This window comes from Chrysochloris asiatica, unplaced genomic scaffold (genome assembly GCF_000296735.1).
Source record: "Chrysochloris asiatica unplaced genomic scaffold, ChrAsi1.0 scaffold00004, whole genome shotgun sequence".
NCBI classification, from domain to species: Eukaryota; Metazoa; Chordata; class Mammalia; order Afrosoricida; family Chrysochloridae; genus Chrysochloris; species Chrysochloris asiatica.
The window spans coordinates 22,893,158-22,950,094 of NW_006408522.1; the positions used below are offsets into that span (position 1 = coordinate 22,893,158).

The 56,937-nt window shown below is 37.0% G+C and overlaps 1 protein-coding gene across 1 annotated transcript; it reads left to right on the forward strand.

Moving 5' to 3' along the window:
- Positions 1–5,419: 5,419 nt before the first annotated feature.
- SPPL2A (signal peptide peptidase like 2A) lies at positions 5,420–44,345 on the forward strand. The gene is made up of 14 exons (XM_006831652.1): positions 5,420–5,533; positions 5,836–6,018; positions 7,001–7,090; positions 8,093–8,226; positions 12,380–12,531; positions 16,236–16,332; positions 16,787–16,888; positions 22,591–22,672; positions 23,400–23,474; positions 28,678–28,734; positions 29,373–29,475; positions 31,217–31,291; positions 32,667–32,827; positions 44,007–44,345. Exons 1-14 carry the CDS (start codon positions 5,483–5,485, stop codon positions 44,079–44,081), a joined length of 1,437 nt encoding a protein of 478 aa, XP_006831715.1. The 5' UTR covers positions 5,420–5,482; the 3' UTR covers positions 44,082–44,345.
- Positions 44,346–56,937: the final 12,592 nt, after the last annotated feature.

Consider the following 56,937-nt stretch of genomic DNA (forward strand, 5'->3'; position numbering starts at 1 on the left):
TAACCTCATATTCATGTGAAAGCTGGACTGTGAATAAGGAAGACCGTAGAAGAATTGATGCCTTTGAGTTCTGGTGCTGATTGAGAATATTGAACGTGTCATGGATTGCCAAAAGAACCATTAGATCTGTTTTGGAAGAAGTGCAGCTAGAGTACTGCTTAGAGACCAAGATGGCCAAACTTCGTCTCTCATACTTGGGACATATTGTCAGGAGGGACCAGTCACTGGAGAAGGATATCATGCTTGGTAAGATTGGAGGAAGACCCCCAATGAGATGGATAAGCCAGCATTGATGGACTCAAGTGTGGCAACAGTAGTGAGGTTGGCCCAGGATCAGACATTGTTTTGTTCTGCTGTGCATAAGGTCGCTATGGGTTGGGGCCAACTCTATGGCACCAAACAACAACAACAACAATGGATGCAATAGCTCAAAAGAAGGAAGAGATCTTACAGCGAGGATCATTCCCACCCCTTCCATACACAGAGTAGACAGGGATGGGCAACTTGAACATTAGCCACCCAAAATGGGGAGTGGGGAACTAAAAAGGCAACAAGTGACTGGCTTACAAGCTTTCAAGAGGGAGCCTAGATCCAGAGGGTGAGGAGGAAGGTAGAATCTCCACTGAGTAGTATCCAGTCTGTCTGGGCGGGGCTGGTGAGAGGAGATGCAGATAGGTCTCTTGTAATACAGTAGAGAATAATTGCAATCAGGACTTATTGTGAGGGTTGGAAATGTAAAGGTGGACGTTTTGTAGCAAAAGGAGGGGAGTGATTGACTTTGCAGTCTAGGAGTGGAGGTTCCTGGGATCATCAAAGGAAAAGAGCAGAGAGCGGGACCCCACCCAGAGAAGCTGTGACGCCAGAGATGGAGGCAGAGATGATGATATGGAGAGATGGAGCGGCTGGGGACTCTAGACCCGGAGAGGGAAAGGGGCTGTGTGCTGATGACCAGGGGACAGGCTTGCAGGGTATATCCTTTGGTTGGTTGATGATGTATGGAAGGTATTGTAACCATGACAATGAAACGATATATGATAGGATGAATGTAAAGCCATGTTCTCCTATGTAAACTATCACATAATTCACAATAAAACATTTTTTTAAAAAATCACTGAAAACTGTATTTTCACAAAAATCTAGAACAAAAGTCTCTCCAGGTATAGGCCCTCAAGCTTATTAAAGCTTTTTTTTTCTTTTCTTTAACTTTGGTTGCTTTTAGGCCAGTATTTGCCAAGCTTGATCTTAAACTGTTTTGATTTGCATGTTTATATTACCTGCCTAGCCTTTGTAAGCATTTGAGTTTATGAAGTCTAATCTAAAAAATAAATTGTATGAAAGTTTAGCTATATCACTATATAGTAAGATTACTTAGGAGAAGCCAGGGAAGAAGATGGGTCTAGGTAACAAGTAGAAGATAAGCCCCAAGAAGAAGGAACCGTGCCTGCTGTATTCTCTGCAGTCCCCCCTAACACCTCACTGGCTGCAGTGTATTGAATGAGTGCTATGTCTTCTTCCGCACACTCCAGTACCTCTTAGCTTGTGTATTTCATGTCCCAGATTCTGTAAGTACAAGAATCATCTATTTTCCCAAGGCCCACAGCCTACTTGTTTTTGTTGTTACGTGCTGTGGAGTTGGTTCCAACTCATAGTGACCCTGTACAGGGTTTCTGAGGAGCATCTGGTGAGTTTGAACTGCTGACCTTGTGATTCACAGTCTAGTGCTGATCCTACAGCGCCATACTAGGAGCCCTCAGAATATTATACAGGTGTATAAATGGAAGTACTATGTATGTGTGTGTGTGTGTATATGTACATACATATGTATATACAGTGTATACACAATATGAAAAAATCTAGTATATACATTTGTAATTTTAAAAAAGCTACTAATCAGTATTATCTAATATGTGTATTACAAATTATATACCGATATATTGTTGTTGTTTTTGTTGTTGAGTGCTATAGAATTTACACCTGCTATAAACATTGATCCAGCTATTCCTCGGAAACCCTACACAGGGTCAATATGGGTCGCGATTGACTCGATGGCACTTAACAACAACAACATAAACACTGATAATACAGCAAGAATATTGGGAAATAGATGCAAAAGAACAAGATTATTGGCTGTTTAGGACTGGGGAAAGTACAGTGATGGTTAAAAAGATACACAGTTTCTTTTTGCAGTGATGAAAATAATTCATAGCAACTCTGTATGAGGTTTCCAATTAAAAAAATCTTTTGTCTCACTAAAAAGAAATTTAACTCTTCCTTTTTAATAGCTGTATATATGTTGTATCATAATTTAATATGCTCTCTATTGGTGGAAATTTTTTTTTTGTCTGTTACAGAAAATAGCATTGTAGTGAATATCCTTACACATTTATCTTTTTGCATTTGTATAACATAGCTGTAAGATATAAAAAAAGATTTTATCAATAAAAAATGTTACAGGTACTACCAAATTGTCTATGTCCATTTTTACAGCTATGTACACACTTAGCCCCAGATCCTGATTTCTAAATATCATTCCTGTTAAAGAGGAACTTAGTGGAATGGTTGATTCCAGATCTATCACAGGTAAAATACAAGGGGAGCTAGGATATCTTGTGCCAAAAAAGAAGGAAGTCTTCACAGCATGTAATGGGTTTTGTAAAAAGAACACAAAGAACTAGCTAGAAGAGACTGCTGGTCAAAATTGGGAGAGTTTGAGCATCGAAAAATATTATTATAACACACTGAATTAAAAAAGAAGATAATAACTCAATGCTAAGCAAAAGGTACTAGGGTGAAGGTCTTTTTAAAGAAGAATGCTAGCTAATAACTGTAGAAGGATTAATAATATTAAAACACATTCATCAATTTGCAACCCCCGCTATCATATATAAAAATAAATTTAAGTTATAGGCAAACACCATCATGGAGATTAAAATCGTGGGTCAGAGTTTGGTGGGGTAGTCCCATGATGCCACAAATTACTTAGGTATCACAGAGGGAAACCTTGCAGCTACTACCTTAACCAGACGATCAAATTCAGCATTACTGAGGAAGAGACTGAGTCCTGGTGTGATGCTACGGGTTAATGAGCTGAACTGCAAAGTCGGTTTGAACTGGCAAGGTTGGCAGTTCAAGTTCACCAGCCGCTCCTTGGAAACCCTATACAGGGTTGCTTTCAGTCAGAACCAACTCGATGGCACTTACCAACAACAACAAAATGGTGAAATACTAAGGATGAGTGTGGCATTTCAGAATAATGCACTGGACCACAAGGTCGGTGGTTCAAACTTCCCAGCCGCTCTTTGGAAACCCTATACGGGGTTGCAATGAGTCAGTATTGACTGGATGGCACTTAACAACAACAGCAAGAGTGAAACATCCTGATGTTATATGCTAATTTGGTGGATGCAGTAAGAAGTACCTAAATTATTTGCAAAGGCTTCTGTATGAAAATGTTTAACTTAATCTAATCAAGGACTCCTGGTGTGGCACTATAGGATCAGCACTGGACTGCGAACCACAAGGTCAGCAGTTCAAACCTACCAGCTACTCCTCGTAAACCTGATACAGGGTTGCTGTGAGTTGGAGCCAACTTGACAGCACTTAACAATAATATAATCAAACCTCATGCTTATCTGCAGGATTTTCTTTTATAGTTAGAATGATAGATAATCCAACTGTGTGATTTTAAGGAACCCTGGTGCCAAAATGTTTAAGCACTTGGCTACAAAGGCAAAGGTTGCACTCACTGCTCCATGGTAGCAAGATGAGACTGTGTACTTTCCTAAAGATTGTTGTTGTGTTTGTTAAGTGCCATCAAGTCGGTTTTGACTCATAGCGACCTGTATAAGGTTTCCAAGCAGTAACTGGTGAGGTTGAACTGCCAACTTTGCGGTCAAACCAACTTTGCAGTGGAGCGCATTAATTCACAGCCCCACAACAGGACTCCTCATAAAACCCTTTGAGGAAGTTCTCCTCTGTCCTGTATAGTCACTATGAGTCAGAATCAGGGGACAGCAACAGGGTTTTTTATGTGTGCAGCCTTAGGCAGATTACATTAGTAACGTCTCTAAGTCTCAGAGGCTTGACTTGTAAAACGGGTTGTAGTATCTACTCAATAGGATTATGGTGTTAATGAACCCAGATAAAAGTATGAAAAAAAAACCCACCTAGCATGTAGTTTGATGTACTGTAAGAATTTAATGTATTAGTTCAGCTCTACTGTTAGAATTAATTCATGGACACTGAATATATAATTGAATAAAAACATTTCCTTTTTTCCCAAGTATATTTTATCTAATTTTTTTGTCTAATTTGATGACATGTTTTATGAATTCTTTTTACTCACTTAGATCCATAAGCTAATGAAGTTTTGTTAAATCTCAAATGTTCAGAGGAGATTTTAACTAGGAGAACATGAATACAACATACTTTTACTCTAGAATTCTATATTATGAAATTACTGAGTTTATAACTCCAAATTGTCAAATATCGGCAATTGGATGTGTTTCAACTTAATATGTACTCTAATGGCAGTAGCTGTAGCTCAGTCCGTCATCTCTATTTACCAAGCAGCAGTCTTCCCTCTCCCCCCCTTATAGTGTCTAACCTCAAGGTCAGCAGTTAGAAACTACAGCTGTTCTGCAGGAGAAAGTTGAGGCTTACTTTAAAGATTTGCATAAAGATTTGCAGCTCCCATAAAGATTTGCAGCCTCAGAAACCCTTTGCAGGGTCACTGTGAGTCAGAACTGACTCCATGGTTCTGACAACAACAAACCCTTATGGTTTTAGAGAAAATTTTGCTCATAAGAGGAAAGAAGAACTTCAACTGATCTAATCTGAAAGGAATTGTGCTGTGGAATGATACTATAATTATTGTAGGATGTTTCTTTTCATATATACCATATACAATAGTTAATATTTTCAATCACTTTTTAACCTCTTATGTTTTCCTTCTGAGTAATAAAATGGTGGAGAAGGGAAGGTAACCTTACTTTGGCCCTCTGTTTTCACTCTAAACTCTGGATTGGTCTTTTTGAATAGCCAGTTTCAGAATCTTGAGAATTTGAGAGAATATTCTAAAAATAACAATGAAGCAGTAACTCAAGGAATTTGGAAGAAAACTTTCAGACTTTAAGGGAGTCTTTAAGTTATTGCTTCATAGCAAGAATCCTCCCTGAGATATGGTCCTTGTAATAAGGTCCGTAATTGTTTTCCCATTAAAAAATGACTAATCTTCCTTAATGTATTTTGGGTAAAATGTATATCATTTCAATATTCCCAAGCTGCCTTTTTATCTCCTCAAACAGGAAGGGATAAATTCTTTGGAAGACCTTTCCTCTTAAGGAAATGTGGTCAAACCTATGTTATTAATATCCTTATTTATTGACAAACCAAATTACTCTCAATGTCCCAGACAGCTGCTCAGGAGGCAATCTTGCATGCATCTGGAAATGGCAGCACTTTACCATCGAAGGACTACTGCATGCTGTATAACCCTTACTGGACAGTTCTTCCAAGTACTCTAGAAAATGCAGTAAGTAAATCATGGCTTTTATTTATTCTAGAGATACAAATTTGAAAATGTGTGGATAAGTGACAATTATGTTATAGTGTGTGAAGTAGTGGTAATAACATAGGATGATTATTTATTTTGCATAAGTGTGTTACTTTCCTCTGGAAAGAACAAGTTGGGAAATTTCTAAATATGTTTAAGCCTGGTTGTTAGCCATAAGACATTTCTAATTTAAAAGAATGTTATATTATTAAATCAATACAGGTATGTTTCTCGATCGTTGCACAATACTTATCATATTAATAGCATTTTTTAATTTTTAGACTTCTGTTACTTTGATGAATCTGACTACCACACCACTGTGCAATCTATCTGATATCCCTCCTGATGGGATAAAGGACAAAGCAGTTGTGGTGCAGTGGGGAACCTGCCATTTTCTTGAAAAAGCCAGAATTGCACAGACAGGAGGTGCTGAAGCATTGTTGATTGCCAATAATAGTGTCCGAGTAAGTTGTAAAACTATAATTGCTTTTTTGTGTGTGGGTTTATGACATTCAATTTCACAGGAATTGAATTAATTTCTGCTTATGTATGTGCTTATGGGCTGAGTTTTGAAGAGTCTAATGGTTCTTTTTGATGAAAAGTTCTGGGTTTGGTGGGCATTTAATTAGAAATTTTTATAGTTTTTGTACTGTCCTAGAATAGACAAGACTTGGTTAGAAACAAATTAAATCTTAAGTCCCAGGAATGTACCAGGGGTGTGCTGTTACAAGGTAACTGGACTGCTTAGGCAGGAAAGTTGATAGTGACTGATAGTGCCGATTTTGTACATATTCATACATTTATTCATTTTAGGTATGTGCATGCAGATCAGTTTTAAGTTTATGATAAAAGGTTTCTGGTTTTCCTTTTTTGATTGATCAATCTAGTTATCCAGTTTTTTTCATTTTGGCTGATTTTTCTTTTTTCAAAGAAAATCATGTTTTTGATACCTCTTACTATAATGGACAATATTGGTGTTTTTAAGTGCTGTCGAGTTAAGTACTGTCCAAATCATAGCGACCCTGTATAGGAGTCCTGGTGTGGCGCTTTGGGTTAATGCACTAGACTGCAAGGTCGGTTTGAACCTCAAAGTCGGTGCTTCAAGCTCACCAGCCTCTCCTCAGAAACCCTACACAGGGTAGCTATGGTTCAGAACAAACTCAACAGCACTTAACAACAACAACAACATAGGGTTTCCAAGGAGTGACTGGTGAGTTTGAACCACCAACCTTTCAAGTCAAACCATCCTTGAGGTTGAATGTTTATCCTACAGTGCCACACCAGGAAGCCATTGTATAATATTAGGAAGGAAAATGTGAAACTTTGCTTAATACTTTTTATAAAAAGATGTAATATTTGTATTTAATGAATTGTTTAATATGATGACGTTATTCTGTAAGTATACTAGACATTCATAAGTTTTAATATGATGTTTTTTTCTTTCAGTATCCTCCCTCAGGGAACAAATCTGAATTTCATGATGTCAAAATATTGATTGCATTTATAATCCATAAAGACTTTAAAGATATGAAGCAGGTAAATTAGTAACTATATTAAATGAAGGTTATTAATAGTACAGCTCTTTACATTTAATCACTGATATTTAATTTGAATTATTATATGTGTTCTATTTACTAACAAGAAACTATAAAGATCTGTCACATTTTTATTTGGAAAGTACTTACCTCCTATTTGGTACAAGTTATCTCAGAGCCATTGTATTACAAAAGAGGATTATTTGTTTTGACTTGTTTTATAATATCTTGGCACATGTCATTTATCTTTACTTTAAATCCTTGATAACAAAATGTGATTGTATGGAACACTGCACTTTTAAGATTCAATTTAAAAAAAAAAAAAGATACAATAAACCAAAGCATTAATTTTTAAAAAATCACTGCCATTGAGTCAGTTCCCACGCATAGCGGCCCATATGGGAGTTTCTGAGGCTCTAAATCATTATAGAAGCAGCCTCATTTTTCTCACACAGAGTGGCTGGTGGGTTCGAATTGCTGACATTGTTGTTAGCAGTCCAAAGCCCAATTCCAGGGAATGTATCGCGGTGTCAAACATAATTCTAATATTCTTGTAGAGCATCCATCCTAGAATGAAATGTAGAATATTGCTGCCATTGAATTACATTGTTGGTGAAGAATACTGGTAATATCATCACTGCCAGAAGAACAAATAAATCTGTCTTGGTAGAAGTGCAGCCAGATGCTCTATAGAAGCAAGAATGACAGGACTTCATCTCTCATACTTTGGACATGTTGTTAGGATGGCCTAACCCTTGGAGAAGGACATTTGGTAAAGTAAAGAGTCAGCAGAAAGGAAGAAGACTTCTGAAGAAGATGATTGGCACAGTTCCAGCAACAAACAGCTCAAACATAACAAGTGTGAGGATGATGAAGGATTGGGCAGTGTTTCATTCTGTTGCTAGGAGTTGAAACTGACTCGATGTCACCTAACAACAACCATAACAACTCTACAGTAGAAAGAAAATGAATTCCTGTGTTTACTTTGAACTTTGTCTTTCAGACTCTTGGCGATAACATTACTGTGAAAATGTATTCTCCATCATCGCCTAACTTTGACTATACTATGGTAGTTATTTTTGCCATTGCTGTGTTCACTGTGGCATTAGGAGGATACTGGAGTGGACAAATTGAATTGTAAGTTTAATTAAACTTCAGTGATTTTTCTGATAAATGGTTAAAAAAATTATTATTTGATAATTTTAATCATTTAACATCTAAAAATTTTACCTGACCTCAGCCTGTAGTGTCAGTAAGACGAGATTTCATGCATGGCCTTGTATAGATCATTTATGTTTTCTTGAAGAAGAGAGTCAAAAGTCATCTTATCTTTTCTGTTGACAGGGCAACGTTGAAATCATAGCAAAGTCCCTTTAACTTAAAATGTTTAATTCTCTCTCCCTTGGAAGCCAGAGCTACTTAATACCCTAACATGCTTATTTGCTTAGATTGGAGGAAAAGATGGGGAATTTTTTGGCTCCTCTTGAATTTGGCCATGACAGTGTGGCCTCATCTTTATGTTTAATGCTTTAGGCATTCTAAGACTATGTGACATTAGTGTTTTAATTTATATATAAACCCATTACCTTTGGTCAAATGGATCCCAGACTAAGGGCAACAGTATAGGACACAGTATTACTGCTCCGTAGGGTTTCCAAGGCTGAGAATCTTTACAGAAGCCAGCTTACATCTTTCTCCCAGGGAGCAGCTGATGGGTCTGAACTGCTGACCTTTCACTTTGCAGACAAGTGCTTAACCACTGCTTCACCAGGGTTCCTACTTTACATACAACGATTCCAAATGCACATACATTTGGATTTCCCTATTTAATAACTGCCTGAACCCAATATTCTTATAGTTAGATATCTTTGACTCTATATTAATGCAAACGGTATAGTCTAGAAGGATCATTTTTCATAACCAGATGAAAACATTTGTTCAGAGCACATTGTTTCATACATAAAGGACAGTATATTTACCTTGTGACTTCATTTATATGTTCATAGAAAAAGAGCTTGTTTGTAACTAAATGAAGCCAAGCTTATTTGTAATTCTCAAAATACTATAATTTACCTACATCAAAAAGGAAATCTTAGAAGTTAACAAGTATATGTTTCTGGAGTACTGAGCTTTGAATATTTTACATATATAGAAAGCATGTTTCAACATAGATTGGTCACCTTTGTTTGATGTGTGTAAGTATTGTTTTTGCCCCTTTTTTAATTTTAAAAAACATAGTGTATAAGAAGATATCTAAGATTATTTTCCAGATTACTTAGTGAAACATTGGAAATAATTTTTTAAAAACTATCTATTCATTCAAAATGTTTTCTTCTTCAATACAGATTCTGATTGTACGTATATTTCTAGGTAAATTGTGTTTATTCTCTAGAGTTGTCCTTCTCAAACTATAACATACATACAAAATTTTGGAGATGTTGTTAAATGCAAATTCTGATTTAGTAGGTTTGGATTGGGAGCCAAGATTCTACATTTTCCCAAGCATCCAAGTGATTTTTGCTGGCCCATGTACCATACTTTGAGTTAGCAAGGCAAGCGTCTTCATATACATGTCAGGACAAACTCCTCAAGAAAATTAGAGATGAGACCGAAGTACCTATCAGCTTTTTTACTCATGGGTCAGAATCATGGGTCAGGAAGAAAGAATTTGGCTCCGTACAATAAGTACTGTATACAGGAGAGCAGAATTCAGGAGACCAGAATTGAAGGGACTTGAGCTGGAGCAATATGGAATGGGTTTCAAGAAACAAGAGAGGAGACAGCCAGGTTGTTGGGAGAATTAGAAACAATATTTTTCTGTCTTAAATAAAAGTGGGTGAGCACAGAGTAGGCATGTAGTATGTTTGGAGTTGACTGATTGGAGATTTTAATGTTTACATTGAAGAGAAGCTAATTTTAAAAGTGGTGGTGTGGTTATGTGCCGTGGAGTCAGTTCCGACTCATAGCCACCCTGTGCAGGGTTTCTGAGGCTGTAAATCTTTACAGGAGCAGAAAGCCTCATCTTTCCCCCACAGAACAGCTGGTAGTTTCAAACTGCTGACCTTAAGATTCGCAGCCCTATTCGTAACCACTACGCTACCAGAGCTCCTTAATTTTAAAAGTTTTATCTGTAAATTGACAATAAAAAAATATATAGAAAGAATTGGTTGTGACTTAAAAGTTGTCACATCATATAGTTGCCAAATTAGATCATGTGAACTTCCACAGACATTGTCACATGTTTCAACAATTTAGCTTTCAGAAAAATTGCTTCTTCAAAAGTTAGTGATCAATAATGGATCATCTCTAGAGGGTAGACTTGCAGGAAGTTTTCACTTTCAAAATTAAGTATTTCTTTCCTGTGTGCAGTTTTTTGTTTTGTTTTTCTGTTTTATTATGAATTATATGATAGTTTACATGGGAGAACATTAGCTTTACATTCATCCTATCATATATCGTTTCATTGCCATGGTTACAATCCCCTCCGTGCATCATCAACCAACCAAAGGGTGTACCCTGCAAGCCTGACCCCCGGTCGTCAGCACACAGCCCCTCTCCCTCTCTGGGTCTAGAGTCCCAGGCTGCTCCATCTCTCCACGTCATCTTCTCTGCCTCCATTTCTGACGTTACTGTTTCTCTGGGTAGGGTCTTGCACTCCGCTCTTCTCCCTTGATGGTTCCAGGGACCTCCGCTCCTGAATTGCAAAGTCAATCACTCCCCTCGTTTTGCTACAAAATGCCTACCTTTACATTTCCAACCCTGTCAGTCCTGATAACAATTATTCACCATTATACCACAAGGGACCTATCCCCATCTCCTTTCATTAGCCCCACCCAGATTGGATACTACTCAGTGGAGATTCTACCTTCCTCCGTACCCTCTGGATCTAGGCTCCTTCTTGAAAACTTGTAAGCCAGTCACTTCTTACCTTTGTAGTCCCCCTATTTTGGGTAGCCAATGTCCAAGTTGCCCATTCCTGTCTACTCTGTGTATGGAGGGGGTGGGAATGATCCTCGCTGTAAAGATTTGTTCCCTCTTTTGAGCTGTACGTCAAGTTCATCAAATTGTATCAGATTACTCTTTTTCCTCTTCTTTCTTCTTCTAGTTGAGCTCTGATCATCCAGTCATTGAAGCCCGGTCAGTTGGGTATTAGATAATACAAATGTGGGTGTTCTTGTGCATATGCCTTCTCTTTTTATCAGCTGGATGCTTCACTCTCCACTCTAGTCCTCTGTGGCTATATCACTGACTCTGGGCCCAAGAGTCCCCAGGTCTTGCCACACTGCTGACCAACCAGGTCTCCACCCGGGTTCACAGGAGTCCATTGAACGTTGTAGGACTTAGCTCACAGCTTCATTGTTGTTTTTTCTTCACTTCCCCTTATCGGGGATGAACGTGGTCACCAATCAGAGTACGTATTCCCATTGAGTCTTAGTCTTGGAAGGGGGTTTGCCCTGAGGGGACCCGACCACTTGCCTTGATGTTTCCTGGGCGAGCATCTTGTTTGTTCTTGTAGTAATCAGTTGGTCTGCCTATATTGTTTTGTATTTTACCTGTTGGTCTTTTTTTCAAGAAGTATCTTCTGTTCTTCTAGCCACTCCAGGCTGGTCTGCTTGTCCTTTAAAGTTAAAATTTCCCACCTCAGGAGATTCTAGAGGTGGTTCAGTATACCACCTATGGTCTTATGTAATGCAGAAGCTCCGCAGAAAGCCTCCCTTCACTGGGCATGTTGAAGCCCCATTTTAGGTATTCCAGTCAGTTATAGGCAGAAGACGGACTTACTAGCTTTCTAAGGTGATATTTCTGGCTATTCCTTTCTCTCCCCCCACAAGTGTCTATTTTATAATGGTATGCAAGGAAAACCAAGATTCAAAAGACAGCTAAGCATCTTCACATTATTTCCCCCCTTTTTCCCATTCCAACCATGACTCAATCCCTGTATCCCAAAGCCCTGTTTTTCCAAGGTTGTTCATACATCATTATTTACCTCTGTTCCACTTAGCCCATGCAAATCTGCCTAATTGTTTTCCCATCTGCTTTGTTTCTTCCATTCCCTTCCCCCTTCTTGTGTATTGCCCCCCTCCCTAGCACCCAAACTATCCTGTGTCTATTCTCTGCCCTGTGCTCCACCTTCTCCTCCCCCCTTACCCCACCCGGTGTGCAGTATTTTTAAAAAATACATTATTGTTGTAATAAAAAAACCTGTAAATTGTTGTTAGAAATGAATTTTTTAAAATAACCATAGTTGACAGAGATTTGATGAAGTTTCTGTGTCTGTTCACCTGTGCAGGGAAAGCTTGAAAGCAATGACAAACACTGAAGATAGAGACGTGAGGAAAAAGAAGGAGGAATATTTAACTTTTAGTCCTCTTACAGTTGTAATATTTGTGGTCATCTGCTGTGTTATGATGATCTTACTTTATTTCTTCTACAAATGGTTGGGTAAGAAGTCCTATGTTTGTTGCTTGTAGCATACATTCTTTTTACTTACTTTGCCACATTTATCTTTTCCTTTAAGGCATTCTAACTGGAAAACTTAACTGAATAGCTTATATTCCTTTTTCAAAAATAGTCAGAAATGTTAGATCTCTGTTGATGGTAGTGGTGGTAGTTGTGTTTTGAGTCAGTTCTCATAGCGACCTTGTATAGGGGTTCCAAGGCTGTAAATCTTTACAGGAACAAAAAGCCTCATCTTTCTCCCACTGAGTAGCTGGTGGATTAAAACTGCTGACCTTTTGGTTAGCAGCCCAGTGCATAACCCACTATGCCAGCAGCGCTCCTTTAGATCTGTGTTACCCTGAGATAAAAAATACTCAGATAAAGGCCTACTCTGTCGACAGATAAGAGCACTTCTTTTAGATGACTTGAAAGAATTGCTGTGGTAATGTAAGTTTCCATTCCTGAAAACAATGCATTGACAGTCCAGTATTTAAGTAGTAGACTAAAGATTTCTTGGTGGCGATATTTAGTTAGATGAAATAGAAGATTATGCAAATTATTGGTATGTTGCCTCTGCTTATCCCCAAATTATAGTTTCTCCTTTTGTCAGTTTGTAAATCAAAATGTTGTATTGCTTGATTTTTGCTTTACTTGTTCAGTTACTCAGGATCATGGTACATGTGAAACACACAAGTACTTGCCTGTGTTCTAGAGAGCAACTTACTGTTTTTCCTTTAAGAATTCATTGGTAAGAACTCTAATTAGTTGCCTACACCCTGGATGCTGTTGTTAAGTACAGTCAAGTCAGTTTCAACTCATAGTGACTCTTTATAGGGTTTCCAAAGGAGCAGCTGGTGAGCTTGAACTGCCAACCTCAGAGTTCAAGTTGACCTTGCAGTCAGCACATTAACCTGCAGAGCCACAATTGCTAATGTTCTAATGGGATGAAAATTTGCTATCCTAGCCAATATACAGCACGAGAGGAAGGAAACCAGGGGAAAAAAGAGTATGCTTGAAAAGAAACAGAAAAAAATTTGTTGTAAGACCACCAAAGCTTACAATTCCTCTATTTAAAGACATTAGCAGAAACTTCTAGATTAGAAAACTGAGGCTCTAGAGTTAGTTTTAGTTGATTGTTTACTACTTCTGTAGCAAAAGCACAAAAAATGAGACCTCTGAAAAATATACTTCCAATTAAAAAAAAAAAATCATCCTATTTCAATCTGTTGTTGGGAGAGTGACTACTAGGATGTTTATATTTTGTTGGCATTGGGCAGCTAATTTTTCTAATTTAATACTCAGCCTTCAGTTGTTTATGTCTGTTCCTTAGTTAATAAATTATTGACATTTCATAGAAAACAGAGTTCTTCATCCTGCCCTGAAACATGTACTTGGGGAGAAGTTTCCTTTAGCTGAGCACTAGTTAAAATGCTGATTGTTGTTGTTAAGTGCCATCAAGTCAGTTCTGGCTCATAACTACCTTGTATAGGGTTCCCAAAGTGGCTGGTGGGTTTTAACTGCCAACCTTACAAATTACAGTCCAGTGTCTCTCCTACAGCACCACACCAGAACTCCAAATGGTAGATTGTTACGGTTGTCCTTGAAGTGTTGTCAAGTCAGTTCCTACTCAAAGGAGCAGCTAGTGAATTCTAACTGCTGACCTTGCAGTTAGCCATCCAGTGCTTATTGTGCAGCACCATACCAGGACTCCCCAAAAGTTGGTAGTTTTTCTTAAATATAAGTTTTAGTGTAGGAGGAGGATCACTGGGACTCACAGTATCCCAAGACATGGGATTTATGACTCTGGCAATGGTTTGTGTGGTATTAAAATTTTATTTTACCTTCAGATGGTTCTATGTGGCTACAATTGCTTTCATTTCTTATAATATTAAATAAGAGAGGGTACACTAGATTGCTAAGGTGACCCTTGCCATTTATGATTACTCATGTTCAGGAAAGTAACTTAATGATGCGTTCAATTAATCAAATTCTGTCCCATGTCTAATAATTTTCTTAGGCATAATCTGACATTGAATGACACACCTAAAGCTCTCTTAGGGCCTCAAGAGCATGATTTCCATCAGTGTTTTAAAAAAACTTGGATTGGACCACTTTGCTGATGACATACTAAATCTAATTTGGCAATCTTTGACCACTTACTACTCAAGTTACCATAAACACACACCTCCTATAATAATAAAAACAACTGCAAATAACACCTACATAAAACTTGTTATGTGCCAGGTATGGGTCTGAGCACTTTGCATATAACTTTGCGTTCAATCCTCATGATAATCATGAGATAGGTATTACTACATTTCACTTTTACAGATGAAGGACTTGAGGAACTGAAACAGTAATTTGTCCATAGTTACCAATTAGAAAGTGGCTATCCTTGACTGAGAGCCTCTAGCTTGTTAGCCCTTCCTCATCTATACAGCAAAACGATAGTTTCTGAAGTTTAGTGGAATTTGAAATACTGAGGTAAAATTTGTATTTTCCACTATGAATTTTTATGTATAATGATTCATCCCCTTTTTAATAAAAGAGAAGTCACAATATTTTTCATTTTAAATAATTCTCAAATAAATACAGATAATTTAGAAAAATACTTGTTGATTTTAATTACCTGGGTATCATATCCTAACCAAGAGGTGTGTTTAAATGGATTTGGCTTTACCACAGGCCTAGTTATTCCAGATAAAATCCCACTATAGGGAAATACAGATAACATGTTTTTTTAAAGTAATGTATTTATTTTGTTGAAACCGGCCTATTCAAGTTTCTACACATGTACATCAGTGACAGTGATTACCTTCTTCTGTTTTACAACCGTTCTTACCTTCCTTATCTGAGTTGTTCCTTCCCTATTAACATAAACTCATTGCTCCTCAGACTCTTATCTAGTCTTTGAGTTACTGTTGTGAATTTGATCCCATGATCATGCTCAGTTGGAATACTGGTGTAGTGCTGTAGGATAAGCACAGGACTGCTAACCATAGTGTAGGTGGTTCAAACCCAGCAGCTACTCCTTGGAAACCCTATACAGGGTCATTATGATTTGGAACCAGCTCGCCAGCATTTAACAACAACAATAACACGATTAGTCGATGTCGTATCAATTCCTATCCCTAAGCTGCGTTTTTTTAAAGTAATATTTTTAATGGTTTATTAATTTTTTGACTACTTACATGTAAATTAAGGAGCTCTGGTAGCGTAGTGGTTACAAATCGGGTTGCTAACCTCACAGTCCAGCAATTCGAAACTACCAGCTGTTCCGTGGGAGAAAGGTGAGGTTTTCTGCATCCGTGAAGATTTACAGCCTCAGAAACCCTGTACAGGGTCGCTATGAGTCGGAACCGACTCCACGGCACATAACAACAACATGTAAATTAAATAATCTTTAAAGTCTAAAACTCACTTCATAGAAATCTTTAACAAACATGTTAGTGTGAATCAGTGAATGACAGAGCCTAAAACATTCCTACTAATCAATGTATAATGGACCTAAAACAGTGAATAAAAACCTAATCTTAAAACTCAAGATCTAAATATGTTCAACCCCGCTACCATATCAGAGTACTGTATAGTCCCTCCATTTGAAGTATTATGACTCAATCAAGAAAGCTAAAGAATTAATATTGTTTATAGCAGTATACCACATTTCCTCTGTTCTCATATAATTTAGTGTCTTGTTTTTTTTCTAGTTTATGTTATGATAGCAATTTTCTGCATAGCATCAGCAACGAGTCTGTACAACTGTCTTGCTGCATTAATCCGTAAGATACCATGTGGACAGTGCAAGTATGTATCTCTTATGGGGAATCCTAGAATATTGGTATTTTTAATTTAAAACAATATAAGGAAAAATAGTGTTCAAATATGCCCGGTCTATCACACATACAGATATAGAAATCTAAATTAATTAAAATTAAATAAATGTTAATATTTCTAAGTATTATAGCCACATTTCCATTTCAAGTATTCAACAGCCACATGTAACTAGTTACTACTGTATTAGGTAAAACACCTAAAGAATATTTTCATCATCACAGAAAGTTCTGTTGAAAGTGATAAACATTTTGAAAGTGATAAACATTTTAGTATGCGTCATATGTTTTACCTAAAATCAAGACTTTTAGAGTGGTATTTCAGTAGCTTTTTTGTGACTATGACTAGTGTTTGCCTCTTCCCATATCAAGTGAACATCACATATTTTATCTCCAAGGTAAACTAACCTGTATTAATCTGTTTTTAGGATTGGATGTCGTGGCAAAAGCATTGAAGTAAGACTTATATTTCTCTCTGGACTATGCATAGCAGTAGCTGCTGTCTGGGCTGTGTTTCGAAATGAAGATAGGTATGATTATTTTAGTATTTTTGCTAGGATATCTTTATTTTGAATAATTAAGTCTTATTTATTGATCTTCATGACATTCCATTAGGAAACAAATGATGATTACCCATTTTAGAGAAAATCTTGGCTATCAAGAGCACATTTTCCACCTAGCGTCTTAAGAGCTTGTGGGTGGCCATCTAAGGTAGCTGCTATTCGTCTCTCCCAATCCACAGCAAAGAAAAGTGAAGAAAATCAAAGATACATGGAAACAATTAGTCCAAAGAACAAATGGATCACATGAACCTTGGCCTCTAAACCTTGAGACCAGAAGAACTAGCTAGTGCCCAGCTATCATTACCAATGTCTATGAAAGAGATCCTGGATAGAGTGGAAAGAAATTTTGAAACAAAACTCAAAATCATAAAAAAGATATGGCTAATTGGTTAGATGGAACCTGATGGGACCCCTGAGACTATGGCCCTTACTCACCCTTTAGGCCTGTAACTGAACTCACCCCAGTGGCTCAATTTTTAGCCAGACAATAGACAGATTTGTAAGGGAAACAATAGACTGAAGAGGTAAGTACTTACTCCTTAGAACAGTCAACTATTTGAGATCAAAAGGGCAGCATTTGCCCAAGGACAAAGTTCAGAAGACAGGAAGGGTTAGTAAAGGAGAACAATGGAAACGGGAAACCCAGGTTAGAAGTGGGATGGGTGATGCTACATTGTGGGGATTGCAATCAATGGCATGAAATGAAATGTGTATGAATTCTTGAGTGGAAAATAGAATTGCTCTATAAACGTTTACCGAAATCACAATAAAAAGTTGTGTTTTTTTTAAAAAAAAAAGGCATACACTTTCTAATATGAAATTTTAACATTACACAGAAACAGAGTTAAAATTAGTAGGCAAGAAATATTTATGTTTATTTTCTCTGACTTCAAATATTGATAAATCTAATGTGCAATTTTATTGATACACTAGATTTATCAAGATCACTTAGTCTAATTCCTTTATTTTTCTTACCTATCTCAAGATTGGAGTCCTGGTGTGGCACTGCAGCTTAATGCAATGGACTACAAGGTTGGCAGTTCAAGCTCACCAGCCACTTCTCAGAAACCCTATACAGGATCTCTATGAGTCGGAACTGACTCAATGGCACTTAAACATCTCAAGATTATTTATTTTAAAAAACTTTTGTCAGCCAATTTTAGCTCACACGAAAAAACATGAGAATGGCTCAAACAAATGATCAAGATGAGGAGCCAGAGAACGTTTCTGAGGAAGAAAAGATAATGGAACTAACTGAAAAAGAATTCAAAAGAATGCAATTCGAAACCACCAGCTGTTCTGTGGGAGAAAGATGAGGCTTTCTGCTCCCGTAAAGATTTACCGCCTCAGAAACCCTGTACAGGGTCACTATGAGTCGGAACCGACTCCACGGCACATAACAACAACAACAGCAACCGAAGGATCTATAGAAAGATCAAGGAATCAAGGAGAATACAATAAAAGAATTCAGGAAAACACTGCAAAAACAAACAGACAAGATAAATACAAATTTTGAAACAATACAAAACCTGCAATTAGAAATCCAAAAGATTAATACTAAGAGCTCAGAAATGGACAGTACACTGAAAGGGCAAAGTAGTAGATTTGAAGCAATGGAAGCCCAAATTAGTGAGCTTGAAGAATCTCTCGTTATAGGTATGTTAGAACAACAGTCAGAAAAAAAGAATGAAAATATCCTAAGAAAGTCTAAGAGTTATGTGAGACACCATGAAGAGATATGACTTATAGGTGATTGGAATTCCAGAAAAGGAAGAGACAGACAGAGAAAACAGTCAAAGAGTTGTTGGAAGAAAACTTCCCTAACATTATGAAGTAAAAGAAGGTAAGCATATAAGAAGTGGAACAAACCCCAAACAGGATAGATCACAAAAGAAAATAACCTAGACATATCTTAATCAAACTTACTCCAAAATCAAAGACTAGGGAAGAATCCTGAGAGCAATTCAGGAAAAACGAAAAGTTACCTACAAAGGAGAACCAATAAGACTAAGCTCAGATTTCTTAGCAGAAACCATGCAGTCAAGAATGATATATTCAAAACTCTGAAGGAAAAAAAGTGCCAACCCAGAATCATATATCCAGCAAAGCAGTTCCTCAAATATGATGGCAAAATTAGGACATTGCCTTATAAACAGAAATTAAAAGAATTTACAATGACTAGATCATCTTTGGAGTCCTGGTGTGGTGATGTGGGTTAATGCACCAGACTGCAAAGCCATTTGAACTGCCACCCTTGCAGTTCAAGCTCACCAGCTGCTCCTCGGAAACCCTATACAGGGTTGCTATGGGTCGGAACCGACTTGACAGCACTTCACAACAACAACAAGACCATCTTTACAAAAAATGCTCAAGGGTGTCCTTTGGACTAAGAAACAACAACAGCAGACAACAAACTGAGATTACCATACATCACCAGACATAGAAGGATTCAAAGTAAAACAAACCTACAATACTGAAAAGAGGGAACCAGAGAGAGATAACAATATATAATGAAGTCAACTACAAAACAAAAAGAGAGACTAGTACAGATATAGAACTTCTAAATGGCAAGGAAGTCAAGTCAATTTCAAGATAAAACATTGTTTTTAAGTGGGGAAAAAAGTGAATAAATACAAGGTAACTTCAAAGAAAAATAATACACCTGCACATCAGAATAAAAAAAAGAGGAAAATCAGATTTAGTAAGCATTAATACAACAGAGAAATTAAATTGAAAAGTAAACCCACAGACAAAATGAAGTCAGCATTTATATGGAACAAAGAATCCAATAGCACAACAAAACATTTAGAAAATGACAACAGTCAATTCATACTTAACTGATAATTACACTGAATATAAATGGATTAAATGTACCAGTCAAGAGATCTAAAGAGCAGAGTGGATAAGAAAACATTTTTCAATATACTGTCTACAACAGACCGCAAAAAAAATGAAGGCAGCCTAAATGTCTATAAACAGAAGAATAGTTAAACTTTGCTGCATACACACAATGGAATACTACAAAACTTTGAAGAAGAATGATTCTGAGAAGCACATCACAACATGGTTGAACCTAGAGAACATCATGTTGAGTGAAATTAGTCAATCATAAAAGGACAAACATTGTATGAGACCAGTGTTGTAAAAAGTTAAAAAAAAAGATTTTCCAGATAAAGAAAAAATCTGATGATTATGGGGATAAGGGGGAAGAAATTCATGAACTAGAGGGAAGACGCATGTTAACATGAGTGACAGAGCAGGCAATATACAACAAGAGGAGTTTAGCAGAGGAAAGATGAAGGTATCAGAAGACACAGAGAGGAATGCAATAGTTAAAAGAATAGAGGTAATGCTGTTAACTGTTGGTACCTGAAGGGGATTGCAACTACGTAATGAAGCAAAGTATGTGATTTGTTGAATGTAAAACTGATGATCTGCTCTGTAAACCTTCACTCAATTCACAATAAAAAGGTTTTTTTTAAAAAATTGTCAGTGATCCAGTGGTGCCACCTTTTTTCTTGTTTTTAAATACTTTATTCTGTTTGGGGAGAAATTTAACATAGTAAATTAGGTTTTCATTAAACAATTTCTATATATATGAGGGTAAGTCTGAAATTATTGCTTGCAAAATCCGAGACCTTCAAGAAAAAGGTCAAAATAGGAAGCTGTTGTTTCTTGACATGTCGATACACTTGACAAGTCTATACCTATACCCATCTAGGTCTATACACTTCTGAAGGTGATAGTTCCACTTTCTAACCCTTTTCCCCAAAGAATTCTGCACTCTTTGATTTGCACCATGTAGAAACAGCAGTTTTGGCATCCTTGAAGGATTCAAGTTACATTCCTTTTAAAGTTTTTTTTTTTTAGTTTGGGGAACAGAAAGAATTCTTACAGGGCACGATCAGGGCTATAGGATGGATGGAGTAAGGTTTCCCAAAGAAATTCTTGGCTGACAGAATGAGCCAATGCATTGTCATGATGGAAAAATTTCCTCAGTGCTATTTTACTGGCCTTTTTCTCACCAAAACAGTTTTCCATTTTATTGAAACTGCTTCATAATGAACCCCGATGCTATCCTGTACCCTTTGAGAAAATCTGACAAGATTACCCCTTTGGAGTCCAAAAAATAGTCAGCTTCTGAACTGGCTTTTCTGTTGTGACTTAACTGACCCAGCTGATCCCCTTGAAATCCACTCTTTTTATTGGATGTTTTTTGGATGCCACCCTAATAAAACTAAGACAGGTATTATTGGGAGAACTTGTCTGCATCTATCCACTGATTACAAAGACATTTTTAAACCTGTTTTATTTTAAATAAACCTGAGCATGTATGAACTATATAACTAGTAGCATTATCTTTTGACTTACTCTCGTATTGTTCAGTAGCATTGGTTATGCTGTTTATAATGTTATTTCCATTCCAGTGGTTCTGTTTCCGTTGGTCTAGCTTCCTTGTCTACCCTTACCGTTATCTGTGGTCTAGGGAAAATGTTACCCTTTAGGTCTCATTTCAGTGATTGTTTAGAGGAGCACAGTACTCAGTTTTTCAGCCATTCTGTCTTTTGGCTGATTGGTGACTACTGGGCATGGTTTGAGTTCAAAGTTTAGAGTATCCAGGACAGTAGTCTCAGAGATGCCTCTAGCCTATTGGTCCAGTAGTCTGGTCTCTTTTTTTATTAATTTGAGTTATGTTCTACAGTTTTCTCTCATTATTTCTGAGACCAACTGTTTGTCCCTGGTCATAGTAGTAGTGGTAGCCAGACACCTGCTATTATATCTTACTCCGATGATTATTTATTATTATTAATTTTTTGTCAGTTCGTTTTGTTTTTAATCCCAGAATATCAGAGTCTTGAAATAAGCTACTTTTTAAATAAAATATTTTGTGCTAGTGGGTTTGAGTTCATATAGAAAAAGAAATAATGGACTTCAAAAATGTATTGAATTATGGGATAGCCACATAATGGCTGTGATGCCACTGTAAGAACAGAATGAAGAAGATCTCTTGTGAACGGATAGGCATTGGTTTCCAGGATATATTGTTAAGCAAAGTGCAAAAGAGTATCTAGAATATGCTACAACCGCATCTTATGTAAGAACCCACTGCAGTCAAGTCAGTTTGTGTAAGAAAGGTGGAATATACCAAAGTACCCAGTTATCTACCCATTTGCAGAAAGGAGAACCAGAAAAAACTTGTTTATTTAATGATTTATAAGTCACATTATTAGAGATTGACAGCTTTAGTAACCTAAAAGTCAGAAAGCAAAATTCATAGAATTTTATGCAGCCTCCATTATGATAGTTAGTTAATAATTGTGCATATCAGTTTCTAACAGAGTGAGTTGCATAGCTGTAGGAGTGTATTAATACCAATATCAGTTGTTGAGTTACCGTTCTAGAAAGACACCTATAACTTCAAAGATTAAAAATAAGTATGTACATATGTCTGTCTGAGGCATATATTCTGCTGCGGTAACTTTCCTTCTACTAGGGTTGCAAAATTACTAACTATGGAGACTATGAGGGACTTTTTGTTGTTATAATTGCTAGTTTTAACAATCAATATTCAAATCATAGTAATTGAGCAATATTAAGTGTTCTATTTCTTGTGAAAAGTTTCATCTAAAAATAACTGGATAAAACAGTGTATTATCTTTTGATTTTAGGTGGGCTTGGATTTTACAGGATATCTTGGGGGTTGCTTTCTGTCTGAATTTAATCAAAACACTGAAGTTGCCCAACTTCAAGGTAGAGTATACTGCCTCAAAGATAAAGTATATTTTCTTTTTAAATTAACATTAAGAAGGTATAATTTACATACAGTAAAATGCACCTATTTTATATATACAGTTTATTGACACTTTACAAATATATAACTGTGTAATCACTATTCTCATCAAGTTATAGAATATTTTCATAATTTCAGAAAGCTTTATTATACACTTTGGCAGTCAAATCCATTCCCTTTCTTCCAGTCCTAGGCAACCATTGATCCAGCTAAAACATTTTTAGTCATTTATATAATATGCCAAATTCATTAAATCCTTGCAGAATGAAATTATCAGGGAAAGTGCTTCCCCCACCCCCCCACCCCCCCTTTAAACAAGTAGGATTAAAAAGAAAGAATTTTGATGTGGCATGTAAAATAAAGCTACAAATAATCACCACAAAATACCTTTTTTTAAAAAATAGTATTCAAAAGTAAATCACTTCAATAAACAGTATGAGTCATGACAAGCAACTTAGGATTTGAAATTTGTAAAATATTAAAATTCAGAGTTCTACAAGTTTTGAGTCACTACTTGAATGAATTAAGTCTCAAAAATGCATCAAATTAGAAATCATTAAGATATTGGTAAAATAAAAATGGTAGTGTTTAAATGTATGTTCACATGTTTTATTTGTCCTTGAAAAATCATACGATCTCTTAATTTAGCTATAAGAAGTGTGACCTGTATCTGTCTTTCTTCCGCAGTCATGTGTGATACTTCTGGGCCTTCTCCTCCTCTATGATGTGTTTTTTGTATTCATCACACCATTCATCACTAAGGTATGACCTTTGGGTTTTTGAAATCCGTGGAAAAACATGCTAAAAGATGAGACTCTTAAACTTGCTCTTAGACTATTGGTTTTGCAAATGTTTACCATTAAGTGAGTTCTCATTCTCTTTAAAATAATTATTGTTGAATTGGGCTTTTAAAAAAAGAAGTTTTTGTTTGTTTGTTTTCTTCAAGCTTTAAAACCATTTTGTTAGCTAAAAAATGTCTCCCATAAACATGAGGATGTCTGTAATTTGATTTCTTACTGTTTTTAAAAGAGCCCTGGTGTGGAGCTTTCAGATAAGCACTGGACTGCTAATTGCTAAATGGGCAGTTCATCCCACCAGCCGCTGTTCAGAAACCCCATACAGGGTCTCTATGAGTCAGAAGCGACTCGATGGCACTTAACAACAACAACTGTTTTTAAAAGTAACCTTTCTTATTATAAAGTAATAACTTCATTGTATGTAAACAATATAGACTGCAAAAAAAGAAGGAAAATCTGTTAATGCTACTTTCATTTTGTAGGCCTATGTTAAGTCTAAGAATGACCACCACATTAGAAGAATGAAGGCTAGGGTGTAGTAGCTTTGTTACCTTGTAACCCTGGGTAACTCACTTAGCCTTTTGTGTTATAGTTTCCTGACCCATTGTGTGAGAGGGTTATTGGCTAGCATTCCATATCTGCCTTCCATCTTCTTGGCCCCCTTACCCCATTTCTAGCTTTCTTTTGCTCCCAACTGATAGAACCCAACCTAAAAATGTTTCATATATCCAGACTGTGTCAAAAGAAACTAGACCCAGTGTCTCCTTTTCTGCTTCTGTTCATTTCTTCATTCTCTCAGACTGACTTTTTCCACAAATTTGGAATCATACTTAATTGGCGGCTCAAAGGTCATGTATTTCCAGCTCTGCCACTAACTCCTCAGTATAATGTGGTGCTATTCTCAGAATAAGTTAGGAGTGTTGGGTGAATGTGCTGTGCCTTCAGTATTTGCCCAGTTTTTCTACCTTGTCTTCATCCCTGTTTCATAGATATGTTATTAGTTATTGGTTAATTCTCCTACTGTCTCCATTTTATTTTGAGTATTTTATCTATCTTTAGTCACTCTCACATATTTGAATTAATCCCTACTTTTTCTTTATCATTAGTTCTTATCTATTATCTATTATTTAGACCCTAAATCTATGAAATCTTTCTAAAATTTTATACTTCTGATACTTGCTTTGATGGTATAAGACAAGCATTTGCCCTATTAAATTTAAATTTTAAAAACCACACTTTTGATCAAGTTTATATCAACTCATGGTGACCCTGTATATTTTAGAATATGTGTGAATGTGCTCCATACTGTTTTCAGTATCTGATTTTTCGGAAGTAGATCACCAACCCATTCTTCCAAGGTGCCTCTGGGTGAATTTGAACCTCCAACCTTTTGGCTAGCAGTCTAGTGCATTAACCATTTGTACCACCCAGGGACTACAATATTGCAAATAGGTAACAGATACACAGTGAAAGCTGGGACTTCACGGGACTACCTTGTTTGTCTGGGTCTCCCAAATGTTCTGCCTTTGTAAGGTACAGTTCTTAAACCACTTTTCGTATCACTCAGTTTAGTGGAAAATATTTGACAGGTTTCCTCCTTACACAGATTCTGACTTTCACAGGTTTTACTCTATTTAATTACTCCAAATTACAGCTACTCTTGCTATTACTATTGCCTTAGGCAAATGTGCTGCAAAAGACCTCTTTAAAGTATTCAAGAACAAAGATATCAGTTTGAGAACTAAGGTGTGCTTGACCCAAGCCATGGTATTTTCATTTGTCTCATATGCATGTGAAAGTTGGATAAGGAAGACCAGAGAAGAATTGATGCATTTGAATTACGGTTTGGGGGAAGACTATAAAAAGTACCATGAACTGCCAGAAGAACTAACCAATCTGTGTTGGAAGAAGTATGGCCAGAGTGCTCCTTAAAAGCCAGAATGGCAAGACTTCATCTCTTATGCTTTGGACATGTTATCAAGAGGGACCAATCCCTGGAGAAGGACGTCATGATTGGTAAAGTGGAGGGTCAGTGAAAAAGAGGAAGATCTCCAACAATATGGATTGTCATTGTGGCAACTGCAGTGGGCTCAAAAATAACAATTGTGATGATGTCACAAGACTGAGCAGTGTCTTGTTATGTTGTGCATAGGGTCGCTATGAGTTGGAACCGACTCAGTAGCACCTAACAATAACAACATGCTATTATGGAGCCCTGGTGGAGCAGTGAGTTAAACATTAGCCTGCTAACTGAAAGGTTGCTGGTTGAACTCATCAGCCCCTCTGCAGGAGGTGAGGCACATTGTTTCTGTAAATGTATACCGCTTTGGAAGTGCTATGGAGCAGTTCTACTCTGTCCTGTAGAGTTGCTATGAGTCAGAATTGACTCTACAGCCGCACATTTGGTTGGGGTATACTGTTTTATTTGCCTTCCATATTGTACTTCACCATTTACTTGCCTTTCATTTGGGGAACCTGGGTTCTGTTCTTGGCGAGTGCACATATATTGCAGCCAACACCCATCTTTCAATGAAGGCTTGGGTGTTGTTCTGATCCTGAATAGGTTTCAGTGGAGTAACACAGACTAGAAAGAAAGGCATGGAGATCTCCTCTGGTAAATCAGTGAATGAAAACCCTGTGGATCACAACAATCTAAGCTGTTACCTAATCATGGGGATAGCACAGGACTAGGCAGCATTTCATTCTGTCTTGTGGACGGTCATCATGAGTCTAGCCAACTGCATAGCAGTTAACAACAGCAACACTCTTTTTCTAGCACATTCCTACGCTCTAATGATTAGCCATTTGACTCTTTGGTTTCATTGAACAATTTGCTGTTTAGTTGCCATTGAGTTCATAAAATGGAATTGGCCATTGTATCATTTTGTAAATGCCAGACGTGTAGAGGCGAAATATTTAATGCATAAAAATATTCCAGATTTTAAAGTCACAAGGTAGTAATAAAGGTGTCTTTGAGTCTTCCTTCTTTATTCTTCTATGCTTAGGAAATTTTTCATCGTTTTCCCATTTTAGTTTCTATTGACATGAAATATAATTTCTTGTGTTGTCTGACACGAGAGAAAAGACTGAAGTACTCTTTACAGTTTACTGTTGTGGATTTTAGCACCTTCTTCTCAGTCTGATTTGTTTGTTTTTATTAAAGGTATAGATCTCACTTTAGTAAGTAAATCAAAATGAAACTCAGATATTTAATATCTGACTTTGTGGTTTTAAAGATTTAAGTATTAAATGTTGTAAATATGTTCTTGACTCAGGTATAAGTGGACTTCAGGAAGTATGGGGAATAAAAGCCTGTCGTATTTTTTAATCCACCATTGTACTTGGTGTAGTGTCTTGTAAATAATAAGTTACTCAAATATTTTTTAATCTATGAGAGGATTACAATGATGATCCTCAGTTAAATGGTTTAAATAATTAAAAAAGGAACCAAAGTTTACTGTTTATCCTGAAATTTGAGCAGAACCTAGGAATTTATTTTAAGAAACTGTATTCATTATCAGTTTATTTTCTTAAACTTTTTGACTTAACCCTCTACAACCCAAAGATTTCTGTGGTTGGGGATTTTATCCTTCCTACTTGGCTCAGGTTATCAGTGAGATTCTTTTTAAAACTCTCAAATAATTTCTCTTATGCACCCCACCCACATGGAAAATATTATAGTTAGTCAGTGACATTTTCCTAAAATTGAGTATTTGTGTGTCTTCCTATGACCGATTCTGCTGATACATTTTTCATAAGTGAAGCATAAAAATGGAGCTTTGTGCAATCTTAGCTTGCGACCTCAAAACGTTTCCCCTTTCCACAACAGACTTAGCTGTCAGGAAGGAACTTTTTATTGAACTCCTCACACAACACACATTAAAAAAAAGAAAACAGAGTCAGACACAGGGAGGGGAATTCAGTTAAGACTAATGTTGTGATTGGATCAGTGTAAGCAGGCAGGGCTGAAATTGGATGGAGTCAGGCTAGAGAAACTTGTGTTTCTCTAGCATGGGATTTTCAAGTTAGGCTTTATTGTTTTGTGATCTTGGTGAATAGCTAGAATGCCAATGTATACGTATTTAAATAAAGTTACCAATATTTCTTACAAAGCTAAATATAAAATATTTTCATACCTTTGTCTCCCTATTCGTGTTACTTGTAAAAATGACTTCTTGTTGTTCTGTGCTGTTGAGTCAGTTCCGAGGCTGTAATGACATATTACAAAGAGCACTTATAATTATGTTGGTAGTAGTTGTGTGCCATGGAGTTGGTTCCAGCCCATAGCAACCCTGTATAGGGTTTCCAAGGCTTTAAATCTTTATGGGAGCAGAAAGCCTCATCTTTCTCCCACAGAGTGGCTAATAGATTCAAACTGCTGACCCTGCAGTTAGCAGTTCAATTCATAGCCCACTATGCTACCAGAGCGTCTTACTTAAAACTATAGACTAATATAACTCCTAGGTATTATTGGTGAGGTGGTAGTCGGGGTTGTATGCCATCGAGTGGATTCCGACTCATAGCAACACTGTATAGGGTTTTCAAAGCTGTAAATCTTGAAAGCCTCATCTGTTTCCAGCAGAATGAGTGGTAGATTCCAGCTGGTAACTTTGTGGTTAACAGCCCAACTCGTAACCCACTATTCTACCAGGGCTCCTTGCTTATAGATTACTATAAATGTTAGATGTTATCATGTAAGAACAAATCAGCCTTCAGAGGTTCATTTGAGTAATCTATGCATGGTTATCAATCAATTTCTAGGAGTTGTTGAATTCTGATGAAGTGAGCAGTGTGCTAGGTGAATTTTGTTTTAGATGCCTTCCATTTTTGTTATCTACAGAGACTGTATTGGGAAAAACAGTCTATGGCCCATTTTAAGGAACCCTGATGATACACTGGTTAAAGCACTTAACTGCTGATTAAAAGGTCAGCAGTTTGAAACCACCAAACACTCCTCAGGAGAAAGATGTGGCAGCCTGCTTCCATAAAGATTACAGTTCTACTCTGTCCTATGGGGTCACTATGAGTTGAAATCTACTAAGTGGCAATGGATTTATGGTCTATTTTCCATCTGTTTATAATATGTCATGTGCCATGGTACTTAATACTGGTAGATTGTTTCCTTTAAATGATTGGACAACTTCTTTCATCTTCCTTCTCCATTTTAGAATGGCGAGAGTATCATGGTTGAACTTGCTGCTGGACCTTTTGGAAATAATGAAAAGGTAGGGCTAATGATGAATAGAATTGACTGCTCAGTGTATGTATGTGGGTCTAATTAATAATTTACCTTCCCATGTAATTCATTGGGTATATAGTGCATGTTAAGGTATTGTAAAACTTGAATTCTCACAAAAATATAGCCCTTTTCTTAGTTATTCTAGATTATTAAATACCTATTGACTTGGGTTTCATCCTAGAATGATGGAAACTTTGTGGAAGCCACTGCTCAACCCTCAGCTCCCCATGAGAAAGTAAGGACTGTATTTCAGATCTGTTCATTGGACTTTAAATCACACCCTCTTAAGACAAGACTCTGTTTTGGGGGTAAAAATTCCAGATTGCCAAAAAAAAAAAGAATGTTTCAAGGCCTAAATCCTATTCTTGTTTGTTTGGTTTTTTTACCCAAAGGTTAGATATGGGAATACTGGATTAATGCTATTAATCCTACATGTGTTTTGTGTTTCATTTTTCCAGTACTTCCTATCTTTTTCTTTCAAGCTTTCTGATTTTAAGTTCTTTTTAAATGTCAGTTTGAAATTGTGAAAGCAATTATTCTAATATCAATCCTTCTCTTTCTAAAAGATGTGGGGGAAGAACTCTAAGAGACTGAATGATTTCTTTTTTTTTTTTTTTTTTCCAGTTACCAGTAGTCATCAGGGTACCAAAGCTGATCTATTTCTCAGTAATGAGTGTGTGCCTCATGCCAGTTTCAATACTGGGGTTTGGCGACATTATTGTGCCAGGTAAGTAATAGTTCATAAGAATATCAGTAAAAATATACTGATGGTTAAAAAGCATGATATTTGTTAAAACTTACTTGATCTAAGGAGCTCTCATGACATGAATGGTTAAGCACTGGCATGGCTGCTAACCAAAAGGTTGGTGGTTAGAGCCCACCTAGCAGCTCGGCTGGAGAAGACCTGGTGAACTGCTTCCCTGAAGATCACAACCAAGAACAGTTGAGTGCAAAAACGTCTCTGTAAAACTTCAGGCAGTTCACAATAAGTTACCAAAAGATTACAACCCAGAAATCCCTTTGGGGCAGTTCTGCTCTCTCACACATGGGGTCACCATGAATCAAAATACACCCCACAGCACTTAGCAACAACAATCTGTATTAAGTATTTCTGGCTGTTGCTAAAGCTGTAATTAGTGACAAAGAAAAAAAAAGAACGAATTCAGGGATAGAAGATAAAGCCCAAATTTTTCTCCCATGGTTCAAAAAGTGTCTTTAGAAGGAACAAATAAGATCAATTTAAACTTCTTTCCCAAGAAAATACATTTAGTGAAAATGAGAAGATCAAGGGGCAGGGAAACTAGAGTACCAGAAAGGGAACAAACTGAACACAATTAAAGGAGAGTAAGGAGCTCTGGTAGCGTAGTGGTTACGAATCGGGCTGCGAACCTTAAGGTCAGCGGTTCGAAACTACCAGCTGCTCTGCGGGAGAAAGATGAGGCTTTCTACTCCCGTAAGGATTTACACCCTCGGAAACCCTGTACAGGGTCGCTATGGGTCGGACCCGACTCGATGGCACTTAACAACAACAACAACATTGAATCATTGTAATAAATGTAAATATCTATGTCTTCTCTCTGATTTTGCTAGTTCTACTTCAAGTGCTCTATAAAATCTTTTACAGGGTTGCTACGTGTTGGAATCAGTTCTACAGCAACACATAATATGGTACTTGACATAGAATTGGTAAAAGTAATATATCCTATGTTCTTGTAGTAAATGTCAAAGGTCCCAAACAAAACCAGTTTCTGTAAAGAGCAGTTTTTGATAATATATGACTTAAATCTAATTTTGGGGAAAAGTACCATTTTTTTAATGTAGAGATATGATTAAATAGTGAACGTACTAAAAATGATAAGGAACTTTATTAATAGTGCAGGGCCCCAAACTAATTAACTCAGAAGCCAATAAAATTATTTCATGCTTTTAAAACAGAAGGCAAACATTTTTAAGAAATCAAAGAAAATGTCATTCATACTGTTTTATAATAGTATTCATTTAATAAATACAGTTCTGGAATTTTTTTCTTTGGAGTGGTTCAACAAATTTCTTACAAGAAATAGGTAAATAAAATGAATTGTTTCTGCATACCTACAAACAAGATCTTATATTTCATTTTTATTTAAGGTATATATTAAAACACCGAACCATTTTATTGTCTTAGGAAGGGAGAGGTCTCTGATCACAATGTGAAATTGCCTTCCTGATTGCCATTTCAGTCTGATTTTCAATTATACATTTAAAAAATGTTCTCCATGACATGGAGTTTTGAACAACTAATAAAAGTCATGTTTTTAAAGACTGCTTAGTTAGTGACTTGAGAAAATGTTTAATTTTAAATGTTTGTAAATAAAGTCTACATGTAAAACTGCCCAGAATTCAAGAAAGTTACATATTTACTGTTGTAGTTAATAGTTGAGTTTGGGTTGTGTCATTGTTTTAAGAAAATAATGTAAAGTTTCTTTTAGGTCTGTTGATTGCATACTGTAGAAGATTTGATGTTCAGATTGGTTCTTCTATATATTATATTTCCTCCACAATTGGTAAATTTTTATTTTGTTCTTTATGTTATGTATTATCTGAATGTAAAAATGTCTAAAAATAAGGAATCCTGGATTCTCATTCTTTACCATTAAATAATAAGACAAGTTTTTTTTAATCAGGAGTAATAGTTATGCTTTACTACTTTCATCACAAGGTTTTGGAGGTTTAAAAAGGACATTAGCTGTGAAAGGAAAAGATTAGCTTGTACATACAAAATGCTTCTTAAAGCACCTTCCACATAAACACTCAACAAATTGTTTGTTACTAGACTTTTAAAAATAGTTACAGATAACTAAGTATTTATAGTAATAAATTGATGATGTGATAGTATCTCACCTACCTGGAACAGCAGAGGTAGTTTGCTACTTAGCCCTCTGTTTCTGTTACTAAGAGCATAGTTAAGAACAGGAAACGAGTAAAAAAAACAACAACCCATATTCTTACTATTTCTGAATATATCAAATAGATACCACAAATTCACTTACAAATCTCTTATATTTGGTAAATGGTTGATGTCAGCTAGCAAGGTTTTCAAGTTCACAAGGGAATTGAATCCAATAAAGTAAAAGTGTATACTAACAATAGAGAAGGGTGATGTTGGAAATAGATAACCTTGACAACAAGAAATAGCAGCTAAAGGAGCGAGTATAGGAAAACCATAAGTAAGTAAAATTTTTTAAAAATATGTAAACTATTTTAAAATCATAAGAAAAACAATCTGAATATAAAAATATTAAGTATTATATTCCCCAAGGGCCTTAACATATAAGACTGTAGTACCAGTAAATACAATAAAATACAAGGGCACTCAATAATAAAAAGGCAGACAATAGGAGTATCCTTCAATTCTGCTCTATTACCTAGAGCAATTTACTTAACTCTCATCCTCCATTACCTCATGTAGAAGATGAAGGACTGGACTACAAAGGCTCTTCTAGCTCCTGTATTTTGAGATCCTGTATTCATAATGAGAAATTGAGTCATTAAGAAAAGATTAAATGACATTTGGTATGTACTTATTTAAAAGCCTAGGATATGTATAATTGGCATTAAGAAGATTTCTCAAAATAGCCTATAGTACTTATAGATGCAAATTTTAGTAATCCAAAATATGACAGATAATAAAGAAATTCTGTAGTGATTATATGTATCAACGATGAAAGATTAGGTTAATAAAATGTCAGTTTCTAAATTTTTCAAAAGATTTGTGGATTATCTCGTCTAATTACTGTCTATAGAAAAATAATGAAATTTTGAAGACAAATCATAGGGCAAAAATGTCCTCAGACATATTTGAAAACCAAACTTCAGTAAGGCAGAAAATCACTGTCAGTATCATGTAGAAATGACTTATACTTGGTGTTCTTCTTGCAGCCTATGCAGTTGGTATGATACTTACATTTGTTGTTCTGGTACTGATGAAAAAGGGACAACCAGCACTCCTCTATTTAGTACCTTGCACTCTTATTACTGCCTCAGTTGTTGCATGGAGACGTAAGGAAATGAAAAAGTTCTGGAAAGGCAGCAGCTATCAGGTATGTACTTAAGCTTTACCACGTGAGCTTAGGATGTCATTCACTGACTGGGAACTGTATAGATGAGTTACTTTAAATCTGTCAAGGTACCGTAAGTTTTTTCCACTGCTACCCCTTTATGGTAAGGTGGAGGGTCAGAGAAAAAGAGGAAGACCCCCAATGAGATGGATTGGCCAAGTGGAAGCATCAGTGGACTCAAGTGTGGCAACAGTAGTGAGGTTGGCCCAGGATCGGGCAGTGTTTCATTCTGCTGTGCAAAAGGTTGCTATGGGTCGGTACCTACTCGATGGCACCTAACAACAACAACAGCCCCTTTATGGAATTTTATGTGGCGCTGTAGGATCAGCACTGGACTGCAAACCACACAGTTGGCAGTTCAAACCCCCCAGCTGCTCCTCAGAAGCCCTGTATGGGGCAGATGTGAGTCGGAATGAACCCATCAGCACTTAACAACAACCCCTTATCCACTGCTCACCTGCCTACATCATTTCTCACCCCACTGAAATCTAATGCCAAACCGAACTGCCAGGAAAAGTGAAAAAGCATCAGAGAAAATAACATTTCATCTTGAGTTCAAAATACACACAAAAGTAGACTTCATGAAAGATAAAAGTCTACCTTTAAAATAAATCCTGAATTTTAAGACTGACATTAGTTGCTTTTAGTATGAATCCTAAAGTTTTACAGATTAAAAAGTATGCTTACCCTCTTCCATATCTAAAAGGGCCTAACTAAATTTGTCAGGGTATTCATTTTAGATTTACACTGGACAAGGTTGACCTTTGTTGAAACCCCAGAATAGAGACAACCTTGATATCATAATCTTCTATATTTGAGTAGCTTCTTAATTGAAGTTAAGTTCCTTTCTAAATGAAGAAAAGGAACATAAGAAAAGACCTAAATGTTCTTGATATTCCCATAAAGTTTGTTTGCACTGAAATTAAGGAGGTTGGGAATTCTTAGGCTGCTGATAGGTTAGGACCATGGCATTGACCCCTCTGTGAGGCAGTTAACTCTGCTTTGCCCTATTACAACAGCTTACCCTCCTCCATCCACCCTCGTATCAGTGATCACATGAACAAAAAGACAGACACTTTGGGTGGATGACTGTAATTCTACTACTAGATAAATAGCTCAAAGTTCAGGTCTATCCAGTGGTTTGCCTATAGTATCATCTTTATTCATAAGAAGAGTTTGACACATTAAATTAGACATACTATAACTATAATCTAGAATGATTTGGGGTAAATCTCTTCATTTTTTTGAGGTTTGTGTATATGTTAGGTGCCATCGGGTTGGCTGCAACTTATAATGACCCTAGGCATGAGAATGAAACACTGCCCAGTGCTGCACCATCCTCACAGTTGTTATGTGTAAGTCCATTGTTGCAGGCACAGTGTCAGTCCATCTCTTTGCGATTTAATAATACCAGCCTTGCCTATCTCACAGTGTTATTGCCTTAACTTACATTAATACACATGGAGTCCACTTATGACCACAAGATCCTCAACTGAACTAGTGACATAGCCTTTAACTTTTCTCTTAAGGTAATACCCACATGGTGGTGGTGGTGGTGGTGGTGGTGGTGGTGATGTGCCATGGAGTCAGTTCTGACTCAACAGCAACCCTGTATAGGGTTTCCGAGGCTGTAAATCTTTATGGGAGCAGAAAGCCTCATCTTTCTCCCGGGGAACAGCTGGTAGTTTCAAACTGCTTACCTTGAGGTTCGCAGCCCGATTCGTAACCACTACGCTACCAGAGCTCTTTAATACCCACATAGAGTTTCTTATTTTTATAGATTTTTTTAAATAGAAGTATATCCTACAATAGACAGTCTACTGCTAACCTTTGAAAATCACATCCTCAAAAGTGATCTGCATTATTTTGTTTTTTGTTTCTGAGTTCTTCATTTAGCAAATGTTTGTGGAGCACTTCTGTGAGTCAGGTGCTATTTTAGGTGCTGGTGATACAAGGTGAACAAATTAGAAAGAGGTCTGCTCTACTGGCCTCTTAAAAGAGTATAGTGGGAGGGAACAGATAAAGGCACTAACAATAGGAGGTGTTACTACTGTTGTTAAGTGCTGTTGAGTCAGAAGCAACTCATTGCGACTCTGTATAGGTTTTCCAAGGAGTCAATGGTGGGTTTGACTTACTGACCTTGTGATTAGCAGAGCAGTGTTTATTTCTACAGCATCACACCAGGACTCCATATTGCAGTAAATCTTTGTTTACGTTAAGATTTAAATTTGGAGATTGTTTAGAGCAAATGGGCTATCTTACAGAATTTAGTATGTTTCTCGGTACTTTAATCACCACCATTTCATTTTTATTTATAGCTATTTCCTTTCTCCATAATGTAGCTCTTCAAGTATTTTATTATATTAAAAAAGTACTTATTGTAAACAATTTTGAAAATACAGAAAAATACTTGAAACTTAGGTCCATTCACAATCCCACCACTTACGAGATATGTGCCTTCTGTCAATAAGTAAATTGGTGGGTGGATGATGTTGTTGTTGTTATTAAGTGCTGTCAAGTCAGTTTTGACTCATATCGACCCTATGTAGGATTCCCAAGGTGAGTTTGAACTGCTAACCTTGCGGTTCAAACCGACTTTGCAGTCCAGTTCATTAACCTATAGCACCACACTTTAAAGAGCTCTCTATTTTGCTTTTTTCACTGCATGTTTTTTTGCTATTCATTTTAAATTCTATATTAAAATAATTTTAATTGTAGTGTAATATACTCTCATACTTTGTTACCATTTCCTTATGACATAGTAGTTTCTCTCTTCAAGGATGTGTAGCAAAAATTATTTAAAATCTGGGTATAATTAGATGTTCATTACAATATTTCTAGTAATCCTTGCTCTATATTAGGGATGTTGTTGTTAAGTGCTATCGAGTCGATTCTTTCCCATGGCGACCCTGTATAGGGTTTCCGAGGAGTAGCTGGTGAGCTTGAACTGCCGAACTTGCAGTTCAAACAGTTTTACAGTCTAGCTCATTAACCCACAGCACCACATGGGGAACTTTTTCCTGCCAAAATTATAGCATTATTTGCAGGCAAATACAATTGTCAGCTTAAAAATTAGCCTGCTGTATTTGGTCTAACATTTAATTCACTTAATGCACCAGACTGCAAAGCCATTTGAACTGCAGGGTTGGTAGTTCACACTCACCAGCTGCTCCTTGGAAACCCTATACAGGGTTGCTATGGGTCGGAACCAACTCGATGGCACTCAACAACAACAACAACAATGTAATGACTCCTGGTGTGGTGTTGTAGGATCAGCACTGGACTGTGAACCTCTTGTTAGATAGTTCAAACCCCCAACTGCTTCTCGGAAACTCCATACAGGTATGCGATGAGTCATAATCGACTCAACGGCACTTTACAACAGTGTGATGGCTGGAACTGTGGTTGCCTTGGCAGGGCCAGACCAAGTGATTTCAAGGGTCTTATACAGCCCATGGAGTCCTGGTGTGGTGCTGTGGCTTAATGGACCAGACTGCAAAGCCGTTTGAACTTTAAGGTCAACGGTTCAAGCTCACCAGTCACTCTTTGGAAACCCTATACAGGGTCGCTATGGGTTGGAACCGACTCAACAGCACTTAACAACAACAACATACGGCCTGTGGGCTGGATATTCCCCACCCCTGCTTTAAATCTTCACATGAGCAAAAAGCCTCATCTTTCTTCTTAGGAGCTATGGTGTGCTTGAACCGTGAACCTCATGGTTCATAGTTCTGGTGCTTATCGTATAGGGGGTCTCTGTTAAATCTGGTTCTCTAACATTTGTAAAAGGATTTGATAGGCATCCTAAGTCTCAGGTAACAAATTCTGTTAGATTCATCATTGCCTTCATGTGCACTAAGTTTAAAATATGGTGAGTAGACAGTTTACTAAAATTTTAGACAAGCTAATTACAAATGTTAAAAATTCAATTACTGCCAAAAGAGAGCCAATTTTTTCCAGAAAACTTAACAGTTTTGAAAGTTATAGAATACAAAACCTTTACAAAATGGTTTTCCTGTGTTTGTGAGAAGGAAAATCTCTCATGAATTTTTTTTTTTTTTTAACTTTTTGTGATTTGTATGAAAGTTTACAGATCAAATTGGTGTTCCATTTAACAATTCTACACATTCTGTTTTATGACATTGATTGCAATCCCCACAACATAACAGCACTCTTCCTGCTTCCTCCCTGTGTTTGCTGTTTCTATTTGCCCTTTCCTATCCATTCCTGCCTTCTGAGCGTTGTTGTGGCTGTGAAGGGCCGTTGAGTCAGTTCCGCCTCTAAGTGATCCTGTAAAGGGTTTCTGAGGAGTGGTTGGTGAGTTTGAATCGCCGACCTTGCAGTTCAGATCGACCTTGCAGTCCAGTGCATTACCCTGCAGCGCCACACCAGAACTCCTAATGAACTTTATCCCTTGGCAATCGCTGTTAATACTGATCTCTTACATTTGATTCTTCTAAGGATTGTGTACCTCCCTGGTACTGTTGTTTACCTTATGGTGGTGGTGGTGGTGGTTATATGTCATGGAGTTGCTTCTGACTCATAGTGACCCCATACAGGGTTTCCGAGGCTGTAAATCTTTAGGGAGTAGAAAGCCTCATCTTTCTCCTGCAGAACAACTGGTGGTTTCGAACTGCTGATCCTGAGGTTAGCAGCCCGATTTGTAACCACTGTGCTACCATAGCGTCTTTGTTTACCTTATAGGCCAGTCTGTTGTTTGAGCCACAGGAGAAGTTCAGTTCCAGACTGGAAGTGTGTCTAAGGGCCATAGTCGCGGGGGTTCCACCAATCTGTCAGACCAGTAAGCCTGGTCTATTTTACGATTTTGAGTTTTGTTCCACATTTTTCTCATACTCTATTCAGAACTCCTACAGTGGTAGCCAGGCTCCATCTAGTTCTTCTATTCTCGGGGTAATGGAGGCTGGGGTTCAAGTGGTCCATTAGTTCTTTGGACTAATTATTTCCTTGCATCTTTGATTTTCTTCACTCTTTTTTCTTCAAGACAGGGAGAGACCAGTAGTTGCTCCTTAGTTAGACACTTACAAACATTTTTAGTTAGACACTTACAAACTTTTTTTTTTCTTCTGTAAGTTTATATTGTGAACTGAGTGACAGTTTACATGGGAGAACATCGGCTTTACACTCATCATATCATTGCAATGATTATAGTCTCCTCTGTGCATCATCATTCAACAGTGTTTGCTTCCATTCCCTGTTTTGTTTTGTTTTTTTGTTGGGGCATGAGAGATGTACACAGAAACACTCAGGAATATATAATAATTTAAACAACCAAAGGGCACATTCTGTAAGCCTGCCTCCTGGCCACCAGCACCCAATCACTCTCTTTCCATGAGTCCAGAGTCCTCAGTTGCTCCCTTTTTCCATGTCCTCATCTCTGATGTAGCTGCTTCTCTGGATAGGGTTCCGCATTCTGCTTGAGCTTTTCTCTCTTGATGGTGCTAGGATCCTCTGTTTCTGTACTGTAAGATTAACTACTCTCCCATTTTTGTTACAAAACTTCTATCTTTACAGTTGTGACAGTCCCTATTAGTCATGATAACACTTACTACTGAATCATTTGTCTAGACAAAATGAAAACTTATTTCAGTGGGGACTCTACCTTCCCCTGCACACTCTTAAACTTAACTGCCTCTTGAAAACTTGTAAGGCAGTCACTTCATGCCTGTATTGCCCCCTCATTTTTGGTAGCCAATACCTAAGTTGCCTGTCCCTATCTACCTTGTATACAGAGGGGATAGGATTGATACTTGATGTTTAAACTCCTTCCCTCTCAGTTGGTATTTTGAGCTACTACATCTATAAGTATAGGTCAGGTTCATCAAATTGTAGCAATTTACACTCATTTCCTTTATAAAAAACTGTTGGTGTTTTTTTCCCTCTAGTTGAGTTCTGATTATCAAGCCATCTAGGCTAGGTCAAATGGGTACTAACTGAAAGTTTGAGCGTTCTTGTGCATCTCTCCTCACTTCATATCAGCTGGTTGCTTCACTCTCAGCTCTAGCCCTCCGTGGCTATGTCCTTGTCCATGGGCTCAGGAATCTCCCACTCACAAGCTTTTAAGACACCAGTTTCAAATTAAGTTGTAGAACATTGTCTTTGTGGACTGTGTTATGCTGATTGACCTTGGACTCCCCAGAGATAATGATCCTGAGCCCCCAGGTCCAACAACTCTTTTCCTTAAGGTATTTAGTTATAGTTAAGAAGTTTTTGTAACTTTGCCTCCTGTATGCTCTACAATATTCATGGATATATTTACAGCACATGTACATACATATGTAGACATATTCTCAGTCAAACGTATATATTCATGGTTGTTGGTGTCAAGTTGATTCAGAATCATAGCGACCCTCTGTAGGGTTTCCGAAGAGCAGCTGGTGAGTTTGAACCACTGACCTTGGGTATATTGTTGTTGTTAAGTGCCATCGAGTTGGTTCCTACTCATAACAACCCTGTGTAGGATTTCCAAGGAGCAGCTGGTGGGTTTGAACTGCCAATTTGGTCGTTCACAGTCCAGTGCTGATCCTACAGTGTCATACCAGGAGTTCCATTCTTGTTCACCCCTGTTCAGCTGTAGTATATATATCCACTTGTTAATTATTGTTATTACTGTCATTGTAGGACTTGGTATATAATAGTATTTACTTATTTTGCCTTTAACTCTCTCATGAGTTTTTAAAGTCAAAATTAATTTAACTCATATGTCATTTGTGGTGGTGGTGGTTAGTACCATCAAGTCAATTCCAACTCATAGAGAACTTATATAGGGTTTCCATTGTAATGGGTTTGAACCATTGACCCTGTGGTTAGCAGCCCAGTACTTGTCCTATAGTGCCACACATTTGTGAAAATTCGTATATTATAGGCTTTGGGACCATTCCTAGCAAATCCATTTCTCTCAAGAATCTTCTCATCCTTAAACTCTGGTTGGGTCTGGTGGCAGGTAGGTGAATAAGTAATCCATAGTGGTGGATTAGCCCAAGGTTTGCTTAGGTAGTAGGTGGGTGTTGAATTTAAGTAAGGCTAGGCACAGACTGGGATAATAGATTGGAGATCCTCTCCAAGCCTGGTAAAACAGAGACTAAGGATGGGCTCAACCCTAAAGGCAAGCTGCAAGCAGTTACTGGTTGGTCACTTACTTACTGTTAAGTGGCATCTAGTTGGCACTCATAGTGACTCTGTATAAAGTTCCCGAGGCTTTTAAATCATCGAGGGAACAAACAGCTTTATCTTTCTCCCAAGAAGCAACTGTCAGGCTCAAACCACAGACCTTGTGGTCCACAGTCAAGTGCCTACCATGTGGAGCCACTGTGCTCCCGGTTGACCACTTAGACTAATTCTAATTCTTTTTCTCCTCCCCTCTTCCTCCATCATCTCCCCAGCCTTGCTAGTCTGTTTCTGTTATATCCCTGTTTCACTTTCAACTCAAAGTCTGCCTTCTCTAAGTAATCTCCAGGAGTCCTCCAATTGAAATTAGGTTCACCTTTCCCCCTATTTCTTTAGTACTTTGTACTTTAAATAATTATTAACATTTGCCTTGTAGTGTAGGTACTTATGTATGCCTCCCTCACTAAGTTATTAGCTTCTACAAGTCAGGAACCCACAGTGCTTATAATAGCGCTTTACACGCTATAAATTCTCAGTTAATGTTATTGAAATTCTTCATGCAGAGTAGCTATAATGTTCAGTCCTGAATTGACTGACCTTTAGTCGCTTTTTTGGGTGTACATAAGCTTCCTGATTATGTTTCAACAGCACTCATAAAATTACCCAATATATTATATATATACCCATATTGTTTGTACCTGTGTGCTATTGTAAAGGTGAGGCTCTGTTACAACTTTAGACTGGACTTATATAAACTTTATATGCAATCTTTTTTTATAAGTACCAAAAGTTTTTGTGCTACTTTTAAAAAACAATCAAATACAAAACAAGTAAAATAAAATTAAGAAATGAAGGTAACGACTCATGCTGTGAGTTAATGTTATGTATTTAAAAGTCATTTTGAACCACAAAGTCAGTGGTTCAAGCTCACCAGCCACTCCTTGGAAACCCTATACAGGGTCACTGTGGGTTGGAACCAACTCTATAGCATTTAATAACAACAATATTAATCAGTTGGTTCATTCCAATGTCTGGTATTCCAGTTGAATACAAGTATAGTTGTAATAAAAAGCAGGAGTTTTTCAAAAGTCCTGACAGTTGTCTTATGCTGTTTTCAAATAACAAATTATGTACTTTGTCAGTTGCTATAACTTGGAAACTTCATAGGAACAGTTTTACTATTTTATTACCTGAAATTGTTTTAACCATTTCTGTGAACTTGTTTGATCAAAAGAAGTAATTTCTATAAGGTTTTGCTAAAATAGCCCTGATTTAGAATTGTGGATCAATTTTTCATATTCTTACCTGCTTAAACTTATTTCTTTATGAACTTTTTTCTTGGGATGCTTCAAAAGCTAAAGTACTTAGTTCTGTGTATTTGGTTTTACTCAAAGCCTGAGTTCTAATTGTTGTTATTGTTAAGTGCCACTGAGTTGGTTCCTATTCATAGTGACCCTGTATAGGGTTTCTGAGGAGCAGCTGGTGAGTTTGAACCGCCGACCTTGTGGTTTAAACCCACCTTGTGGTTGAGTGCTTATCCTACAGTGCCACACCAGGACTCCAGAGCATTTTTTTTTCTAATACTAAATGAGTGGTGTTAATAAAAACTGTGCAGTGATCTCCACAAGCTATTTTACTAGGTGGAAAATAAGTAGTTTGTTGATATCCATAAATAGTGGATTTGTCTCTGTTAAATGTCACTAGTGCTTTTAATTATTTTTAGAAATCACAAGCTGTGACTGACAAGTCAAAATAATGAGATTCTTAAAATGACTTTCTCTGCTTTAGTATCAGCACCTCTCCAGTTCCTCCCCTCACCTCCACCCCATACGAGTATCTTAGTAAATTGTTCCTGGATATTAGTTCAGTTACAAACAAGCAAGGCTATCAGTAAGGAGCCCTGATAGTGTAGTGGATTACGAGCTGGGCTGCTAACCACAAGGTCAGCAGTTCAAATCTAACAATTGCTTCACGGGAGAAAGATGAAGTTTTCTGCTCCCATAAAGATTTCCAGCCTCGGAAACCCTGTTTAGGGTCACTATGAGTTGGAATCAACTCATTGGCACACCACCATCATCAGTCAATGCTGGGTTAGCTGAACCGATTTCAGAGGACATCTTTGCAAATTGTGCTTGCCTATTTGTTTTTTTATAAATGGTAAAAAAAAAAACTTAGAGTTCACTTTTTATGTTTCTATATTATTTTATTGATGTCAGTAAAGAAAATTAAATATGAAGTAGACATGTTCTCCAAAAATTAACTTTGAAAAAACTTTTTGTATATAATTAATGTATTTTATCTCTAAGGTTAAGATTATATTGTCAGTGGGTAGCTGGAGATCAAGTAAAGGGAGAGACATGTTATATATGGACTGCTATTCAGTAGGTTACTGTTGCCAGTATAAGTGGATCTTGGGGAAGAAAAAGGGTTTCCCTCCTATTCATTCTGCCAAGGCTACTTCACTTCTTCCTTCCATAATTCCCACCTCTTTCATCAAGAACATTTGAACTACTAGAAGTAAAGGAGCCTAAATATATTTTATGTATTTCTCCTTCCTCTCTCTCTTTTAAATTAACTTTTTAAAATTAACTTCAATAGTTTCATCTTATGTTTCATGTAGTGAGGTACTTAATAAATGTTACTTATCTTGAATTGGCCTTTTTCCCCCTAGACGTGCTATGAACATGTAACCACCTTAATGTATGGGTGACTATGTCAAGAAGTAAAAAAATAAATAAATAACAGCATCTAAAGCTGATGATTTGGGATCATGGAGGGATTCATAAAGTATTGATCTATTTGGGTTTATAAACTGTCTCCATTGCTTGAGGCAGATGTCAGCTGAAAGCCTCAGCTCATGTTGTATTCTTATCCGGCAAGTCCCAAGACCCCAGACCCCTTTTGGAAATTATTCCTCTTCTAAAAAACACTTGAACTTATAAACCAGTTTGCAAAAATGTATCTTGCTGGTCTCGTCTTCTTTCAATGCTGACTAAAGGTGAGGGGAGAGAGGCATCATAATTAAATCAAATTTATTTCTAGTCTAAAAATCTTTGACAATCTTCATCTGAAAACATTGAGTACTTAAAAAAGTTTTTAAAAGTAATTTTACCTGAAGGACAGGTAAAAACAGTAAAAAAGTAGTTGAACAATTTCTTCTTCCTTATTCAAATACATGAAAAGAATGTCAGAGCTGAAAGTGGTCATTTGGAGAAACATTTAACTGGTAATTTTTCTAAAATAGTCATCCACAAATGAATTCTTGATGTTATTTCCAGATACCATTTAACCTTGAGGTATTTTCAAGTTTTGAGTTGTATTTTGTTTGTTTTTGTAAAAACATTTGTCATGTAATGTTTCTAAAATTTCATGTATCATTCTCAAACTATTATCAGTAAGGTCACCTCAAGCTGTCAATCAGGTTACACTGTCCCAAAGAGCTCACAGGTATTCTCACAGTGGCTTGTGAAGCCAGTTGTGGGTTTTCCACCTCTGTAAGGAAATACTCATAACTAGACATTTTTATACCTAGAATAATGGTCAAGAGTGGTGAAGTTTTCTTTGCCATTAAGGGCAATATTAGTATTATTGTTAAGTGCCATCGAGTTGGTACCGTCTCATAGCACATAACAGCAACTAGCACTTAACCAACTCACAGCACTTAACAACCAACGGTATAAGGTTTCTGAAGAGCAGCTGGTAAGCTTGAACCTCCAACCTTGTGGTTCAAACCAACCTTGCAGTCCAGCACATTAACTCACAGCGCCACACCAAGACTCCATATTAGTATTGGGAACTGGAAATAATGAGCGATCCAAAGAAAACATTTACCAAATTGGTACTTCATCACATGGTTAGGCTTCCTGAAAGGGTCACTGTCACCGTAACCATCTTCTGGGCTGTTCTTTTTTGTTTTGGGGTTTTTGTTGTTGTTTTTTTTTTAAAAAAAACAAAACAAAAACCAACTGGTCAAATTAGTGACTACTGCTGGCAAGTTGAAAGTTTGCATTTCCTGACATCTTTTACTTCTGTTTAGATGATGGACCATCTGGACTATGCAACAAATGAAGAAAACCACGTGATTGCTGGTGAACAAACTGTCCAACAATAATACTATATGGACCTGCAATAATGTGTCATATATTTTCTACACATAGAGTTAGACCTTTAAAATCAACTTCTGAATTGACAATCTAAAAGAATCTTCAGTAATATGCTTGCAAATATATATATTTTTATGAACTGGTACTGGCAGATTACAGCATAAATGATTAAAATGCATTTGCTTTTAACTATGTTATAGTTGTGCCTTTATGGTAAATAAAACATGGTCTGAGTAATTTTCAACATTACAAATTATATGCAGTATATTTTTTTAAAAAGGAAGCATTGGCCCACTTTTACACTTTCTGACTGAAATTTACTTCTTTTAGTTCTGTTAGATAAAAATATTTCTGTCAAAGTTAGTTTTTTTAAAAAGATTTAACTGTTCATTATGCAGATATATCTGTTCTATAGAGATAACTGTTTGAGAACATACACGCAGCCAATTCAACAGTGTTATGAAAATTTGGACCTCTATATCACTGCAGAGATTAGGAATATGTAATTTGAGAATAGATATATATATTTTTTATAGCTTAAGTTAAAAGCTCTGGTTCTGTTTAAAATTGAGAACCTAAATTACTTTGGATTGCATATATATTACGTGAGAAAATACTTTCAGGTATTGAGAAACATAGTACAGAAGACTAATCACTAAGAGTCCATATATCCTGAAATCCACCGATTTCAGTGGTCTGCCATTTATTTCCTTAAAGATACGGTGTAATTTTCTCTTCTGGTGTTCAGTTTGATTATGATATACCTTTGAAATTTGTCCCTGTTGATGTCAGGTTTGGTATTTTTTTTAAAAAAGATTTTTCTTATCAAATTAAATATTGATGTATATGACTCATTGTTTGAGTCATAACAGTTTATCCCTCCACCTTCTTTTTCTTTTTTTTTTTCCTTGTTCTCACTCCCTTCCTTGTAGATAATCACTGTTAACTTTTTACTGTATCAGTGGAGGATGATTTACTAAATATACAGAGTGTGGTTCAGAGCAGAGAATTGGAGACAAAAGTCAAGAGATAAGGTATTAGTCTTACTTTAAGTATATAATACATGGAAAAGTTTGAGTAATTTGCCTTCGCATAAGACACTTATATCTCAACTTTCTAATTTGCAAAATGAGTAGGTTAGATAAATTGATCCCTCTGGTATCTTCCAACTCATAAAGTCTTTTACTCATTGTTTGCTAAGTCTTAGATGTGATCCTCAGCCTACTCTTAGGAGTTAGGTCAAATTATCTTTTACATTTTCTTTTATTCCCCTTAAGAAATTCCCAAAGGACAAGTGATTACATAGGCAGCAAGATTAGCATTTCTTTGTAAATAATACATAAAATATGTTAACAAATCTATAATCTCTCAAGCTAAGACCAGTCTAGTTTACTAGAAGATAAAGCTACTGTTTTTTTATATGGATCAAACCTTTAGTGCTTGAACTAAATTTAGCATTTGAGAGAGTTAAATGCTTTGGTGCATAATTGTTAACTTTTGCTAAGAATATTGCAAATAGAGAAGCTCATTTGACAGCCCATTTTCTACTTATTACACTTTGGCTCCTTTTACATTTATGACAAATGACTTAACTAACAAGTAAGAGTTAATCTTGCCTTCAGAATATCAAGTTTAATTTTTTTCCGAAGAGTCCAATTTATTTGGCAAATTCTAATAGAGGAAAGAACAGATTAAATGCCATTTTAAAGCTTCAACTATATTTTGATTTATAATATCAATAAAATGTTTGCCAAATTATAGCTTTTTTAGTAAAATTACCTCCCTCTCATTCCAACTTTATTGTATTTGAAAGCTTCAATTACATTTTATGAAGAATGTAAAAGAGAATTAACTATAATTTCTTTTTTTTTCCCTATGTTGAAGTAATATTTCTCAAAATAATTTGGTTTGTAACTGAAATAGTAGTTAGTTATTACTATTTTAATTTCTCAGTATAGGTTTGCTTCAGAATAGATTTATTACCTAATATACCTGGAAATATGAAAATGTGAGGTCTTTGATACAAATTCTATTATGTTGTTTGTGGAGTGCTGTAAAGTCTGGTTCCTAGCAACCCTGTATAGGGCTTCCGAGGCTGTAAATATATGCAGGAACAAGAAGTATCATCTCTCATGGAGTGACAGGTGGGCTCGAACCGCCAACCTTGTGGTTCACAGGTCACTGCTTATCCTACAGCCACCATGCTCCAAATTCAGTTATGTTGTTGTTAAGTGCTGTTGAGTCAGTTCTAACCCATAACGACCCGGTGTAGGCTTTCCAAGGAGTAGCTGGTTAGCTTGAACCGCCAACCTTGTGGTTCAAAGCAACTTTGCAGTCCAGCGCATTAGCCCTCAGCACCACACCAAGACTTCAAATTCTATTGTTGTTGTTGTTAAGTGCCTTCGAGTCGGTTCCGACCCATAGCGACCCTGTACAGGGTTTCCGATAGTAAACTATTAATTATCAAGGAAGAAAATATTATTCAAGATTTTAATTTGCCATTAAATCTTATTGAATAACTAGGAAGAAAAATGGAATTCTTAAATTTCTCCTTCTTTAATGTCAACTTTATATTGTATTCAATCCTCCTAGCAACCTAGCTGAAAAGAGTTATTTAGAGAAATTAAAATAAAGTACAGAAATACTGTATTTTGGAAAAAACAATAACAAAAAGGAGTAGGAAGCTTAAAATATGTCATTAAAAGGAGGTATTCTCTCTTTAAAACGTGGTATCCTCAAGCAAACAATTGTGAGGTTGGCCCAGGACCAGGCAGTGTTTCGTTCTGTTGTGCATAGGGTCACTATGAGTCGGTACCGACTTGATGGCACCTAACAACAACTGTCCTCTCTTTCTTTCTCTCTTTTCCTCAATAACTTTAAAGGGAAGAGAAGTTTGTTTGCTAAACATGCCTAAAAATAAGATAGTGGTGGTGGTGGTTGTGTGCCCTCAAGTCAGTTCCAACTAATTCATAGCAACCCTGTATAGAGTTTTCTAGGCTATAAATCTTGATCGGAGCAGAAAGTTTCATTTTTCTCCTGAAGAGCAGCTGGTAGATTCAAATTGCTGACCTTGCAGTTAGCAGTCCAATACGTAACCCATTTCACTACCAGTCCATTTGAAACTCAAGGTCAACGGTTCAAACCCACCAGCTGTTCTCGGAAATCCTGTGCAGGGGCGCTATGAGTTAGAACAGACCCAGTGTCATTTAACAACAACAACAGCAACATTGCCAAGAAAACCATTTTAATTTCTTTTTAGTTAGAAATTCCACATGAGCTTTCTGTAACTTATCAAATAAATCATTAAATATTTCAAATTAGTGTTGACTATTTTTACTTCCACTAAGTGAGCAAAAGATCAATATGTGTGTGAGGTTCTGAGGGGGAAAGCTGAATATTTTAATATATTTTCTTCCTTTTTTAAAAAAAAAAATTTACTTTTCAACAGTTGCCATCAAGTCAGTTCTGACTCATGGTAACACTGCATGTGTCAGAGTAGAACTTGTGCTCCAAAGGATTTTCAATGACTAATTTTTCAAAAGCTGATCATGAAGCGTTTCTTCTGAAGTATCTCCACGTGGGCTAAAACCTCCAGCTTTTTGGTTGTTCCACCCAGGGAATGCATATTCTAGCTTGTATAAAAATTTTTTTTTTTTAATTTAGCAAATCCTTTTTAGTAAAATCTGTAATTTCTTTCTTTTTTGAAGGAAGAGAATTCTAACCCATCTGCTGCTATGATTTATAGATTTCAGTTCCATGTCCATAGAAATTTTTATAAAATATACTTACATTGTTGTTAAGTGCCATTGAGCCAGTTTGACCCACAGTAACCCTGCATAGGGTTTCTGAGAAGCAACTGGTGAATTTGAACCGCCGTTCTTGCAGTTCAAACCAACCTTGCAGTCCAGTGGTTTATCCCACAGTGCCACACCAGGACTCCAGTATATTTACAGTAAATACAAATGAGCTTTCCAAGTTTTCCTTAGCTCTTTCCATTTCTGCCTTAGGTGTGATACTTGAAAAAAATACATGTTTATTTAATCTTGGTCCCTAAAATTCCATCCGTGTCTCAACAATGAGATTTCAAAAACAAAGGAATTGTATTTTAGTCTGGTGAAATATACTGATTTGAAAGGCTTTCTATTTTCCCATTAACATGGTAGCATTATTCAAGATGATGCCAGCTAACCTAGTCTACATTTAAAAAATGTTTCCAATGCTCCATTTACCTCAGAAAGGAACCCTGATGGCTTAGTGCTTAAGCGCTCAGCTACTAACCAAAAAGTCTGTGATTCAAACCCAGCAGCCACTCTCTGGGTGAAATATGTGCAGTCTGCTTCCAGAAAGATCACATCTTTGGAAACCCTATGGTCCTATGTAGAAAGGGTTGCTATACGTTGAAATTGCCTTGACTGCATTGGGTTTGTGCATTGTTTGGGGAGGGGTTTGGTTTTGGTTTTGGTTTTTATTTACCTCAGAGTATAATTCTAAAGGAGGTTGGGAGTGGTTAATAAAAATAAAATCAAAATTCTCTTTGTAAATCACGTTTTGCTTCCTGAAAAGAAGATACTCTGTAAAGTGAAGAGGTCTGAATCAAATTACTTAACCTTTTGGAATTTGATCATCTACTTTAGTACCCATGTTCTATCTAGATGACTAAATTTACAGAGTTAAAAATTGGCTTAACTGAGTATATATATGTATAGGCCATTTAAAAGTAAAGAGCATAAATGTAAATTTCCTCATTTAATGTTTCCATGCTTTAGGACAGCCTTTGTATTTATAAAGATGTTCATTGAGGAAAAAACTATTTTTAAAACATTTCTTAGCATATTCCTCCATTATTGGCAGCTATGGAGCAAATAACGGGGAAATATAAACAATTTAATCATGTCATGATTAGGGAAAAACCAGTAAACCACTTTTTTATTCCTTTGGATGTGATTTTTTTTTTTTTAATATTCAAAGCTTTTCCAATCAGAAAACTCAATGTAAATTAGGTAGTATTTTCATATTTTATGCCTCCTATTGTACTTTGTTCAGATGAAAACTTTTTAATTCATATGATTGAATTTTTATTCTTAGATGATTGATTTGAGTGTGTAATTCTTTTTTTAACATTTACATATGTAAGTGAGTGTAAATTAATACTTTTATAACACTACTAGGGATTATTTTTTTATGGAACATGATTTAAAGACTTAAATTTTTCAGATGTTAATTTAGCAATGCTTTAAAGTGCATTCATTATGTGCCAGTACTGACAAGAAAACAACTTTTTTAATGTATTTAATTCATTTTGGTATTCAATAAATTCTATTTTAAAAGAAAGTTTGAATTTGTTTTATTTTGAATAGTGAAAAAAATAATTGAATAGGAAAGTCTACTGGATCAAATTCACATAAGACAAAAATAATGATCACTTATGAAATTGCATAGTTATTTAAGTCTGACAAATTATCCTCAAAAACCTAGATTTCATAATTGTCATTTACTAGAAGTTTATATTGATATATAATTGTTAAGTGCCATCAAGTCGGTTCCGACTCCTAGTGACCCTGCATGGGGCTAAATAGCACTTAATATATGTTGATTCAAGTAAGTATTGGACTATTTTTTTAACCAAACAAGTATCCTCCCTTTTGTGACAAACATTTTTGGTCTTTGTAGTTCTGCTGATACTGTTCCCACGGATTTATCAAGATTACTGCAGACATTTTACTGTCTTTTAAATTTAGGTGAGGTTGGCCTAGAATACATAGCTTGTGTTGACTACACATTGGTGGTGGTTGTGTGCTGTGGCCAGTTCTGACTCATGGCGACCCTGTATAGGGTTCCTGAAGTTGTAAATCTTTATAGGAGCAGAAAGCCTTATCTTTCTCACACAGAACGGCTGGTAGTTGCAAACTGTTGACTACACATTAGGAGGTCTTATTCTTCCTTCCACGCCAGGCTACACAAATAGGTAAAGGAACCTTGTTTCATCCCAGACAAGTGTTCCTGAGGACTTGTCAGATGGTATGTGGCAAGCTTGCAAGCAAAAGTATGAAACACCCCATCTCCTGAGTGCATTCCTGTGGGACAATCAATACCTCACCCACACTACAGTCTTAATAACCTGACATACCCAAAATGGGCTCTGATAAACATTTAAGGAATCTGAATCCAGGTCCTTTCTTCAAGAGATCTTCTCTCCTTCTCGGAGCCACCTTCTATCACGTAGCAATATAACTCTTATTTCTTACATAGCTCTGTGATTGCTATTTAGTGTTTCAAAACTAAACAATATGTTATTGGAATATACATACATTAATGGTCAAACTATATAGAAAAGCAAGGAAATGGTGGTTAGAAATCAGTATAGTGGTCCCTTGGTATGTGAGTTGGGGATATGATTCGTGCGCTGCCCTGGAACTTCTTCCTGTTTCTTAGAACCCAGTGAGATTCTGTTTCTTAAGATAGGAAGGGGTTACATGGTGTTCCCATTTTTATTCTTCAAACTTTCACCTTTGTATAGGTTTCTATGTAATTTTTTTTTGTTTTTAAATTAAAACAGTATAGATGCTTAAATTGAAAAACACATAGATGGAACAAAACAGAATCCAGAAATAGACTCAAATATATATTAGAATTCCATATGATAAAGAATATGACATGTTAAATTAATGAGGAAAATTTGATTATTAATAAATGATATTAGAAAAAGATGTAACCATGCAGAGAAAACAATTTGCATCTATACCTCAGTTCTTGTGCCTAATTAATTAATGATAGACTAAAATTTTCCAACTTGAAAATTAAACCATAAAAATAGAGAATAAAGAACAGAAGACTTTAAATATGATTTTCAATTTGGTAAACCTTTTGTATGTCCATGACAGGTATGGTTTCTGGCCTAGTCATCTTGACTAGGCCAGATTTATCAATGATTTTGGCAATTGAGATATAGCTATCCCCCATAAGGTGATACGATGTGATAAACCAATAAGAGGATTAAGAGTAGGATTTATTGCTAGGTATCATCAAGTCTCATAGCAACCCTGTGCACAACAGAAGGAAGCACTGCCTGGTCCCACACCAACCTCACAATCATTGCTAATTCTGATACCATTGCCACCACCACTGCCCTAATCCATCTCGTTGGGGGTCTTTCTCTTTTTCTCCAACCCTCCACTTTACCAAATGTGATATCCTTTTCCAGGGACTAGACCCTCTTGATAATATGTCCAAAGGATGAGAGATGAGTTCTGACCACCTTGGCATCCAAGGAATATTCTGGCTGTACTTCGTCCAACACAGATTTATTTGTTCTTTTGGCAGTCCCTGGTACTTTTAATATTCTCCAACACTATAACTCAAATGTGTCAATTCTTCTACGGTCTTTTCTTATTCACTGTCCAACTTTCACATTCATATAAGGTTATTCAAAATACCATGACAAAGTCAAGTATTATAATGAAATACCTTGGAGTGTTAGAAAACCAAAAGGGAAGAACACGTTCAACATTACTCAAGCTGAAAGAACTGAAGAAAAAAATCCAAGCCTCAAATTAACAATATTAAAGAAGTCTGTGGTAAAATACTGATGCAGGAAGCATCAAAAGAAAATAGAAGGAATACACAGAGTTGCTGTACCACAAAGAATTTGCCAATGTTCAACCATTTCAAGAGGTACCATATGATGAAGAACCAGTGAACACAGGGAAGATGTCCAAACTGCACTGAAGGCATTGGCAAAAAATGAGCCTCCAAGAATTGATGAAATACAAATTAAAATGTGTGAACAAACTGATACAGTACTGGAGATGGTCACTCCTCTATGCCAAGAAATCTGGAGGATAGCTACCTGGTCACTGATTTGAAGAGATTCATATTTGTGCCCATTCCAAAGACCTTATGGAATGCAGAAAACATCAAATAGTATCATTAGTATCACATGTAAGTAAAATTTTGCTGAAGATAATTTTTAAATGGTTGCAGCAGTACATCGACAGGCAACTGCCAGAAATTCAAACTGGATTCAGAAGAGTACATGGAACTAGGGATATCATTACTGACGTCAGGTGGATCTTGGATGAAAAGGAATACCAGAAAAATGTTTCCTTGTGCTTTACTAACTATACAAAGGCATTCTACTATGTGTATAATAGCAAACTATGGATAGCATTGTGAAGAGTGGGAATTCCGGAACACATAATTGTACTCATGAGAAACCTACACATAGATCAAGAGGCAGTCATTGGAGCAAAACAATGGGATAACGAATGGCTTAAAACCAGGAAAGGTGTTCAACAAGGTATCCTTTTACCCTATTTATTCAATCTGTATGCTGAGCAAATAATCCAAGAAGGTGGATTATATGAAAAAGGATGTGGCATCAAAATTGGAAATGACTCATTAACAACCTGCAATATGCAGATGGCACAACCTTGCTTCCTGAAAATGTAGAAAACTTGAAATACTGATAAAGATTAAAGACTAGAGCCTTTGAATTGCACTCAATTTAGATAAAACAAAAATCCTCACAAATGGATTATGAAATTACATCATGATAAACAGAAAGATTGAAGTTGTTAAAGACTTCGTTTAGGTTGGATCCACCATCAACACTCATGGAAGCACCAGTCAAGAAATCAAACAACATATACAAATGTACTGCAAAGGACCACTTTAAGTCTTCAGGTGTCAAGATGTCAGTATAAGGACCAAGGAGTGCCTAACGTAAGCCATAGAGTCCTGGTGTGGTACTGTAGGATAAGCACTGGATTGTTAACCATGATGTTGGTGGTTCAAACCCACCAAGTACTCCTTAGAAAATCTATACAGAATTGCTATGAATCTCACCTACTCAATGGCACTTACCAACAACAAAAAATCCAGCCATGGCATTTTTAATTGCCTCATATATAAGTGAAAGTTAGACAATGAATAAGAAGAGGGAAGATTTGATGCATTTGAATTACTATGTTGGTCAAGTATATTGAAAGTACCATGGACTACCATAAGAGCACATGTCTTGGAAGAAGTATTTCTTAGAAGGCTATCTTGCACATGTTGTCAAGAGGGACTAGTTCCTGGAGAAGGACATCAGGCTTGGTAAAGTGGAGGGTCAGCAAAAAAAGAGGAAGCCCCCTAATGAGATGGATTGACATAGTAAATGCAACAATGGGTTAAAAAATAACAATTATGAGAATAGCACAGGACCGGGCAGGGTTTCATTCTGTTGTACATATATCACTATGAGTCAGAACTGACTCGATGGCACTTAACAAGGCATTGAACTGCTAACTGAAATCATGGTTCAGACCTACCAGCCACTTGGGGAAAAAGATGAGGCAGTGTTGTGAGAAACGTTGATACCCCAGAAACTGCCTCAGTTTCTCTTGGCAACTGGCCGGTCCGTTTAAACCTCCACCCCAGTGAGTCTCCAGAGGGAGTACTGGGGTGGACCGCCTTATCCCGTATGAGGTCACCAATGAGTTATCACTAGTGCTTACTGATGAACGCTCAAGAAATCCAATCTGTGGAATACCTAAAAGGGGTTCTAGAACTTGCCCAGTGAAATAGGCTTCTTGTGGAGCCTTTGTAGGGCCTTAGGTGGAATCGTGACCCCATCCAGAACCCTGTAAAGTGGGACATTCCCACTTGAAAGGACAAACAGACCAGCCTGGAACAGCTAGAGCAACAGAAGATGCTTCTTGAAAAAAAGATGAGCAGGAAAAATCCAAAACAAAAAATGGCAGGCTAATTGGCTACTACAAGAATAAGCAAGTTGTTCGCCAGGAAGCCATCAAGGCAAGCAATCAAACCCCTTCAGGACAAACCTCCTACAAGACTGAAACTCAAAGTGAGCACATAAGCAGGCATGTAAACTTACTAGCAACCACATTGGTCTGCTCATGAGTGGAAGAGGGAGAAGGGAAGCAATTAAGATATGGGCTGAGTTCAACCACTTTCCACAGACACCTGTTGACCTGGAGATGAGAGAGAGAAAAGGAAGGGCTGGTTGGTCCAAACTGTGGTGAGACCTGGGGACACCTGAGCCCATGGACAAGGTAATAGCCACAGAGGGCTAGAGCTGAGAGTGAAGTATCCAGCTGTTATAAAGTGAGAGGGGGGTGCACAAGAATGCCCAAACTTGCAGATAGTACCCATTTGACCTAGCCTCAATGGCTTGATGATCAGAACTCAACTAGAGAAATCAAAAAAAAAAAAAAATTTTTTTTGATAAAGGAAATGTGTAAATTGCTACAATTTGATGAACTTGACCTATACTTATGGATATAGTAGCTCAAAATACCAAGTAAGAGGGAAGAAGTCTTTACATCAAGTATCAATTATATTCCCTCTGTATAGAGGGTTGATAGGGACGGGCAACTTAGGCATTGGCTGCCTAAAATGAGGGGGCAATAAGGGCACAAAGTGACTGGCTTACAAGTTTTCAAAAGAGAGTTTAAGAGTGTGCAGGCCAGGGTGGAGTCCCCAATGAATAGTTTTCATCTTGTGTAGACAGGTCCAGTGAAAAAGATGGTGCTAAGATTCTTATGATTCAATAGTGAGTAATTGTTATCATGACTAATTGCAACTGTCACAACTGTAAAGGTAGAAGTTTTGTAAAAAAAAAAAAAAAAGGGGGGGGGAGGGAGTAATTAATTTTACAATCCAGGAACAGAGGACCCTAGGGCCATCAAGGGAGAAGAGCAAGAGCAGAATGTGGGAACAGATCCAGAGAAGCAATGACACCAGAAATGGAGGCAGAGATGGAAGACATGGAGAGAGAGAGAAGCTGAGGACTCTAGACACACGGAAAGAGAAAGGCTGAGTGCGGAGCTTTGGATCTTGTTTAAGGTTCCAGGCGCCAGTTCCCCACGCCAATTGAGAAAAATCTGCAGGTGAAAGCAAAATAAGGTGATTTCTGAATCTACCCAGCTGCAGTGAATTGACCCAGTCAGAAGACCTCAAGCTGGTGGGTGGGGCCACAGCCAAGCAGAGGCAGCAACCCAGCCCTAGAAGTCGGGGAGCAGCGCCTGAAGGGAGAGGTGTGACCAATTTTCAATCTTTCACTTTTCATTTTTCACCCGATCGTGCTCTCACAGCACAGCACAGATGCCTTGAGGTGGGCGGGAGCACACACGCAAAAGGGTCCAGGATTGCACCCACAGTCTTCCAACAGCACAAAGAGGTAACACACAGGCTGCTTCTTTTGATGTTTTGACCCTGGGAACTCGCCCCACAGTTTACCTAGGCAGGGCCCTTTGCACAGCAAAGGCCAGTGAAGTGTCAATCACAATTTTAATTTTGTTTTTAATTGGTGGTTTCTATCTCTGCTTTTATATTATTTCTGTCTTTGGTCCTTTTAGCCTCACTCTTCTCCCAGGGGAGTCCTGGTGTGGTGCTGTGGGCTAATGCCTCAGACTGCAAAGTCATTTGAACTGTAATGTCAGTGGTTCAAGCTCACCAGCTGCTCTTTGGAAACCATACACAGGGCCACTGTGGGTCAGAATCGACTTGATGGCACTTAACAACAACAACAAATTCTCCCAAGGGTGGGAGCTTTCTCCCCCTAACTTACCCAAGAAGAGACAATAACTGTGCCCACATAGCCAAGCTACAAGCATACCCTGTTGTATCCAAACATCTGGACAAGAGCCAAAGCCAGCTGCTAGGCATTACAAGCAAAAAGGGAAGCCTATCTCCAGATCATATCAACCAGGAGATGCTCAGCAGGCTTAACAAAAAGCAACATACATCCATTTAAGCATCAAAAACTCACATAACTGTTGAAACTGTCCAAGAAAACACAAAGATATCAACAGATGTTCAAAAACAGAACAAAGTAACTGAGACAAATTAGCTGGATGTAGACACAGATTTTCAGTAGAAGAGCAGGCTCTGGATCTGTCTGAGAAGGAATTCAGAAGAATAATATGGAAACAAATTCAAATGCTCCAAAAAGGGATGGAGAAAAATAAGGAAGAAGTCAGGAAGTGCTACAGGAACAATCAAACAAGATAGATATGACATTGGAAACAATCCAAAACCTGCAAAAAGAAGTCCAGATGATTAATAATAAAATATCAGAAATGGACAATATATTGAAAGGGAAAAGGAGCAGAATGGAAGAGATGGAAGCCAGAACCAGCAACCTGGAAGACAAATCTGTCAATACTGCCAAGATAGGCGAGCAAACAGAAAAAAGGATTAAAAAATCTGGAGAGAGTCTAAGATTAATGCTGGATAACATGAAGAAGAATAACTTTAGAATTACTGGCATTCTAGAACAGGAAGAATCACAGAGGTCCGCAGAGGAGATAGTTGAAGAGCTACTGGAAGAAAATTTTCCTAACATCTTGAAGTACGACAAGATAAGAGAACTCCAGAAAGGATAGCCCCCAAAAGAAAACTACCAAGACATATCATAACCAAGTTCTTCAAAATCAAAGACAAGGAGATAATACTAAAAGCAGCCAGGGAAAAGAGAAGGGTCATCTACAAAGGCAAGCAAATCAGATTAAGCTCTGACTTCTCAGCAGAAACCATGCAGGCAAGAAGGCAATGGGGAGACATATATAAAACCCTAAAGAAAAACTGCCAACCAAGAATCATCTATCCAGCAAAACTGTCTATCAAGAATATCTAAAATGGGGCTACAACATGCCCAGTGAAGGAGGCTTCCTGCGGAGCCTCTGAATTACATAAGACTATAGGTGGAAGCCTGAACCACATCCAGATCTTCAGAGATGGGAAATTTCCACTTGAAAGGACGAGCAGACCAGCCTGGAGTGGCTAGAAGAACAGAAGATACTTCTTGAAAGAAAGAGAGACCGGAAAAATACAAAACAATATAGTCAGACCGACTGTTAC

Bases quoted from the DNA above. Each gene is read 5' to 3' on its own strand.
- SPPL2A (XM_006831652.1), top strand. From the start codon at position 5,483: ATGCTGTATAACCCTTACTGGACAGTTCTTCCAAGTACTCTAGAAAAT. The intron at 7,091-8,092 runs GTAAATTAGTAA...TTTGTCTTTCAG, and splicing joins ACTTTAAAGATATGAAGCAG to ACTCTTGGCGATAACATTAC. The intron at 16,333-16,786 runs GTATGTATCTCT...ATCTGTTTTTAG, and splicing joins ATACCATGTGGACAGTGCAA to GATTGGATGTCGTGGCAAAA.